At 35.0% G+C, this 72,089-nt stretch overlaps 1 annotated feature.

The window, feature by feature from the left end:
• Positions 48,642 to 49,224: an enhancer, noted in NCBI's record as "OCT4-NANOG hESC enhancer chr1:102963367-102963949 (GRCh37/hg19 assembly coordinates)". NCBI's record gives its function as "activates a minimal SCP1, AML or CMV promoter by ChIP-STARR-seq in primed H9 embryonic stem cells {active_cell/tissue: H9 hESC(primed)}" and the evidence as "EXISTENCE:reporter gene assay evidence [ECO:0000049][PMID:30033119]".

Raw genomic sequence — 72,089 nt, 5'->3', positions numbered from 1 at the left:
GAGTCCTCATGAATGGATTAATGTCAATTATAAAATAACCTGAGGTTTCCAGTTTGATCTCTTGCTTTATTTCACTCTCCTTTTGACCTTCCGCCATAGAATGACATATCAAGAAGGCCCTTACCAGATGCCAGCCTTTTGATCTTGAACTCACAAGCCACCAAAATCATGAGCCAATAAATTTCTGTGTATTATAAATTATACAATCTCAGATATTCTGCTATAGCAACAAAAAATGGACAAAGACAGAAAATTGGTACCAAAAAGTTGGGCTATTTTTACAACAAATACCTGAAAATGCAGAAGTGGCTTTGGAAGTGGGTAATGGGTAGTGCCTGGAATAATTGGAGGAGCAGGCTAGAAAAATGTCTAAATTGTTGTAAACAAAGCATTAAGGGCAATTCTGGTGAGAGCTCAGAAGAAGAGCTTTAGGGAAAGTCTGAAACTTCTTATAAATTACGTAAGTTGTCATAATCAGAATGCTGGTAGAAAATGAGACCTCAGATGGAAAACAGAAATATATTTCTGGAACCTATAATAAAGGCCTTTTTTGTTGCAGAGGGCTTGGCTGAATTGTGTAAATGCTCCAGGACTTTATGAAAGACAGATTTTAGGAGGAATAAACTAGGATTTCTGGAGAAAGAAATTTCTAATCAGTAAAGTGCTCAGGGTACTGTGCGGCTTTGTTTAGGCATGTTTAGTAACATTCAAGAGGAGAGAAATTACTTAAAGACAGACTTTATAAGTAAAAAGAAAACAAAGTGAAAATGTTGGGAAAACTCTCAGACTGGTCAAGTAAAGATTAAAAATACATACTCAGGAGAAAATGCAAAATGTGTTTCCAAGAGACCATTTGTTAAAGAGATTAATATGGATAATATGATGAAAGCTATGTTCTATTCAACCAACCAAAGGGAGAATTACGTCAAAAGCATTTCAGAGATGTTTAAGGCAAGCTAGGATCTTGACAGAAAGTTTTCCAGAGAGGTGCCCACAGCATCCCAGCATTGGCTGCTCTGTGCTACCTCAAGTCAATGCTTTGAGCATTTTGTGCTCTTTGGCCACCACAGCGATGACTCAAGCCAGCCCAATATGGCTGGGGCCACCATTCCAGAAGATTTAAGCAGTAAACCTTAACAGTGTTGACATGGGGCTAATTCTGAAAGACGGAAGAATGTTCCTGTGGAGGCATAACTTTCCCCAACTAGATTTTCAAGGTTGTCTCAGACAGAGAATTATCACAGTGGCAGAGCCATGTCAGCGACTCCTCACTAGGGTTATACTTAGTGAAGCTATGGGAGTGAGGCCTCCTCCAAGACCTCAGAATTGTAGAGCTACCAGCGTTGCAGGCACAATATTTCAACCTTTCAGAGCTACTGCATGGGCTGACTTCAGCAAAGCGTAGGGGTGGGGCTGCCTGAGTCTTTGGGGGCCTAGCCCCAACTCCAGTATGCCCAGAAGGCCAGACATGGAGTCAAGGAAGATTATTCTGGAGCTTTAAGAGTTAGTTTTGCTTTTCCTGTTGGGTTTTGTAGTTACTGAGAAACTGTTACCTCTTTCTTTTTTTCCCTTTTGAAATGAAAATGTCTATTCTACACCTGGTCCACCATAGTTATTTTCTAAATAGCTAACTTGTTTAATTTCATAGGCTTACAGCTGGAGAGGAATTTTCTTCACTGTGATGTGAGCCTTGAGTTTCACCCATGCCTTGAGTTTCACCCATATCTGATTTAAGATGAGACTTCAAACTTTTGACTTTTGAGGTAGTGCTGGAACCATCACAGTTAAGACTTTGAGTGTCTCGAGATGAAATGAATGCATTTTACATTTGAGAACTACATGAATTTTGAGGCCAGAGACAGAATGCCATAGTTTGGATGTGTCTCCCAAAAAGCATGTGTTGGAAACTAAATCCCCAATGCAACAATGTTGGGAGGTGGACCCTGATGGGAAGTGTTTAGGTCATAAGGGTGGAACTCTCATGAATGTATTAATGGCTATTGTAAATGGGCCTGAGGCTGCAATTTGGATCTCTTGCTGTCTCTTGCCCTCTGTTTGCCATTTCACATGGGATGATATAACAAGAAGGCCCTTCTTGATCTTGGACTTCCCGTTCTCCAAAATGAGCCAAAAAATTTATATTAATTATAAATTACCCAGTCTCAGATATTCTGTTATAGCAGCACAGAGAAGACTAAGACAATTTATAAATTTACCCATAAATAAAATTACATATTATTAAATGTTAGTAGGGTTCTCACATACAAAATTATTTCTTATGACTTTAGCATCCTTAAACATACACATTCTCTCTTTCCAGAAGTTCATTCCCATAATAAACATACCCTGCTGTCAAGCCCACAGTCATATAATACTCCTGGATTTAATTATAATTATCTTTGCAGAGCTCAGTGTAAACAGTTTATCTTGTGGGATATCTATACTCATTCCTCAAGACTGGGTTAAATTCCCACTTATTTCACATAACACCCTATGTTTGTTCATATTACAATACTTAACACACTCTATCCATAGTTTTAAATTTATTTGTCTGAGCCGTCACTAGATAGTGTGCTTCATCTAGGTATAGAATCTTTTCTGTTTATCAAAGATACTTTAATCCATAGCTAAGTTCATGGATATCAATTTAAGGATATTTTTCCAATTTTCTATGTGTACATATGTAGAATGCACACAAACAACTGAATATTCAAACATTAGTGCAGACTCTATTATATGATATCCATTATATGTATATTAAAAAGGATAACACCTGTTTTCAGAGACTCGAGGTATAAATGAAAGAGATGTACTCGTAATTTTTAATATGAAAAATCTGTGGAATTGTGAGTTTTTTTACATGAGGTTTATTCTTATTAAAAATGTTGAAAATAAATTATTAAAATATTTAGGTGATATGGTTTTATTAATAGAAAAAATATTTCAAAAATTAAAAGATTTTTGTGTATGTTATATACAGTTAGTTTTTATCTCATCACTTAGTGTGCATCAGAAAACCAGCAGTGTGGCAGCAAGTAAGAAAAAAACCGGTAACAGATGTATCTACTACATGCAGGTACTGGACAGTCTGGATTTGCCAGGCAAATTAGGTGGAGCGTACTGGAAGGGTACAATTTTAATACAAATGAAATAAACAGTCCTTATAAACATTTCACTAATGCCTTAGGGCTTTCCCTAATAATAATTTTCTAAAAAAAAAAAAGTCAAGATTTTGACTGTAGGGGATTTTAAAATCATAACGATGTTGAATTATTAATGATCTGAACTGATCTTTTTTATTTTCCTTTCTAATCCAAGAAATCTTCAGGGTAGCTGTTTGAAGAGTATTCCTTTTTCTATATTCTGCTTTAGGCATTCATAAATATACTTAAAAACACTCTGTCAGATACCACACAATCAAATAATCAAGGTCACTTAGGAGACTAAATTAAACTTCTGATACACATTCACTATTGTCGTTTCAGCACATTTTTGATGAGGCTGTGGAAGTGCTTGCTTGAATGTCATTCCTACTTGCTCTCTAATGGTTTGTCTGCCTGCTTATTGCACATCAGATTTCAGAGCCTCACAGAATGAAATGAAGTTGTCTTCCTTAAAGTCATTTTCCTTTATACTATATTAATTCTTTAAGACAGTATATTAAAGATTTACTTTATATTACAGTGTAATTAGTGAAGCTCTTGGGTTACACTGTCATTCAAAATAAAACCCCATCCCAATTGCCCCATTTACTGGTGGAAAAGCTCTGGCAAGGATTTACACTAAAGCACAGCTTGTTGACAGCATATGAAAATTAGAAAGATATAGTTTGGTTTAAATGACTGTAAAAGTAGGGATCAACATCTGTGGGAATGATTTTCAAAACTGCAGTGGCATAGAAATCATTGCAAGTGTTAAGTAGTTCCAAATAGAAGCCTGGTAACAATTCAGAAATATATTTTTCCCTTTCCAAATAAGAGAAATGTCCAAATTATTTTCTGGTTTGGGATTAAACACTAATGATAGATTTATTATTACTTTTTAAATTTAATGAATTCTGAGTTTTACCTTCTTTTCCACATCTTCCTGGGAATAATTAAGTGAGCAATGGAAGAAGAAAATAGCAACACGTTAGGATACAATGAAATGCAACATAACTAAGTATTCTACAACTTATATTAACAGAAGATTAGTGTAATATGAGTTTTCAATCATAAAATGTTATCTTTAAAGAATAAGATTTTTTAACCGAATTCATTTTTTAAATATATATGTAAGCTTTTCCATGAAAAGTAAATATATTCTTAAATTTAAAAAGCATTAAATGTGCTATTAAGTATTAATTATATTATGTCATCAAATGAATGATAGTTACAGTCAGGAACAAATGAGATTCTTCTTTACCCATTTTATTTGTATGAGTAAATGTGTTGGACCTGATAAAAACCAGTACATTGACTTCACAGCTAAATTCTTTATTTTACTTCTTTCTATTTTTTTAGTGGAATATTTATATATTATAAAATATAAATAATTTTAATAGGTTAAAAACTAATGAACAGGCCGGGCGCGGTGGCTCACGCCTGTAATCCCAGCACTTTGGGAGGCCGAGGCGGGCGGATCACGAGGTCAGGAGATCGAGACCATCCCGGCTAAAACGGTGAAACCCCGTCTCTACTAAAAATACAAAAAATTAGCCGGGCGTAGTGGCGGGCGCCTGTAGTCCCAGCTACTTGGGAGGCTGAGGCAGGAGAATGGCGTGAACCTGGGAGGCGGAGCTTGCAGTGAGCCGAGATCCCGCCACTGCACTCCAGCCTGGGCGACAGAGCGAGACTCCGTCTCAAAAAAAAAAAAAAAAAAAAAACAAAAAAAAACTAATGAACACAAATATACAAATCACCAGTTTAAGAGTCTATTACCAACACTTGAAAACCCTGCATTTCGTCTTTGTATCAACCATTAGTCAATTCATATGTAACCACTATCTAGAAATTTCACCTAATTCTTTTATAGGTTTACTGTATGTATATTATATACTTCCAAACATCATATTGTTTAATTTTACATAGAATTAAATATTTTATAAATTGTACAATATGAATGTATTCTTCTGCTATTACAGTTTTCTCCTAAATGCTATGATGTTTATATGTGTATTTATGATTCATTTATATTCATTGCTATATAATTGCTATAGTTTGAATATGTTCCCCAGACTTCATGTGATGGTAACTTAATCTCCAATGCAACAGTGTGGAGAAGTGAGACTGCTAAGAGGTAATTAGATAATGAGGGCTCTGCCCTCATAAGTTAATTAATATTATTATCACAGGAGTTTGTTAGTTATCACAGGAGTGGGTTTCTGGTAAAAGGATGAGTTCAATTCCATTTATTCTCTCATGTGCATTCTCCCTTGCCCTTCTTCTTTTGCCGTTGGATGATGCTGCAAGAAGGTGCTCACCAGATGTGGGTTCTATGGGACTTAGCCCACAGAACTACAAGAAATAAATTTCTGTTCTTTACAAATCACCTAATTTCAAGTATTATGTTGATATGGTTTGGATTTGTGTATCCCCACCCAAATGTAATGTTCAACTGTAATCCACGATGTTGGAGTTGGGGCTTGTGGGAGGTGACTTGTTCATGGGGACAGATTTCCCTGCTTTGGTGCAGTTTTCATAATAGAGTTTTCATGATACCTGGTTGTTTAAAAGTGTGTGGCACCTCCTCCTACCTTCCTCCTGCTCCTGCCCTGTAAGACATGCCTGCTTCCCCTTCTGCCATGATTATACGTTTCCTGAGGCCTCCCTAGAAGCAGAAGCTGCTATGTTTTCTGTACAGGCTGCAGAACCATGAGCCAATTAAACCTCTTTATATATATATATATATAAAAAAATTACCCAGTCTCAGGTATTTTCTTATAGCAATGCAAGAATGGACTTATATATGTTATAGCAACAAAAAATGGACTAAGACAATAGTATTACAATTGCATCAATGTGCTGCAACTTATTCATCATACATTTGACTTGTTTGCAATTTTTAATTTTTTTAATTACAAATAAAAAATGTAAAAAAGCCTCAAAACTCATCCTCAAAATGTAACTTTATGTTCCTCTAAACAATTCCTTTAAACTTTGTGTAACATAAGCAAACTCCCTTTATTCCTGGATTCACTCTACTAGGAACATGCTTTTTCAATCTACTTTTGCATGCCCACATGATTTTTCAAACCCAAACTTGCATCAGTAATTAGACCATCAAGTCCAAAATATTAATCAAATTTTTAATTTAATTGATTTAGTGTTATCTCTCATTCCTCAGCCTAGACACAGAAAATTTGAAGTGAAGAAAAAAATTTTTCTTTATAAATTTTCTGTTTGAAAATATTTTTATTTTAAATTTTGTAAAAGGTAGAGACAATCAACTGTGGTTAATCTCTGATGCTTAACTGAAAATTCTTTTTCTCTTATTTATAATTTTCTCAATTTTTTGTCCACTGTCCATAACTTTTCTCATTTTCTTTTTTTTCAATGCACATTTTCTCCAATTTTAAAGGGAATTCATAATGATTTGGCCAACACAAAACTTCACTTGACTTTTCAAAACATCTACTTTAAAAAATAATTTTATTTCCTTTGAAAGTAATATAATTGAGTAGATATGGTGGATGCTAAGATATGCCACTCAGATTCTTTTCAGAAGCAAAAGATTTTCCCAGTTGTTGTGAGTTTTGGTGCTGCTAACAGAAGTCAGATAATAAACTCAGACATAAGTAAAGGTAGACTTTGTTCTAAAAGACTATTTCCAAAAAAAGAGAGGTATAGAAGAACCCTGTTGGAATAGGGAAACTAGAACTACTTCACAAAAGAGAATGCTTCAAGCATAAGATCTGTAAATGTCTCGAAAGTAAGGCAGAAATGACCTTTCTATTGTAGGAAGAGTAAACAAAGCTAAAAAGAACTGGGTATGTGGAGTGATCATATGATCATATGATCAGACAATAAATCAGAGAATGTTTTATTTATCTGAGGTTGGCCATTTCTTGGGAGAGCATTAAGGAAGGATGGTTCTGCATGCTAAAGGGTGGTTTCAATTTCAGGAGACTTGGGAAAGGGGAAAACCCTGACTAAAATTTGGATAGGTCAAGTTAGCACATATTTTATTCAGATTGATTGGTGGAGAGAAAAAGCTCAGTTGATCATTTATAAGACAAGAAATATAAATTTAGAAGGACTGTGTCTAGGCTAATCATAGTAAACAAGAATAACATCTATAAGTCTTACCCAAGTCACATGTGAAAGACTGTTTTATTGCATTAAGCCCCTTCTGGGAACACAAGGTGTGTGAAGATTTCTTAACTGTAGCTATTTGACAGGCACACAGGCCTCAGGTGAAGTTCAGCATTGTCGGGGTATCAATGAGAAGCCAGTCATTTTGTTTGTAAATTTGCTTGTTTGTTTTGAGACAGAGTCTTGCTCTGTCACCCAGGCTGGAGTGCAGTAATGTGATTGCAGCTCACTGAAACCTCCATCTTTCAGGTTCAAGTGATTCTCATGCCTCGGTCTCCCAGGTAGCTGGGATTACAGGCATGTACCACCATGCCTGGCTAATTTTTGTAAGATGCCAGTTCTTTAAATAATTTTTCATAGCTCAAATCCAATGACTCATTGATAAGGGGATTTAAAAGCCTAGTCCCTTTACCCAAGTTATCCTAACTTCAGAACCCCTGTAGGGTTGACTGGAACAACCATTGAAGCTGCATCACAGTTTAATTTTTCCAATGTCCTATTCTATTTCCTTCCTTTCCAGTAGCACACATGTTAATCCCTCCTTTTTTTTCTCATAGGTGTTGATCTGCAAGGCACTCACTAATTAATTTCTTACATACTAATCTCTAACTCAGAGTCTGCTTGCTGGGGAATCCAACTTAATAGGGCAGTGAGAAAACATGCTGTTTTCCTCAAGCTAATTAATTATATATAATGAGTTTTCTCAAACCATTTTAAAATTTCCATTTCATAACATATTTGCATGAATTTTAATAGAGAAATTTTTATTGCTATATTTCAGTCCCTAGAAATATGACTTATGTTTATCTTATTTACTTTTTTTACTCCTAATATGCAGAGAATAGGGACATTAGCAGTTTAGAGCAGGAGGACCAAAGTTACCAGTTGTTCAACTGACTGAAACTTGCTCTAATTTGAATCAAAATATTTAGAAAGAAAATTACCCACTTTTATGCTTTGTACTTGCATTAAATACATTTCAGCAAACATGCCTGAGAATTAGTTATTTGAATTTTCATTTTATCTTTAGGGGAAATGACTTTTTAGTGTATAATAATTTTACCTAAGAAACTTGCACATAATATTTCTGATTTTCTTAATATATTTAAGATAATCTGTACATTTTTGTTTAATGTATATTACATCTCTTCAAAATAAAATTGATTTGCTTCAAATTGACACAAAATCTAATAATTCAGTATTCATCTGTTCTTCAGTACTTTTGTGAGCTATCATTTAAAATATCTGAATTCAATAATACTTTTTGAACAAATAATCATATGGTTTGGCTCTGTGTCCCCACCCAAATCTCATCTCAAATTTTAATCTCCATATGTCAGAGGAGGGGCCTTGTGGGAGGTATTGAATCATGAAGATAGACTTTCCTCTTGCTGTTCTGTGATAGTGAGTGAGTTCCCACAAGGTCTGGTTGTTTGATAAGTATGTGGTGCTTCCTTCTTCTCTGTCTTCCTCCTGCTTTGACATGTGAAGATATGCTTGCTTTCCTTTCACCTCCCACCGTTGATTATAAGTATCCTGAAGCCTGACCAACCATGCACAACTGTGAGTCAATTAAACTTCTTTTCTTCATAAGTTATCCAGTCTCAGTTAGTTCTTTACAGCAATGTGAGAATGGAGTAATACAGAAAATTAGTATTGAGAAAGTGGGGCATTGCTATAAAGATACCTGAAAATGTGGAAGTGACCTTGAAACTGGGTAATGGTCAGAGGTCAGAACAGTTTGGAAGTTCAGAAGAATACAGGAAGACTAGTGAAAGTTTGAAACTTTCTAGAACTTGTTGAATGCTTGTGACCAAAGTACTGATAGTGATATGAACAATAAACTCCAGGCTGAGGTGGTCTCAAGTGGAGATGAGGAACTTACTGGGAACTGGAGTAATGATTACTTTTGCTATACTTTAGCAAAGAGACTGACAGCATTTTGCCCCTGCTCTAGAGATCTGTCAAACTTTGAACTTGAGAGATATGATTTAGAGTATTTTGTGGAAGAAATGTCTAAGAAGCAAATCATTCAAGATGTAACCTGGCTTTTTCTAATAGTGTATGCTCATATATGTGAAGAAAAAGATGGTCTGAAATCAAAATTTATGTTTAAAAGAGAGAGCATAAAATTTTGGAAAATTTGCAGCCTGACCATGTGGTAGAAAAGAATATCCCATTAGCTGGAGAGGAATTCAAGCCTGTTGTGTAAATTTGCTTAAGTGAAGAGGAGCAGATGTTAATATTCAAGACAATGGTGAAAATGTCTCCAGGGCATTTCAGAGATCTTCAAAGCAGCCCCACTCATCACAAGCCCAGAGGCCTAGAGGGGAAAAATGTTCTGTGTGGCCTTGGGACATGGCATCCTATGTCCCAGCACCTCCAGCTCTAGCCATGGGTAAAAGGGGTTGAAGTATATCTTGGGCCATTGCTTCAGAGGGTTCAAGACCCAAGCCTTAGTGGCTTCCACATGGTGTTGAGCCTGTTGGTGTGCAGAAGGCAAGAATTTGGGAACCTCTGCCTAAATTTCAGAGGATATATGGAAAACACCTGGATGCCCAGGCAAAAGTCTGCTGCAGGGGTAGAGCGCTCATGGAGAACCTCTACTGGGGCAGTGCAAAGGGGAAATATGAGGTTGGAGCTTCTACACAGAGTTCCCACTGGGGCACTGCCTAGTGGAGCTGTGATAAGAGGGCCACCATCCTCCAGACACCAGCATGGTAGATCCACCAACAGATTGTACTATGCACCTGGAAAAGCCACAGGCATTCAACCAGCCCATGAAAGTAGCCACAGGAGCTGTACCCTGAAGAGCCACAGGGGAGGAGCTGCCCAAGGCGTTGGGGGCCCACCCTTTGCATCAGCATTCCCTGGATGTGAGACTTGGAGTCAAAAGATATTATTTTGGAGCTTTAAGATTTAACGACTGCCCTTCTGGATTTTGTACTTGTATTTGTCCTGGAGCCCCTTAGTTTTTGTCAATTTATCTCTTTTGGAATAAAAGCATTTCCTTCATTCCTGTTCCTCCATTGTATCTTGGAAATAACTTATTTTTAATTTGCAGACTGATAGGCAGAAGGGACTAGCCTTGTCTATAATGAGATATTGAATGCAGACTTTTGAGTTAATGCTAGAATAAGTTAAGACTTTGGGGGACTGTTGGGAAGGCATGATTTGTCTCAAAATGTGAAAAGGACATGAGATATGGGAGGAACCAGACGTGGAGTGATATGGTTTAATTCTTTGTCCTCACTCAAATCTCATCTCAAAGTGCAATCCCCATGTGTTGGAGGAGGGGCCCGGTGGAAGGCGATTGAATCATGGAGGTGGACTTCCCCCTTCCCTCTGTTCTCATGATAGTGAGTAAGTTTTCAGATATCTGGTTGTTTGATAAGTATGTGGCACTTTACCCTTCTCTCTGTCTTCCTCCTGCTGTGACATGTGATGACATACACACTTTCCTTTCACCTTCTGCCAGGATTATACGTTTCCTGAGGCCTTCCAGCCATGTGGAACTGTGAGTCAATTAAACCACTTTTCTTCATAAATTACCCAGTCTCACGTAGTTCTTTATAGCAGTGTGAGAATGGACTAATACAACCAGCATATGTCAGATAGTGTCACTATTTTATCATTATCCTAAAATTGTATGAAATATGACAAACATGTTTTAAAGCTTGCAACACTATAAAATATATAATGATTATGCTTACTAATCAATTTAATAATTTATTATAGAACACCATTTCATGATGTGCTTTTTAGTAACTGATATGGTTTGGCTCTGTGTCCCCACCCAAATCTCGCCTTTAATTGTAATAATCCCATGTCAAAGGTGGGACCAGGTGGAGATAATATAATCATGGGGGAGGTTTCCCCTATACAGTTCTCATGATAGTAAGTTCTCATGAGACCTGACGATTTTATAAGGAGTTTCCCACTTCACTCAGCTTTCTTTCTCTGTCCTGCCACCCTGTGAAAAGGGGCCTTCCATTATGATTGTAAGTTTCCTAAGGCCTCCCCAGCCATGTGGAACTGTGGGTCAATTAAACCTCTTTTTTTTTTTCTTTTTGAGAGGGAGTCTCGCTCTGTTGACCAGGCTGAAGTACAGTGGCGCGATCTCAGTTCACTGCAACTTCTGCCTCCTAGGTTCAAGTGATTCTCCTGCCTCAGGCTCCCGAGTAGCTGGTATTACAGGCACCCACCACCATGCCTGGCTAATTTTTGTATTTTTAGTAGAGACGGGGTTTCACCATGTTGGCCAGGATGGTCTCGATCTCTTGACCTCGTGATCTGCCCACCTTGACCTCTCAATAAATCTCTTTTCTTTATAAATTACCCAGTCTCAGATATGTCTTCATAGCAGAATGAGAGCAGACTAGTACAGTAACTGCTGTAAGATGTCTTTTATGAAATCATGCAAATAATTATTCACATTCTTTTTATGTAAATTATTCATTATCTTTTATTTATTTATTTATTTATTTATTATTATTATATTTTAAGTTTTAGGGTACATGTGTACAACGTGCAGGTTTGTTGCATATGTATACATGTGCCATGTTGGTGTGCTGCACCCATCAACTCCTCATTTAGAATTAGGTATATCTCCCAATGCTATCTCTCCCCCCTGTCCCCACCCCACAACAGGCCCCAGTGTGTGATGGTCCCCTTCCTGTGTCCATGCGTTCTCATTGTTCAATTCCCACCTATGAGTGAGAACATGCAGTGTTTGGTTTTTTCTCCTTGTGATAGTATGCTCAGAATGATGGTTTCCAGCTTCATCCATGTCCCTGCAGAGGACATGAACTCATCATTTTTATGGCTGCATAGTATTTCATGGTGTATATGTGCCACATTTTCTTAATCCAGTCTATCATTGATGGACATTTAGGTTGGTTCCAAGTCTTTGCTATTGTGAATAGTGCCGCAATAAACATACATGTGCATGTGTCTTTATAGCAGCATGATTTACAATCCTTTGGGTATATACCCAGTAATGGGATGGCTGGGTCAAATGGTATTTCTAGTTCTAGATACCTGAGGAATCGCCACACTGACTTTCACAATGGTTGAACTAGTTTACAGTCCCACCAACAGTGTAAAAGTGTTCCTATTTCTCCACATCCTCTCCAGCACCTGTTGTTTCCTGACTTTTTAATGATCGCCATTCTAACTGGTATGAGATGGTATCTCATTGTGGTTTTGATTTGCATTTCTCTGATGGCCAAAAAATGGTGAGCATTTTTTCATGTGTTTTTTGGCTGCATAAATGTCTTCTTTTGAGAAGTGTCTGTTCATATCCTTTGCCGACTTTTTGATGGGGTTGTTTGTTTTTCTCTTGTAAATTTGTTTGAGTTCATTGTAGATTCTGGATATTAGCCCTTTGTCAGATGAGTAGGTTGCAAAAATTTTCTCCCATTCTGTAGGTTGCTTGTTCACTCTGATGGTAGTTTCTTTTGCTGTGCAGAAGCTGTTTAGTTTAATTAGATCCCATTTGTCAATTTTGCCTTTTGTTGCCATTGCTTTTGGTGTTTTAGACATGAAGTCCTTGCCCATGCCTATGTCCTGAATGGTATTGCCTAGGTTTTCTTCTGTGGTTTTTATGGTTTTAGGTCTAACATGTTAAGTCTTTAATCCATCTTGAATTAATTTTTGTGTAAGGTGTAAGAAAGGGATCCAGTTTCAGCTTTGCATGCTTATGGGTAGGAAGAATCAATATCGTGAAAATGGCCATACTGCCCAAGGTAATTTATAGATTCAATGCCATCCCCATCAAGCTACCAATGACTTTCTTCACAGAATTGGAAAAAACTACTTTAAATTTCATATGGAACTGAGAAAGAGCCTGCATTGCCAAGTCAATCCTAAGCCAAAAGAACAAAGCTGGAGGCATCACGCTACCTGACTTCAAACTATACTACAAGGCTACAGTAACCCAAACAGCATGGTACTGGTACCAAAACAGAGATATAGACTAATGGAACAGAACAGAGCCCTCAGAAATAATGCCGCATATCTACAACTGTCTGATCTTTGACAAACCTGAGAAAAACAAGCAATGGGGAAAGGATTCCCTATTTAATCAATGGTGCTGGGAAAACTGGCTAGCCCTAAGTAGAAAGCTGAAACTGGATCTATTCATTATCTTTTCAAAAGAATTGAGAATTATTTCATATAAAGTTATATATATGTGTGTGTAGCTGAATAAAATAAATGAAAAAAGTAGTAATAGCAGAAATTTACTAAAGACTGATTGGTGTCTGGTATTGTTCCTTGAAAATGGTTCAATCTAAAGCATTTTATACTCTTGTATGTTAGAAAAAAATAGGAATATCTAGTAAAAATCAAGAAATAAACGTATCTACCCTTTGATGTACAATGAACATAACAAAAATAAAAAATAGATGAAATAGAAAACAGGAAAAAAATTAGTTTTCAACAAAACAAGGGCTAAAATCAGAAAACAGAAGTTAGCCATCACTTAAAAAAAAAGTAAAGCAAAATCTGGGCCAAAGAGGGAGAAACTGCAATGGATCTTTGTCTATAATTATATATCTATCTGTATACATTCATTTTTTCCCTTTATAAGAGTGTAGATGGATGTACTGAGAGAGATATGATAGAGACAGAAATAGATAGAGATACAGATAAAGGGGTTAGAGTTACAGCTAGAGATAGAGGTAGAGGTAGAGCTAGGGATAGAGTTAGAGATAATAGATTTGAGATAGAGATAGATAGAGATGAGATAGAGATAGACAGAGATAGAGATAGACATAGAGATAGAGATAGACATAGACATAGAGCTATCACTTCAAAACTAGAGGATAAGGACTTCTATACAGGTAGTTTTAATAGTCCTCAAGGACTACCTTTTAATTGCAGATATCTAGAGAGTAGGACCACACCTGGAAAGCATTGTTAAACCATCATTTGAGAAACCCACTTGCAGAGGTTAAAAAGGCAGGAAAGGGATCTGTGTCTGGGATCCCTAAGATCACGCTGAGGCTCAATAGTTTGCTAGAACTCACAGGGCTCAAAAAAGCTGTTATACTCAAACTTGAAATTTATTATAGTTTCTTGTTACAGATTAAAATTAGTAAAATAAAACAGCACATTGTGTGAATGAAATCAAGGAGAAACCAGGCTCATTCTTTCAGGTGTCCCCTTCCAGAGGAGTTGCAAGGGAACATGCTTCACAACACCATTTGATCAATAGTATCAGTAGTAGCATATCTTATTTACATAGGTAGTTGAATCTTATCAACAATGCCAGTGTTATACCATACTGTAGTATGATCATAGCACAATTTAATTTTATTATAGAACAAATCAGTAAGGATCATATAAATTTTTGCTATGCCTTCCCACAGAATGAGCCTTTGTCCAAATACCATATATTTTTATGAGTAGTAGTTATTACAGTTGACCCTGATTTGGTTATTTCTAGATTCCAAGTCAGTTGGGGATAAAGCCACCCTCCCTGTCTTAGTTCAAAGGCTTGTACTGAAACTAGTTTCCATTGTGCACTGCTATATAGCAGGGCCCATCTCCACTTATGAGAGAACATGGGTGTTCAGAACAGTTGCTATCCTTGTTTACCATATTATAGTTATAGAATACGTCTTATTTTGACCTATTCTCCAGGCAATGACAGTCATAGTGCATTAATGTGAATAACAAGTGTCTTCAGAGAACTTCCATAAATTTGGAGATGCATGATTCCTAAAAAATATGACCTTTGATTCTCAGCAGCTAAGATGAAGAGCCATTGCCCCATGGCTTTTTTGGTATCACAGTAGTCAAGAAGCCCTGCTTAGGGGCTTAGGGTACAAGCCCTTTCCCAAAGGTACAACCTAGCATCATCCATCAGTATTGGTTGAATCAGCCTGATCCACTTCACTGAAGTCCCATCATCTTTCCAGGCCAATTCCCATCTTTGTGCCTTGCCTTCCTTCTAGAAGATAATTTAGTCTAATCTGTTAATTCCAGTTAACAAATATTTTTATTCCCTCTGAATGTCATTTCTAATTAAAAGCAAATTGAGCTTGTGCCATAATATCTAGACTAGTATTTATTTCCCCTGAAACCGTTTTCTGTCTTGTGGGATAATGTTTAATCCACCATGAGTACTGTTGCCATTATGTACTAGTGGCTTGAATGCAGTTAAAAGACATATTTTGTATCCAAAAATGTTGGGTTCCATATAATAGAGTTAGATGTGTCACACCTACATTTAATATAGTCTGAGTATGCTATACTACTCTACACAGCCTTTTACCTCTCAGGCTAGGGATATTCTCCAGGAAAATTTGAATTCACTATGCGATACCTATTGCTTTATTCCCATGAGAAATTCATTGTGTTTTTTTTTCTATTCTGTTTAAGACTAAAAATAAGAGTGATGTATACGTGTGCATAGCACATTGTGGCATGTTGGGAATGCCACTGGCATATTTCATTCATTATGACCAGGGACGTTTCTAAGCATTTGGTCATTGAGGTTTATAGCTACACGGTAATCATTCTGATGAGAGCTGTGCACTTCATGATTCAACAGACCAGTAGAGAGTAGTTCCTGGAAATTTCTTCCCAAATGATGCCTTTTTCAGTAGATACAATCTGAAAAGTAAGAGAGAAAAGATACTAGAACATTTCTAGAGTTACACTCAGTTATTAATAATTGGTGCAACTCATCATCATATTATGTGACTAAAGTATCTCAGAGTTCAAGGTAAATCAGGTTTATAGGCTTCTGTTTGACTTTGTCAGGTTCCAAAAGCAGGATTGTACTTAGTAAACATATGGCTTCATCCTTTAGGTTATATGGTATAATTGTATTAAAAGATAACATCATTCTTTTATTCTGACTCTCTCTTGGTGCATCAGTCTCCCTTGTTTTATAACTGATATATTTCTTCCTTTACCCTCAGCTATTATCTCTCTTTTTCACAATTTGTCATTGATTTTAACTCCACGTTTTCCAAATTTGGAAAGGATGTTATGGTAAGTCACTAAGCTGGTTCAAAATGCTGGCAGCAATACCAGTCTATCCAAAGTTTCTTCTACAATATATTCCCATTCATGTAGAGTCATGTTATATAGGCATAAAACTAGTGGTCTATCCCAACCACCAGGCAATACAGCTGCATTCACTATTCACTGTCAACCTAAATTTTGCCAGACAGATGAAGGCATATTCCATAAAACCAGGCTCTTTGTAATTCTGGTACAAAGAATTAAAATGATACAGTTACTTATTTCGAAATTATCCCTACTTCTGACACCCACAGCTGTAGCCCTGGTCGTAGGCCTATGGCATCATATTGGAAAAAATAAACAGGATGTAGGGAAGAATTGTATATTTATACCTGTATTATCTCTTATCCCTGGTGTACTGTTCAGAGTACTCCAAAGAAACAGAACCAATAGGATACACACACACACACACACACACACACACACACACACACGGGTATACATATACATCTGTATATATTTATATATGTGTGCACACACATCTATACATATATATTTTTTTACGAAAGGAGAGATTTATTAGTAAGAAACTGGTTCATGATTGTGAACACTGGCAAGTTCAAAATCTGTCAGGGAGGGCAGCAGGATGGAGGCCCAGGGAAGAGATTCAGTTTGTGCTTGAACGGAAGGTCATCTGCTGGCAGAATCCCCTCTTCCTAGGGGAAGGTCAGTCTTTTTTTAAAATAAAGTATTCAGTGAATTGGATGAAGCCCACCCACATTATGGAGCTCAATCTGCTTTACTCACTGTCTACTGATTTGAATGACAATCTCATCCAAAAAAATATTTTCACAGAAATATATAGAATAATGTTTGACAAAATATCTGCTACTATGGTGAGAAGACTTGTGTTTCCCCTAAATTTATAGGTCAAAACCTTAACCTCCAAGGTGATGATATTAGAAGGTATGGTCTTTGGGGAGGTGATTAGGTTATGAAGATAGAGCCCTCAATAGTGGGATTAGTGCCTTTATAAAATAAGCCCAGGGGAGCTCATTTTCTCCTTCTGCTATGTGATGACACAGGGAAAAGGCACTCTCTATGAATCAGGAAATGATCCTCCACCAGGCACTGAGTCTGCTGGTGTGTTGATCTTCGACTTCCCAGCCCCCAGAACAGTGATAAATACATTTCTGTTGCAAGCTACCTAGTCTACAGTATTTTGTTAGAGGAGCCTGAACAGATTAAGATGTGGGTACTATGGCCTAGCCAAGCTGACACATCTATTTATCTATCACACCTTCTTAGCCAGTTACCTCCCCAACAAAAGCAGAGGGATCTATCTAGAGAGGAACTCCCCCCTGCTGCCCCTCACACTCATGAAAGCGTGTAAGCCAGTCCTTCATTCTTTTATCTTCCCCCATTTTACACAAAACATGTTACTGTGAGGCTAATATGAATCATGATATGTCCATTTAATGTAATGTCTTTTTGCTCATTGTTAGACACTATAAGCTGTTAAATGGGTTCCTTGGTTTGAAGAAATATAACTCAGCAGTTCAAGACTTCAGGCATACAAAAACAGTCATATCAGGCAAAATATATCAAAAGTTCTGATACTTGTCCTGGAGATTATCCAAGGGACAACACTGAAGACAAACATTTCTTTGGAATGTGCAAAGTTTGAGCAACCAAGACCTGCTGAGTTAGCCCTTCCCTTCTCAAGAGTTTAATAAATCATATACTCTTTTATTATATAGCATGCTTTTTCCTGGTAGGAAACTCTGATGTGAGGCAGGTGAAGGAAGAAGAGTAAAGAGGTAATAGCTGGATTATCTGATTGAGTCTTTTTGCCTTAACAAGCTTCATTGTACAGTACACAAATCATCTTCTCACCAGAAAGAAACAATAAAATCTGTTTTAATGTAATTTTAACACAGTTTATTCAGTTGCAAATACATAGTTTAATTTGCAATAATGACTGTGTTTGAAAACCAGCTCACATAATTACTAAAAATCTAACCATTAGTTCTCCCTAGACAATACAAGCTGCTACCAGAAGAGCACTGCTTTTATTTTATGTAATTATTCTATTTTACTTTTTCACGCCTCTCCTGAGTACTGCAAAGACACTCTTAGTTCTAATCTTTTCGGTATTTTCATCTTTTGTTGGGGTCATTTTTTTCACAAAGAACTTTATTATGTTCAAATGCCTATAATTTCATTGAATCTCTTCCTTTCTGGAATATTTTCTTAATTTGCTTTGTTTAGACTCACTTTTATGTGAAATTGTAAAATATGATAAAGTTGGCATTTCATTCGTAGCACAGGGAGGCTTTTCGTGGTGTATTACTTTGTACTTCTTGAATTTTAAACCATATAAACAAACTCTTAAAAGATAATTTTCAATAATTTTTATATCATTGACTCATTTGTATAACCATTTATTTATAGATATATGTCTCAAATTCCTTTTTATTTTATAAACATTTATTAGGTTCTTCTCATGTGCCAGTTTCTACTCTAGAGGATGAGGATTCAGCCTATGCAAACCTTTAAAACTCTGTGTTCTCATGTTGAGACAAATTATAAACAAAAAGAAAAAAATAAGGAAACCTATAGTATACCTAGTAGTGATTGCTACAAGGAAAAACAAAGTAGAAAAAAATTATAGAAAATATTAGTACAATTGATCGTCATTATTTGTAGATTCTCTGTTTACAAATTTGCCTACTTCCTAAAATTTATTTGTAACTCCAAAATCAATACAGTGTGTTGTCAGTCATTCATGGCAGGTGCAGAGTGACAAAAATCTTGGGTCATCTGTCACACACACTTTCTCAAAGTCAAATAAGGCACTGCTTGACAGCTAACATACAGCACACAAATGTTTTTTCACAATCTATTTTGTGCCATGGTTTTTACTTTGTTATGCTTTTTTTGGTAGTGATTTCACTATTAAAAATGGTCCCAGAAATAGTGCTGATGTGATGTCTGGTGTTGCTAAGCACAAGTAGACTGAGATGTGCCTCACAGAGAAAACATGACTTGTAATACTGCTGACTATGAGTTCAGGGTGAATGATCAATATTATCCATTAGGTGAGTTTTCTTCTAACAGAAACACACATAAAACAAAATTATGTATTGATCAGATGATGAAAATTTCATGACTAGAAATTTGCAGGAACCTCACCCTCTCCTCCTTCTAGGAGCAATGGTTCAGTGTTCTTGGTGATTCAGTTTCACAGTGACTTCATAAACATAAGGATTGCAAATATTGAGAATTAACTGCAGTAAAATTGCCCAAACATAGATTCTGAAAATATTTTAATGTTAAAATCAATAAAATGTGTAGAAGAAACAGAATCTAAGTGTGAACGAAAGAAAAGTGTAAATTCTTTATGTAGGAGATTCTGGAAGGATGGACTCATCCTACTCTGAGGTGGGAAATTTTGTGAAACAACAGGCTTATGAGCAGATCATAAGTTAGTATTAAGACGTTAACTTTATAGATGCATATTAAATATAGAAGTGTAAATCTTGGAGAGCTACTTAAATATATAAATCTCTTGTTTGGTTTATGAGATTACATAAATTCATTAAGGGTGTGAATTAGAGACATCAAGAGACACAATTCTGAAGCCTTCTAATATTTAGAGATCAAAGAAATGGAAAGGAGCAGTAAAGGCACTTAAAATGATATAAAGAAAAAGGAGAAAAATGAGGTTATTTGTCTGAGTAGATAAATGACCTTTTAGAGATGTAACAAAATAGCTATAACAAGCCATCTACTATCACCTAATAAAGGGCTTTGCCCATGCAATTGCTTTCACTCTAGACACACAATTTTTCTCCTTTCTGTGGGATCTTTCACATTAGCATAAATCATGTTACATGATCTTGCTTCTTCAAAAAGTATCCTTTGTCATGGTACCTTTCAGATACCTTCTTAAAGAGAACTTTTATACCACTCTATTCCTCATCTCCCACTGTCTTTCAAACCTATGCCAATTCATCTTTCATTCCTAATACTCCACCAAAATAGAACTGATAACCTCCACTGAAAACCTCCAGGCTTCAAAACCCAATGACTAGTTCTTAATCATTATCTTGCTGGTTTCCTAACTATACTTGAAACCATAAATCATTTTTTTCTTGATACACTTTCTGGATAGTACACATTTCGAGTATCTTTCATTCTTAAAAATGTGTTCAGTCTCTTTTCCTGGCCATTCTTCCTCTGGACATGCATATTTCCACCAGTTCCCTCCATAATTTCAACTTCTCTAAATACTTGGATAGCATAATCTTGTCTTATGGTTTTGAGCACCAATATATACTGATGACTCCTCCAAGTATATCTTCAGCAATCATTTATTTCTGAACCTCAGTGTTAAAAACCGAAATAATCCCTTTACATATGCTACTTGAATGTCAAATAGACACCTCAAAGAATATCTGTCCTAAGCTGAATTTTTTCTTTCTTCCCCCAAACCATGATCTTACCCTAATGTTTTTCAACTCAATCAATAATACTCCCATTTACAGAGTTACTCAGGGCAAAAGTCTTTAGAGTGATCTTCAGTTTTTTTCTCACACTGCACTGCCACTTAAACAGCAAATGCTTTAGACTATACTTTCAAAATAAACCCAGAATTCAACCACCTTTTATTACCTCTGTCTTATCAGCCTAGTTTAAGCCATCATATCCTCTCATCCAGACCATTTCAGTAGTTCAAGCGTGTCGAACCTGTGGCCCGCGGGCTGCATGCAGCCCAGGATGGCTTTAAATGCGGCCCAACACAAATATGTAAAGTTTTTTAAAACATTATGAGATTTTTTTTTTTTGCAATTTTTTAGCTCATCATCCATTGTTAGTGTTAGTGTATTTTATGTGTGGCCAAACACAATTCTTCCTCTTCTAATGTGGCCCAGGGAAGCCAAAAGATAGGACACCCCTGCAGTAGTTTGTTAATCTGTCCCTTTGTTTCTAAGCTTGGCCCTTCTCTTGAAATTAATTTTTTACAAAACAAAGAGACATTTAAAAATATAAACCAAGTTGTATTATTTCCTGCTGAAATGTTCAGTGTTCCCTGTTTAATGGCTTTGAAGAGTATAATCCAAAGTATTTACCAAAGCTTACCAAGCCCTATGTGATTTGGCTTCTGCTACCAATCAGTTTTCCTTTGCTCATCATGCTGCAGCCACACTGGCCTCTTTCCAAAACCTGGAAAATCCCGGTCATGAACCTGACTTTGGTAATTTGTTCTTATGATTCTTTTGCCTTAAGTTCTCTTCCATCGACTATTTTTGTGAGACTGCTTTACTCAGAACTCCGGTCAAATGTCACCTTTCAGGGTAATCTTCTCTGGCCAACTTGTGTATTTTTATTTTCTCTATCTCATCCAGCTAAACGTAAGCTCAAAAAGGTAAAGATTTCTTTGTTTACCACTGTACTTGCAGTATTTCCTTTTTAATATCTCTATCTGGTTTACATTTAATATATATTCCTGATTGACCATTGCATTAGCTATTTTATTGAATATGTTCCAATTTCTTATCAACAGTAACGTCTACCTAATACTTTTATTTATTCAGCAAAGTTCTTTATAGCTTATAAAGATTATAGATGCTTTAATGCATATGACTTGAGGAAAACCATTTCAGGAGGTAATATAATAATGGCTACTCTTGGCCAAAATTAAGTCAAAATTTTCATAACTTTTTTATTTATTTATTTTTTTGGCAGGGTTTCTCTCCTGTTGCCTAGGCTGGAGTTCAGTGGCATGCTCCTGGCTTACTACAACCTCCGACTTCCTAGCTCAAGCAATCCTCCTGCCTCAGCCTTCCGAGTAGCTAGGACTACAGGCATGTGCCACCATGCCCAGCTAATTTTTGTATTTTAGGTAGAGAAGGGGTTTCTCCATGTTGGTCAGGCTAGTCTCCAAATTCTGACTTCAAGTCATCCACCCACCTCAGCCTTTCAAAGTGCTGGGATTACAGGTGTGAGCCACTGTGCCCGGCCAAAATTTGTATTACATTTTTTAGAAAAGTGTGGAAGATACGACAAATGTTTTGTTGTATCCAGATCATGACTTCTTTAGTACTCGCATCAATCCAAAAAATGGTGTAGGTTGGTATGTGAGAATAAATAAATAGAGGCACATTATGTGCTAGTATGACTATTTTTTTGTTGTTATAATCTTCCATAAAAATTATCAAAACATGAGAACATATTCAGTTCTGTGATTTCCAAGTGCATGTGTAAGTCTGTTTTTTGTTTGTTTTTTGTTTTTGTGGGTTTTTTTTCTTTTGGCATGCTGCTTAATACATTCTGATGCTTGGCTGATCCATTTAGGCCAAATATAAACAGAAAAATAGCAAATTGGTCACTGAATTGTTGCTGTATCTTGGAATGTTATAGAATTGGCATTTCTTAACTCTGCTGTTATACAGCTAAATTATGTTCTAACAATATAGCATGATTTATTCATACAACTTATTTTGATGGACATATTTGACAATATTTTGGATGTGTTAACTTGAAGATACCATTTAAGGATTTTCTTATTGGTTTTTAGTCTAGAATTAAATTAGAAACCATCTTGACAGACTAGTACTTTTAAGTAACTATCTAACGTAATGTTCACTATCTGTACTCTACCTATATAATTCAACCAACCCAATTAGGATAATGGAAATTATTTGATCTATTCTCATGAATAGTTAATTAAATTAATGATAGAGACCATTGCTTCATGCCTGTATCATATATTTAAATGGCAATCAAGCTATTTCCTTGAGAACATGAAGTTCTCATCCTTCTTGTTGCAGTCCTCTTACCTTGTCCATATTAAGGAGGGAACTGCTCCCAATTTTAGCTTCCATTTTCGAATTAGCCTTCTGTGCTTTCCAGTGAACCCCTGTTGGCTACTTTGAAAACTTTCTTTCTTCAGATCCAACACTTGCTGCCATTTGCTTCTTTCTTCCTCCCACATTATACTGATATCATGTAATTATGTGGCTGTGGGAGGTTTATATCCATCTGCTTATTTTGGAAGGTTTGTGTGGATACATTTGTTGTGCTTGACCCCTATTAACCTCAACAGGGATGGTACCAGGTTCAAGAGGCTAAAGAGGAGGTCTGGAGCCAGCAAACAAGACATAGGATTTTATTAGCCAGAACATTACATACAGAGATGGTCCAGGAGTGGCAGGATGGACAGGAGAAACTTATAGCCCAGTGGTGGTGGGCTGGGTAGGAGAACAGCAACTGCTTTCAAAATACGTACAGTTTATTTGGTATGTTCACTTAGCACCCTCACCCTAACAACCTACACCTGGCAACCTTCATCTACCCCCCGCAAAGAACTTAGATAGCCTGTATGGTCCACATTACACCAGAAGGGACAGGGGTTTAGATGTTCCTCATAGTTGAGGAATGAATCTCCAAGTTGGCTACTATCAGATTCCTTAGCTGCTAACTCCAAACATACACTCAAGTGCATCTACCATAGAGAGTCATTCACGGGGTATACTTCAGTTATCGCTGTCAGGTGTATCTGCCTTACAACATTGTTTCTTAGTTTTGTTGTAAATGTGTTTCATGTTTTTTTTTCTAGTTGTTCTGTCCATTTTCATTTGAGAATTTGGAGAGACTTAAATAATGCTGTTTCCACAGCATCCTTCTAGAGTACCCTCTTTATTTTTAAAAAATCTGAATATAGGCATTTTATCCTCCTACAGAATGGAAAACTTTATGAATCCAATGTCAGGTAGATACGAAGTTGTGCCACTATAAAATTATTGCTATTTATAACATAATATTGACTTTCTCTTCTATTCTTTCAAACTGCCTGTGGAAAAGGCATTTTGAATGTAATGTTAACAGCAGGGTGCCTAGATTATTATAAATTCTACATTCTTTACAGGACATTAGGAAGATTAACATTTTTCCCTCCTAAATCAGTTATCTCAGTGTGTGGTGTTTTGTTCCTAACAGCAGTAATATTGTAAGAACAGGCAATTCAATATAGCTATTGTGATACCTACCTTGTTGTTTAATACTGAATTCAACCAAATGTTTGAGAGATACACAAACCAGAAGTTCTTAAAACCTCTTCAGCCCTTTGTACGTATCATATTTCTTGTCGTGACCTCGTTTTCTGTCTGTAGCATAAATCTGTCAAACACCTCCACAGACACTTCCATAATAGACCTAATTAGACTACATAATTACTATAGTTTGTTTGCATGTAATATTTGTTATTATGATGTTATCTCAATATAAGTGCATTATTACTAAGCCAAATTGGAGAAGATTATTTGAGTAACTGGCTTTGACCTTCTGTAATCTTGGCTATTATTGCTCTTGAGGTTTATGTTATTCAAACAAATCCACAGGTATGCTTAATCTTGCTTTGCTTCTTTCTATCTGAAAGACCTCTCTCTTATTCTTTCACAATATCTCTGAAATGTACTAATTTTAACCTCTGGTTTCTATTAGATCTTATTCATTTACCATTTTTCTATATCATGTATTCGCTCTGATCAATACTATCTACTCCATATACATGATGATTAAGTGATAACACCATTTGGAGTAGTAGGTTTTGCATTAATGTAAGTTTGTTTCAGGGCTCCACAAATTAGTAGATGAATTCTTTGGAGGAGGGTAGTCAGACCCTTCAGAAGAAGACCAAAGACAATTGGTCCTCTTAAATAATTGTCTAATCTTAGAGTAATTTCTGGCTTCTGTAGCTTCACCTAATTTTCATTGATTGTAGAATAAAGTGTTTCAAAAAGATTTTTCTACTTTCCTAAGGGAGGATCACAGCAAGCTTCAGGAACTGATCACAGCAGATTTTTCCATGTGAGATGACAATATCACATTCTGGTCTCTTATGTATAACGTGGGTGAAGAATGATATTAGCATGCCATATGCAATATTCCTGGAAATAAGCTGTGGTGTTTCAAAGCTGAAAACTTTGAATAAAACTAACTTGTACATGTCTCTATTTTTGAAAATGTTAAAGTATATGCCTCAAAATAAATGCTTATTCATAGCTTACTTTAGATAATGATGACTAAAATTACATGATTACTTTATAAAATTGAAATAATATATTCTTCAGACAGATAGAGGTATAGAAAGATTATTCAATACAATTTCCAAAATACAATCATATTTTTAATGCACAGAAGTATAGTAGTCCCCAAAAGAAATTACACATAAAATTGTTTTGCATATCTGACAATAACAAAATAATTATCTCAATGCATTATTTTCTAGGATTGACCTTAAAGTTATTCAAAACTTTACACTCATGTTTTCTAACTTCCTAAGAACTTTATATTCTAACCATTAGCAATTTAACAATATCATGGCTATATTAAAAACAGAAAATGAATATTTGTCTATGAAGAAATTATATAATATACAATAATTTAAGAGATGTTCTAATTAAACATTAATGTTTGCCAATTTTTCAGATAATTTTATGCAAATGTGATCAAGTATTTGAATGAATCTGAATATTTAGTGTAAGTGTTCTGGTAATCATGAATTTCTTAGATATAATGTCAAAGATTTGGCTATGTTTAATTAGTCTGCATCCAAAATACTTGTTTAAAAATTTTTGTCAAAAATTGTTCTAAGGTACCTTTTTCAAATAATAATATTTGAATACATTATGGATGTTAATGTCAGTCATCATAGAAATAATTAGCGATTTGGGGAGCTACCTAGCATTTGAATTCCTGTACCATATTGAGAAATTAACTCACTTTATGGGTCTTAGTGGAAGATAGAAACACTAGAGAAGCTGAGATCCCCAGGTATTTATTTATCTTCCCTCACTTGCAATGGAATAAATACACACAACCTAAGATAAACCTAACCCAGAAATTTGAAATCAATATAAAGCATTACTCAAGGCTTGGGTGACAGATTCTGTGGATTAAAAACACAGGTTTTGGATCCACTTACTAGCTGTGCACCATGAACAAGTTAATTTACTGATCAGCACTTCAATTTCTTCAGTGTAAAATGGGAAGAATAACCAATTCAATGGCAATTGTAAAGCTCATATGAGTTAATATATGTCAAGAACTTAGAACAATATCAAACACAGAAATAATGCTATATAAAAGTTATTAATATATTAGTATTCAAATTATTACCTGGCTCACTGGAGTGAAGTATCTGTTGAAGCTAAGTGGTTGATGTGTGAACTAGTCATTGCTATGGGAGAGAATGAAAGAAATAAATAACAAGTACTCTAGAAAGCATGAAGTGCAGAAGGTGAATGGCTTGATACATTCAAAGGATGGACTGAAATCCAATGTCTTTTGGTTACTAAGGTACAACAGTCCCTCATTGCTTACAAAATCAAGTGAAACTGTATTCTTTTAAGTGGCTAAATTATGAAGTCTGTTGAATTCATTCCCCTGCCATGTCTTTAATGTGAATGTTAAAGACAACAATTGGAAAAGTTGAACCCTGAAAACTTGGTTACTTATGAGAAAATGTAAAAGGTGAGTCACTTTTTACTGAATTCCCAATCACTGGACCTCTCTTGAAGATTGAAGCAGATTCCCCTATTATGTGTGATAAGCCTATTTCAAATTGCTTGAAGACTCCATAATTACTTATTGGTGAGAGTTACTTTGCAAGAAAAACTACGCCACCCTACTTCCCAACTTCAAACACTTTTCCTTTTCTCCAGTACAAACCTGACCAATTGTGAAATTACAATGTAAACGCTAGGAGCAAAAACTTTCTTAAAGTTATGTAAGGGGCAATTTATATTCACAAAAATGTTGTGAATATACATGGGAAACACATATATTTGCTAGATTAATAAGAGAAGAACAAAAGTTTAACTCAGTTGAAGTTATAATATAGATGCTAGTTACTAGAGTTTCCGGATTCAATTTACCAGGTTGAGCAGCTGGGGTATTTGTAATTGTTTGCTTAGTTGGTTAGCTGAAATCCATAGTCAATTGTGTCCTGTGATAAATGAAAGTGAGATATAAGAAATAATTTCTTATAATGTATGAGAATAAATCAAAAGTAGGGAGATAGAAACATAGATTGATATTATGAGATATCATTCATACCCCTTAAATATTATCCCAGAATTAAAAAAAAAAACAGGAGATACTTCTTTTATTAAGGCACTAAGAAATAAACACTAAAGTGAGGACCTGTGTCTTTAAAATGCTATGTAGTTTGGATGTTTTTGGAAGTCTGAAAATGTTTAATAGGGTGTTGCAATTGAAATGGATCCCAAGATTCCAAAGCATATATCCACATGTAGTTTGTTGCAGAGGGAAAGGAGCAGCACAATTTTAAAGGCAAGTTTTGTATTATTATATTGGAAGGAAATGACAATCAAAATGGGTTCACCAACAGGAATCCTGATAGTAGCTATATATTCACGACATTTTTAAGGACCAAAATAGATAAGGAGGCCAGCAAAGTTAAAAAAAAAAAAAAAAAAAGAGGTTCTCAAGGCAAATAGAAGCAAGATCTGAGCCCCAGGATACAGAGCCAATGTCAGTCATACAACCAGGCCATAGTCAATTCACGTCAAAGATCCTTCAAAGAAATAGAGGCTTTTCTCTTGAGGAAAACCCCTGCAAACATTATAAGTTCATCATGTAAATTGCTGTTCTAGCTCTTCCTAAATGTGTCTCCTTTGTATCATTCACCAAAGTAACTATGCGATAGAAAACGGAGAGTCTCAGACAATCTGGAAGTTATTATGCTCTGGATCTAAGTTTATATATTTTCCTGGAGAAACATAACATCACTTCTACGCATCAAAATGATAAGTAGAGTGCCAAGACATAAATGCAGTATTTATTTTTATCAAATTTGCTTCATGGTAGGTCGGTGAGAACAGAACTTTCCTCAGTTCCAGAGTTTAATGGCAGGAAAATCAATTACATTTGTAACTTGACTCCCAAAGGAAGGGCTATACTGTTCAAGAAAAGCTCATGAAATTATCTTTCTCTGTCAAAGAAAAAAACAAAACAATAAACATACCTGAAATAATTATAAAGTTAAATACCATCACCAAGATGAAATATTAACAGTGGGTGAGTCTTATCAAATCTTCATTTACTTGCCAGTTTTACAATTACTGAAGATTGATTGATTCAGCACAATGACAATGAATTATTAAAGCCTTAATCAGGTGGTGACTCCCATTACAGCTGCTATTCTAGGTTTAGTTTTCTTTGGAAAAGCAAATCAGCACATCTCCTGGCGTTAGGAATGCAACTATTGAATTGGTACGTGCTATTTTTCTGAAAATCAATAAACAGAGAAGGCTAGTACTTTGTTCCACTAAGCAACAACAATATACCGTTACAGTCTTTTCACATAATTGAGCCAATGTGCTGGTCCTGTAAAAAAATTGGGTCTACAGGGACTCTAATTTTTTCACCACTTTAGAATTCAACATGCTAGTCCACCACCAGGATGACACAATAATGACAGAAGATATTTCATATAAAAGCATGAGAAGCTTATGTAATTATTGAGGCACAGAAAAATAGTCTTTTATTTAGAGGGGATTTAATTTCATATCAAGGACCTATTAGATATATCAACTTACTTTTAATATTAAATCAGTTTTGAAATATCAAATAATCTTTCAAATTATTTGTATTAGGATGTGTGCAGTGGCTCATGCTTCTAATCCCAGCACTTTGGGAGGCCGAGATGGGTTAATCACCTGAGGTCGGAGTTCAAGACCAGACTGGCTAACATGGTGAAACCCCGTCTCTACTGAAAATGCAAAAAGTAGCCAGGCCTGGTGGTGGGTGCCTGTAATCCCAGCTACTTGGGAGGCTGAGTCAGGAGAATCTCTTGAACTCGGGAGGCAAATGTTACAGTGAGCTGAGGTCGCGATATTGCACTACAGCCTGGGCAACAAGAGTGAGACTCCATCTCAAAATGAAATAAAATAAATAATAAAATAAAATAAATAATTTGTCTTAATTTTTAAATTATATTTTTGTACATATTTTGGTATAATATGATGTATTGAAATATGTAGCTACATACATTGTAGAATGATTCTATCAAGCTGCTTATCACCTTACATACTTATTATTTTCTACGTGGTGTAAACTTTAAAATCTACTCTTTTAGCAATTTTCGAATATACAATGTATTATTATTAACAATAGTTAACATGCTGTACAATAGCTCTCCAGAACTTATTTCTGCTATCTAACTGAAACTGCATCCTTTGACCAATGTCTCCTGTTCTCCCATACCAGAGCTTCTGGTAACCACCATCTACTCCCTACTTTTATGAATTCCAGTTTTTTAGATTCCACATATAAGTGAGATCATGCTGTGCTTTCTTTCTCTACCTAGTTTATTTCACTTAGCATAATGTCCTACACGTTCATCCATGTTGTTGCAATTGTCAGGATTTCTCTTTTTAAGGCTGAATGTATTTCATTGTATATAAACATTTTTTTGTTGCCATTCATCTGATGATGGACACCTATATTGCTTTCATTTCTTAGATATTGTGAATAATGGTGCAATGAACAAGGGCATATAGATATCTCTATGGCAAACTGGTTTAATTTTATCATCCTTTCTGGTGATGTGTTTAATTTTTGATTTATGTTTGTACTGGGTTAACCGTCTTCTTCTTATCACTATACCAGTTGTTTATGTATTCTGGATAAGAGTCCTTTATTAAATAAGTATATTAAATTATTCTCACATTAAAGACCGGAAAGCTTGAACTTGCTTGAACATATCTGTTATTGGTGAAATCAGTTTTTTGGTAGGCTATTCAAAACTGACCCATATTAACATTTAGGGTTTATATAACGATACTATTTTTGCTCAGGGTCATGAATCAAAAGAACTTTGTATTGGTCAATATAAGCTTGTGAGGAGAATGCTTTAATCTCTTAACTTTTCTAATATTTTTCTAAACCTTCAATAGTGTTTTAACAGTAAATAATAGTTAACAGATCAATCCCTGCTTTGAATGTTTCATACTTGGAGAATTAGCCATATGCAAGTGTGCTTCTAATGTAGAGGAAATGGGAAGAAAAGAATAATTTAATAGGTCTAAACCCTAGCAATTGGATGGGTCTGGCAAAAGCAAAGATTGTCACGTTCACATATGAGCAAGTAAAGGAATCAAAATAAGGCCACTAATGTGATGATTAAGACAATTCAACTTTTATTTATTTGCATCCTAAGAATGAAAGTGAAGTTTGTAAATTAGCTTACATCAGATCAAAAATACAATTTTGTGGTATAAGACTAGATCCTGACTTTCTTTAAAGTCTAGATACCTAAATATATATGTTTATTTTCATTTGTAAGGAATTATTTTCACTTGAAAGTACTAGTTTAGGTTTTTTTTTCATGCTTTAGTTATTTACAGTGTGTAGGTATACAAAGATTTTTTTAGAAGATAATTGTAATAATCCAAGTTAAACTAGTTTTGCTCAAGGAATCTTTCTGACAAAAGCCTGTACTATCTGACTACATTTATTTCTTAGCGCAACTGCACTCGAATCCCCCAAGTCATAATAAACTACACAGGATTCTATTAAAAGCAGACTGCTGTTTCATACCTGAATGAATTGCTAATCTGCTCCTTGTGCATGGAATCTCTTCCCTTTCCTTCCCCAATCACTATATCTATTCAGATTTCCCTAAAAACTTTTCCCAATAAAAAGAAATGACCAATGATTCCTTTGTGTTTTTATTGTACTCTATGATGTGTTAATCAAAGCATGTGTTATTTTGTTGTATATTTTTATTATGTTTATTTTTAATTGAGACATATTCGTGCATATTTATGAAGATAATGTGGTGTTGTGATACATGTATACACTGTGTAATTATCCAGTCAAGGTACTTTGGATATCCATTACTTCTTTATAGTAGAAACAAACAAAACCCTCTTTTCTAGCTATTCTGAGATATACAATGTTATTGTTGATTACAGTTACCTTACTGTACAGTAGGGAACCAGAACTGATTCTTCCTTTTTAATTGTAACTTTGTACCCATTGCCCATAGTCACCGCATCTTCTCTTCCCCAGTCCTTAGTAACCACTATTGTAATCACTCTTCCTACGAGATCAAATTTTTTAGATTCTGAATATGAATGAGAATATGCAGTATTTGTCTTTCTGTGTCTGACTTATTTCATTTAAAAAAAAGTCCTCTAGGCTCATCCATGTTGTCACAAATGGCAGGATTTTATTCCCTTTTATGGCTGTATAATATTCCATTTTGTATATATGTCACATTTTCTTTATTCTTTAGTTGTTAAACACCTAGGTTAATTCAATATCTTGGATATTGTGAATATGCTGTGATGAATATGGGAGTGAAGATATCTCTTTGACATACCAATTTTTTTTTAAATTTACTTTAAGTTCTGGGATACATGTGCTGTATGTGCAGGTTTGTTACATAGACATACACGTGCCATGGTGGTTTGCTGCACCTATCAACCCATCAACTAGGTTTTAAGCCCCATATGCATTAGGCATTTGTCCTAATGCTCTCCCTTCCCTTTCCCCGTACACCCCTCCGACAGGCCCCCTTTGCAGGGACATGGATGAAGCTGGAAACCATCATCCTCAGCAAACTAGCACAGGAACAGAAAACCAAACACCGCATGTTCTCACTCGTTAGTGGGAATTGAACAATGAGAACACATGGACACAGGGAGGGGACATACCAATATTATTTCCTCTGGAAACAGTATTGGAATTACTGGATTGTATGATAGTTCTATTCTTAGTTTATGAGGATCCTCCATACTGTTTTTTATAGTGGATATAATAATTTGTATTCCTACCAACAGTGTATAAGTGTTTCCTTTTCTCTGCATCCTTGCCAACAATTGCTATCATTTGTCTTTTTGATAATAGCCATTCTAACTGGAGTAAAGTAATATCTCATTGTTATTTCTATGTGCATTTCTATCATGATTAGAAATATTGAGCATTTTTCCATATAACTGTTGTCCTTTTATATGTCTTCTTTTGATAAATGTCTATTCAGGTCTTTTGCTCAATTTTTAATGGTACAATTTGTTATTTGTTATTGAGTTGTTTACATTTCTTATATATTCTAGATGTTAACTACTTGTTAAACATATAGTTTGCAAATATTTTCTCCCATCCTGTACGTTATCTCTTCACTGTGTTGACTGTTGCCCTTTCTATGCAGAAGCTTTTTAGTTTGATGTCATCACATTTATCTATTTTTGCTTACATTGCCTGTGCTTTCAACGTCTGTTTTTCCCCAGTCCAATGTCATGAAGCATTTCCACTATGTTTTCTTCTAGTAGTTTCATAGTTTCTAGTCTTACTTTAATTTACTTTCTTTAATCTATTTTGACTTTACTTTTGTATATGATGAGTAATAGGGGCCTAGCTTTCTTCTTCTACATGTGAATATTCAATTTTTCTAGCATCATTTATTAAAGAGACTGCCCTTTCCCCAATATGTGTTTCTGGCATCTTTGTCAAAAATCAGTATACTATAGATGTGTAGATTTATTTCTGCACTCTCTATTTTCTTTTATTTGTCTATGTGTTTGTTTTCATGCCAGTACCGAGCTATTTTTGGTTATTATATCTTTGTAGTATATTTCAAAGTGAGTTAGTGTGAGGCCTCCAGCCTTTCTTTTTTTTTTTTTATTTTGTCTTATGATTGCTTTGGATATTAGGATATTTTGTGGTTACATATAAATTTCAGGATTTTTTAAATGTCTGTGAAGAATGTCTTTGACTGGATTGCTTTGGCTAGTATGGATATTTTAACAATATTATTTCCTCCAATCCACAAAAATAAAATATCTTTCCATTTATTTGAGTCTTCATCCATTTCTTTCATAGATTTTATTTTAGAGATTTTTTACTTCCTTGGTTAAATGTATTCCTGGGTGTTTTATTATTCTATCCTTTGTAAATGGAATTGATTTCTTGATTTCTTTTTCAAATAGTACTTTTTTTTTTTTTTTTTGAGACAGCGTTTCTCTCTGTTGCCCAGGCTGGAGTGCAGTGGCATGGTTTTGACTCACTGCAACCTCCACCTCCTGAGTTCAAGCAATTCTCCTGCCTCAGCCTCCCAAGTAGCTGGAATTACAGGTGCACGCCACCATGCCCAGCTGATTTCTGTATTTTTAGTAGGGACATGGTTTCACTATGGTGGCCAGGCTGGTCTCGAACTCCTGACCTCAGGTGATCTGCCTGTCTTGGCATCCCAAAGTGCTTGGATTACAGGTGTGAGGCACCATGCCTATCCAGAGAGTACATTATTAACATATAGAAATGCTACTGATTTTTGTATATTCATTTTGTATCCTGCAACTTTACTAAGTTTTTTTACTAGTTTGAATAGTTTTTCGGTAGGTCTATAGACTTGGCTATATATAAATTCATGTCATTTGCAAACAGGGACAATTTGATTTCCTCTTTTTCAATTTGACTGCTTTTTATTTCCTTCTCTTGACTCATTGCTCTAGCTAGGACTTCCAGTACTGTGATGAATAGAAGTGGTAAAAGTAAATATTCCTGTTTTGTTTCAGATCATAGAGAAAAAACTTTTAATTTTACCCCATTTAGAATGATGTTAGCTGTGGATTTATCATTTGTAATCTTTTTTGTGTGTTGAACATACTTTCTATACCTAATTTGATGAGACTTTTATTTATCATGAAAAGATGATGAATACTGTCAAATAACTTTTCCATGTCTATTGAAATGATTATATGTTTTTTAGTTTTCTTTCTGCTAATGGGATGTACCATATTTATTGATTTGCTTATACTAAACCATCCTTGTATCCTTGGCATCAATCTCACTTGATTATGGTGAATGATTTTTTTAATGTGCTTTTGAATTTGGTTTGCTTGTATTTTGTTGAGGAATTTTGCATCTGTGTTTATCAAGAATAATGGTCGTGTGTGTGTGTGTGTGCGTGTGTGTGTGTGTGTGTGTGTGTCTTTGTAGGGTTTTGATATCAGGATAATGCTATCTTCATAAAATAAGATTGGAATTATTTTTTCTTTGACTTTCTGGAATAGTTTCAAAAGAATTTGTGTTAGTTATTCTTTAAATGATTGGTAGATTTTGTCTTTTGTTGCCATTGCTTTTGGTGTTTTAGAAATGAAGTCCTTGCCCATGCCTATGTCCTGAATGGTAATGCCTAGGTTTTCTTCTAGGGTGTTTATGGTTTTAGGTCTAACGTTTAAGTCTTTAATCCATCTTGAATTGATTTTTGTATAAGGTGTAAGGAAGGGATCCAGTTTCAGCTTTCTACATAGGGCTAGCCAGTTTTCCCAGCACCATTTATTAAATAGGGAATCCTTTCCCCATTGCTTGTTTTTCTCAGGTTTGTCAAAGATCAGATAGTTGTAGATATGTGGCGTTTTTTCTGAGGGCTCTGTTCTGTTCCATTGATCTATATCTCTGTTTTGGTACCAGTACCATGCTGTTTTGGTTACTGTAGCCTTGTAGTATAGTTTGAAGTCAGGTAGTGTGATGCGTCCAGCTTTGTTCTTTTGGCTTAGGATTGACTTGGCAATGCGGGCTCTTTTTTGGTTCCATATGAACTTTAAAGTAGTTTTTTCCAATTCTGTGAAGAAAGTCATTGGTAGCTTGATGGGGATGGCATTGAATCTGTAAATTACCTTGGGAAATGGGATCTAATTAAACTAAAGAGCTTCTGCACAGCAAAAGAAACTACCATCAGAGTGAACAGGCAACCTACAAAATGGGAGAAAATTTTTGCAACCTACTCATCTGATAAAGGGCTAATATCCAGAATCTACAATGAACTCAAACAAATTTACAAGAAAAAAACAAACAACCCCATCAAAAAGTGGGCGAAGGACATGCAAAGACACTTCTCAAAAGAAGACATTTATGGAGCCAAAAGACACATGAAAAAATGCTCATCATCACTGGCCATCAGAGAAATGCAAATCAAAACCACAATGAGATACCATCTCACACCAGTTAGAATGGCAATCATTAAAAAGTCAGGAAACAACAGGTGCTGGAGAGGATGTGGAGAAATAGGAACACTTTTACACTGTTGGTGGGACTGTAAACTAGTTCAACCATTGTGGAAGTCAGTGTGGCGATTCCTCAGGGATCTAGAACTAGAAATACCATTTGACCCAGCCATCCCATTACTGGGTATATACCCAAAGGGCTCTAAATCATTCTACTATAAAGACACATGCACACGTATGTTTATTGCGGCATTATTCACAATAGCAAAGACTTGGAACCAACCCAAATGTCCAACAATGATAGACTGGATTAAGAAAATGTGGCACATATACACCATGGAATACTATGCAGCCATAAAAAATGATGAGTTCATGTCCTTTGTAGGGACATGGATGAAATTGGAAATCATCATTCGCAGTAAACTATCGCAAGAACAAAAAACCAAACACCACATATTCTCACTCATAGGTGGGAATTGAACAATGAGATCACATGGACACAGGAAGGGGAATATCACACTCTGGGGACTGTTGTGGGGGGGGGAGGTGGGAGGGATAGTATTGGGAGATATACCTAATGCTAGATGACGAGTTAGTGGGTGCAACGCACCAGCATGGCACATGTATACATATGTAACTAACCTGCACAATGTGCACATGTACCCTAAAACTTAAAGTATAATTAAAAAAATAAAAATAAATAAATAAATAAATAAATAAATGATTGGTAGAATTCAGTTGTGAAACTATCAGTTCCTGGATCTTTCTTTCATGGGAAATTTTTTTATTACTGATGCAATGTCATAATTGATTAATGATCTGTTTAGATTATCTATTTCTTCATAGGTCAATCTCTGTAACTTGTATATGTCTAGGAATTTATCCATTCCTTCTAGATTATCTAATTTCTCAGCATATAATTGGTCATAATAGTGTCTTGTGATTCTATTTCTTTAGTGTCAGTGATAACATCTCTTTTGTCATCCTTGGCTTTATTTATTTGAGTTAATTTTTTAAAGTTTAGCTAAAAGATTGTCGAATTTGTTTAACGTTTCAAAAAACCAACTCTGCTTTGTTGATGATTTGGATATTTTTATTCTCTATTTTGTTTACTTTTTCTCTGATATTTATTATTTTTTCTTCCACTAATTTTGGATTAATTAGTTTTTGTTATTCTAGTTCCTGAAGTGCAATGTTAGTTGGTTTATTTGAGATTTTTCTACTTTTTTGATGTAAGTATTTGTTGGTATAAACTTCTATTGGAAACATTTTTGCTGTATCTTGTAAGTTTTCATGTTTTATTTTAAATTTTCATTTGTCTGAACAATATTATTGATTTTTTAAATTTTGTCTTTGACCCATTGGTTATTTGGGAGCATGTTTTTTAATTTCCATTTATTTTTAAAGTTTCTGAAGTTTCTGCTGTCATTGATTTCTGGTTTTGTACTATTGTGGTAAAAATTATAAACTTGATATAATCTTAATCTTCATAAATTTGTTAAATTTTTTTGTGCCCTACAGATGATATGACCTGGAGAATGTTTCATTTGTAGTTGAGAAAAATGTGTATTCTGTAGTTTTTGGATGAAAAGTTATTGTGTATCATTTAGGTCCACTTGGTCTAGAGTGTAGTGTATTTCTGCATTTTTTGTTGTTGATTTTCTTTCTGGATGACCTGTCCATTTCTGAAAGTGAAGTACTAAAGTCTCCTACTATTATTAAGTATTAGAAGATACTAGCATATTGCAGTATCTTGTATTTTAGACCTAATAATACTTGTTTTATATATTTGAGTGCTTTGGCATTGGATGCATATATATTTACAATTGCTGTATCTTCATGATGAACAGATCCTTTTATCATTACATAATGACATTCTTTACAGTTTTTGACTTAATGTCTATGTTATCTAACATAAGTATAGGTACTCCTGTTTTCTTTTGGTTTGTTTTCACATAAGTATAGGTACTCCTGTTTGCTTTTGGTTTGTTTTCATCCAATACCCTTTTCAACCCTTTCATTTTTAGTCTTTGTGTTTTTTACAGGTGAAGTGAGTCTCTTGTAGGCAGCATAAAGAGAACCAGCCTGATTTCTAAGAATGTAGCTAAATAATCATTGATAAAAAGATGAGTATGTTTTTTAACCATGCACGTACTACTCCCATCTCAACAAAAGCCAGGAATAAATATGTGATTATACCAGCAGAAACACTTCCAGCTGGCACTAAATAAAACAGAGAAAATGAGATAGAATGAAGACAGGCTGCAGATATGCATTATCATTAAAGACAAGAGGAATTACCCCTAAAGGTGATGCAGAGGCCATCAGGGTTACCACTCCCACTACAGGCCCAAGAAGCAAAACTTCTTCCTCTTTACCTTTGGAGGATGAAGCCATCTCTTTGGCTTCCACAGGCCTGAAGGACACTGAAGAGTGCTGCATGAGTGGGACCACCACAGAGAGCTGTTAGGGCAGGGCTTACCCCACAGAACTGTAGTTCTCTGCCACCCCAGAGGGCCACGTGGGCAGATCATTGAACCAAAGACTATTCTCAAGCTTTAAATTCTAATGATATTTGCCTTGCTATTTTTTTGAACTTCTTGGAATCTGTCAGTCCTTTCTTCTAACTTCTTCTTTTGAGGATACAAATGTCTATCCTATGCTTGTCCCACCATTATATTTTTGAAGCACACAACTTTTCTGGTTTTACAGGTTCACATCTGGAGAGTAATTTTACCTCAGGATAAATCTTACCTTTAGTCTCACTCATATCTGATTTCCATACTAGTCAGATTAGACTTTGAACTTTAGAGTTGATGCTGTCATGAGATAAGATGTTTGGGATGTTAAGATAGAATATATATATCTTGCAAGTCAGAAGAACATAAATTTGTGAGGTTAGGGTAAAATGTTAAGAACTGACTCTTTATTACCTCCAAAATAATGTATTGAAGCCCTGACCTCCAGTGTGGCCATAGTCGGAGATGAGATCTCTAAGAAAGTAAATGGGGTAGAAGGATAGGGCCCCTGACCCAATCTGATTCATCTCTATAAGAGAAAAAAAAAAGCCTGTTTTTCTCTCTCTCCACAAACATACACCGAGGAAAGACCATGTGAGGACACAGCAAGATAGCCATTTGCAAGCCAGGAGAAGAGCCTTTTCCAGAAACCAAATTGGCCAGAAGCTGAGTCATGGTTTTCTAGCCTCTAGAACTGGGAGAAAATAAATTTCTGTTGTTTTAGCACCTAGTCTGCAGTATTTTTTTTTTGGCAGCCTGAGCAAACTAATACAATATTTTATATTATGCTTTCTCATAAATGCTTTTTATTTAAACAATTTTACAGTAATCTTGAGAAATCAGAATTAAGTTTACATTTTATGTAGAAGTAAATTGAAACTCCCATAAATTTAAAACCTTCTTGTATAATGGTATGGACTTTACCTTCTGCCCTATCTGGAAGAGAAGCACAGGAAATTTTCTAAAGCAAAACAAATTGGCAGAAGAGGCAAGTTGAAGAGAACAAGCTTTGAATAAAGTTGACTCTTACCAAGTGCAACATGCCAATTAATTTCCACAGGTTTAAAAGTGGATTTTCTATAAATTTTCCTCTACACACTGCTTTAAATGTGTCCCAGAGATTCTGGTATGTGGTGTCTTTTTTCTCATTGGTTTCAAAGAACACCCTTATTTCTGCCTTCATTTCGTTATGTACCCAGTTGTCATTCAGGAGCAAGTTGTTCAGTTTCCATGTAGTTGAGTGGTTTTGAGTGAGTTTCTTAATCCTGAGTTCTAGTTTGATTGCACTGTAGTCTGAGAGACAGTTTGTTATAATTTCCATTTTTACATTTGCTGAGGAGTGCTTTACTTCCAACTATGTGGTCAATTTTAGAATAAGTGCAACGTGGTGCTGAGAAGAATGTATATGCTGTTGATTTGGGGTGGAGAGTTCTGTAGATGTCTATTAGATCCACTTGGTGCAGAGCTGAGTTCAATTCCTGGATATCCTTGTTAACTTTCTGTTTCGTTGATCTGTCTGATGTAGACAGTGGGGTGTTAAAGTCTCCCATTATTATTGTTTGGGAGTCTAAGTCTCTTTCTAGGTCTCTAAGGACTTGCTTTATGAATCTGGGTGCTCCTGTATTGGGTGCATGTATATTTAGGATAGTTAGCTCTTCTTGTTAAATTGATCCCTTTATCATTATGTAATGGCCTTCTTTGTCTCTTTTGATCTTTGTTGGTTTAAAGTCTGTTTTATCAGAGACTAGGATTGCAACCCCTGCTTTTTTTTTGTTTTCCATTTGGTTGGTAGATCTTCCTCCATCCCTTTATTTTGAGCCTATGTGTGTCTCTGCATGTGATATGGGTCTCCTGAATACAGCACACTGATGGGTCTTGACTCTTTAAATGCCCAAAAGAGAAAGCAGGAAAGATCTAAAATCGACACCCTAACATCACAATTAAAAGAACTAGAGAAACAAGAGCAAACACATTCAAAAGCTAGCAGAAGGCAAGAAGTTCTGCTCTTAGATCAGAGCAGAATTGAAGGAGATAGAAACACAAAAAACCCTTCAAAAAACAAATGAATCCAGGAGCTGGTTTTTTGAAAAGATCAACAAAATTGATAGACTGCTAGCAAGACTAATAAAGAAGAAAACAGAGAAAAATCAAATAGATGCAAAAGAAAATGATAAAGGGGATATCACCACGGATCCTACAGAAATACAAACTACCATCAGAGAATACTATAAACACCTCTCTGCAAATAAACTAGAAAATCTAGAAGAAATGGATACATTCCTGGACACATACACCCTCCCAAGACTAAACCAGGAAGAAGTTGAATCTCTGAATGGACCAATAACAGGCTCTGAAATTGGGGCAATAATTAATAGCCTAGTAACTAAAAAAAGTCCAGGACCAGATGGATTCACAGCCGAATTCTACCAGAGGTACAAAGAGGAACTGGTACCATTCCTTCTGAAACTATTCCAATCAATAGAAAAAGAGGGAATCCACCCTAACTCACTTTATGAGGCCAGAATCATCCTGATACCATAGCCTGGCAGAGACACAACAAAAAAAGAGAATTTTAGGCCAATATCCCTAATGAACATCGATGCAAAAATCCTCAATAAAATACTGGCAAACCGAATCCAGCAGCACATCAAAAAAAAGCTTATCCACCATGATCAAGTTGGCTTCATCCCTGGGATGCAAGGCTGGTTAAACATATGCAAACAAATAAATGTAATCCATCATATAAACAGAACCAAAGACAAAAACCACATGATTATCTCAGTAGACACAGAAAAGGCCTTCAACAAAATTCAACAGCCCTTCATCCTAAAAACTCAATAAACTAGGTATTGATGGGATGTATCTCAAAATAATAAGAGCTATTTATGACAAACCCACAGCCAATATCATACTGAATGGGCAAAAACTGGAAGCATTACCTTGGAAAACTGGCACAAGACAGGGATGCCCTCTCTCACCACTCCTATTCAACATAGTGTTGGAAGTTCTGGCCAGGACAATCAAGTAGGAGAAAGAAATAAAGGGTATTCAGTTATGAAAAGAGGAAGTCAAATTGTCCCTGTTTGCAGATGACATGATTCCATATTTAGAAAACCCCATTGTCTCAGCCCAAAATCTCCTTAAGCTGATAGGCAACTTCAGCAAAGTCTCAGGATACAAAATCAATGTGCAAAAATCACAAGAATTCCTATACACCAATAACAGACAAACAGAGAGCCAAATCAGGAGTGAACTCCCACTCAGAATTGCTTCAAAGAGAATAAAACACCTAGGAATCCAACTTACAAGGGATGTGAAGGACCTCTTCAAGGACAACTACAAACCACTGCTCAACGAAATAAGAGGACACAAACAAGTGGAAGAACATTCCATGCTCATGGGTAGGAAGAATCAACATCGTGAAAATGGCCATACTGCCCAAGGTAATTTATAGATTCAATGCCATCCCCATCAAGCTACCAATGACTTTCTTCACAGAATTGGAAAAACTACTTTAAAGTTCATATGGAACGAAAAAAGCCCACATTGCCAAGATAATCTTAAGCCAAAAGAACAAAGCTGGAGGCATCACACTACCTGACTTCAAACTATACTACAAGGCTACAGTAACCAAAGCACTTGGTACTGATGCCAAAACAGAGATATAGACCAATGGAACAGAACAGAGCCCTCAGAAATAATACCACACATCTACGACCATCTGATCTTTGACAAACCTGACAAAAACAATAAATGGGGAAAGGATTCCCTATTTAATAAACGGTGCTGGGAAAACTGGCTAGCCATATGTAGAAAGCTGAAACTAGATTCCCTTCCTTACACCTTAGACAAAAATTAATTCAAGATGGATTAAAGACTTACATGTTAGACCTAAAACCATAAAAACCCTAGAAGAAAACCTAGGCAATACCATCCAGGACATAGGCATGGGCAAGGACTTCATGACTAAAACACCAAAAGGACGGTAACAAAAGCCAAAATTGACAAATGGGATCTAATTAAACTAAAGAGCTTCTGCACAGCAAAAGAAACTACTATCAGAGTGAACAGGCAACCTATAGAATAGGAGGAAATTTTTACAATCTACCCATCTGACAAAGGGCTAATATCCAGAATCTACAAAGAACTTAAACAAATTTACAAGAAAAAATCAAACCACCCCATCAAAAAGTGGGCGAAGTATATGAACAGACACTTCTCAAAAGAAGACATTTATGCAGCCAACAGACACATTAAAAAATGCTCATCATCACTGGCCATCAGAGAAATGCAAATCAAAACCACAATAACATACCATCTCACACCAGTTAGAATGGCAGTCATTAAAAAGTCAGGAAACAACAGGTGCTGGAGAGGATGTGGAGAAATAGGAACACTTTTACACTGTTGGTGGGACTGTAAACTAGTTCAACCATTGTGAAAGTCAGTGTGGCACTCTAGATCCTCAAGGATCTAGAACTAGAAATGCCATTTGACCCAGCCATCCCATTACTGGGTATATACCCAAAGGAATATAAATCATGCTGCTATAAAGACACGTGCACACGTATGTTTGTTGTGGCACTATTCACAATAGCAAAGACTTGGAAGCAACCCAAATGTCCATCAGTGATAGACTGGATTAAGAAAATGTGGCACATATACACCATGGAATACTATGCAGCCATAAAAAATGATGAGGTCATGTCCTTTGTAGGGACATGGATGAAGCTGGCAACCATCATTCTCAGCAAACTATCGCAAGGACAGATAACCAAACACCATGTGTTCTCACTCATAGGTGGGAATTGAACAATGAGAACACTTGGACACAGGGTGGGGAACATCCCACACCAGGCCCTGTCATGGGATGGGGGTAGGGGGTGGGGGGATGGATAGCATTAGGAAATACAGCTAATGTAAATGTCGAGTTAACAGATGCAGCCCATCAACATGGCACATCTATATATATGTAACAAACCTGCACGTTGTGCACATGTACCCTAAAACTTAAATTATAATAAAAAAAGTGGATTTTCAGGTTTATTGGTAGTTTTGTAATAAGAGTGAATCAGCAGAATTTAGGGCTAGCAAAGTGAGTTACCCTACTGTAGAAACATGTGAGCTGAAACCATGCTGTTTTCTTTTGGGTTTAGACAACATATTTACAAAATAAAAATAAAAAAAATACTAGCAAAGAAAAAACATGAGTATTATCAATACTGTTAATTTACAAAAAAAAAACACTCTTTTAAACCTTCTGAAAATGTGATTACTTAAGGATTTTGGTAACATGTCCTTGGATTACACCTAGTTATTTTTAATATTATGTAGTAATTCTGTGTGCATGCATGCATATTTATAACACTTGGAATTCAAAAATGATAAACAGAGAACTTGAATATTATCCTAATGGAGATTAGTGATAGAACTAAAACCAATTACATAAGTAAACAGTAGGGAAAAGATTTTAAAAAGTAGTTATTTTTCAAGATTGAAGTTATTTTGTAAATTGAGTTCTAGAATCATACTTAAATAATTATTACAGTGTATATTTTTATGTTAAAACTTTAAATGTGTCATATATATATATATCTTAAATAAAAGTTGCAAGTGAATCCAACTTAGATTTTGAAAATGATGCTAATAGAATTTTATGTAGTGTTTTAAGCTTGTTTTTTACGTCTGCAGGAAACACTTGAATTTATTAATTGATATTTTGAGCAGCAAAGTTGATGTTCTAAACACTCTTAAAAATACAAACATAAAAAAGAAATTAAATGAGAAAAAATGTTGATATAAAAGCAAGTCTGGAGTCTACATCTAATGAGTCTACATCTGAGAATAAAGTAAGGAGAAGAGGCAGGAATCTTGTTCTTAAACCTGTATATGGCAGAAGAATCTATTCCCTCAAGCTGGTGACACACGTAGTAGGTTCTCTGCTATATGAATAAGCAACATGATGCAGTCACTCACCCAACCATGATCCTTACCTGCACTTGATCTTTACTATATGAAACTTCAAGGTTGGAATACAGCATCTATACTTTTTCTTTCCACTTGCTTCCACTTTCCTCTAGGCTTGTTCTCTGCAAGGCAACATTCTAGTCTCTTTATAATAGATTCTATCATTAAACCCTCAAAACTATTCTATTGCACATCTAATATTATCCTCTTCATTTTATAGAGATGAAAATCAAAGCTTAAATTACTCATTCAGTCACAAAAAATGACAAAAATGAAATTTAAAACTCATTTCCAAATCCACTTTCTATTTTTTATATAAGAGCAGCTTAGGATGTACTAGTAAATCTCCGTAATACCAAAAACAATGCAATTTACCTTTGTTTTCTTTACTTAAGAATCTGTGATTCTGCTTCAGGTGTTCCTATGAGCCAGCTTTACAGAATCTAAACTGGCAAATTAATTAATTAAAAGTTTTTTATAAGTCCCTAGCTCCTTATTTACTCCCCCCTTACCTATCCATAACTGATACTTGCTCTACCCCAAGCACTGTGGTTTAATTTTTACTCTTCTTTTTTTGCCCAACCATATCCTCAATTCAAGAGCTGAAAATCAATATCAGACAATACAAATGACCGATATAAGCTTGTAGTCTTAAATTTGCAGGAAATATTTACATTTAAAAAAAAACTTCGAAGCCACAAGACAATGACTTTGTAGGGGAATCACTCATCAAGCTTTGAATAGAAAAAATGCTTCAGGTTGAGTAACAGCAGTCCCCTCAGACAGTCCAGAACTGACACAATTCAAAAAAGTAATCAGATTTTCTGCCTAAATTAAAACAACAATTAAAACTGGGTTACTCCTTCGGGTACATCAACATTCTGATAAAAACATGTCAGCTAGACTGAAAGTATGTCAAATCCAAAACATGTAGCTAATTCAAAAATAAATGTGAAATAACCTCACCAAAATGATAACTAAACTGAATACTCAAGGAATATATTAATAGGGTTTTTTTTTTCATTTTTATGTTCATTAAGGAATCCAATTTTAATACGGGTAACTATCTGGAATTGTCTTTCTATTAACAATACAATATAATACAATACACAATTCTACCATATTTATGTAAGGAAACATAACAAAAAATAGTGACTAAAGTAGTCCATTTCAATACCAAATGAAAACTAAACTTTAAGAATGTTAAATATTTTAAAAATTATTCTATAAAGTCTAAAGATGTAGAGGTCAAAATTGTAAGCATGGATGATACAAAGCAACATGACAGTGTGATACTACACCCAAGTTCAAATGGCTATTGGTGATGTAAGATAATCTTTATCATCTAAATTCACAGAATGGTTAGATTCAAACCCTAAAGCAATAAAAACATGATAATGCAAAGATAAATGTATGTCATTGTTAATCACAAAAACTTTGTAAATATGAATATGTTGAATTAATTTTCTTTGCAATTTGTAATTAAATTAATGATATTTCTCAAATCAGATTATGATATAGAGGAAAAGAAACATGGGAATTCTCCTTTTTTGTTAATTGTCTGTCAATTCTTGGGTTGTTTCACTAAAGTTAAATAACTCCTCCAGCATAATTTCCACCAATTGGACTACTCTATTTCAATGGAACCTAGTACATTTTTTTCCAGCTGACTGGCATTCGATTGAACACAAAAGCTAATTCTATAACTAGCACCAGCAAATCTTACCTATACTGCTCACCTCACGTTTAATCTCAAGGTAGCAATAAGAAGTTAAAATGTTTCACTGTTCCCAATTACTATGTATTTACACGGTCTTTGCATTCTAAAAAATAATGTTAGGTGCCCAACATGATATTTGTGACTTTCTTAAATGTCAAATAGCAATATTAAATAAAGTAGCCTTCACATTATGCCAGGCCTCCCAATTGAGTTTTTTCTAATGACACATTGATGAGGCTGTTATCGTTATTCCTACTAACTCCCAGTTTTCTGAAGTCATATACAGAATATTTCACACTCCAATCATTCACAGCATTACTGCAACAGGAAGATTACAGGAATACTGCTTTATGCTGTCTAACCAGTAATTAAACCTCTCTTAAAATGAATAGTGCATTTTTAATAGTTTCTCTGGAGGTTGCATGAACAACATATGTTCTTTTAAGCAAGAGTTCATCTTTCATCAACACCTAAATTCACACCAAGGCTCAGTGGCTCTTTGCAGTTGGACGCCTGCACATTATATCATCCATCATCCTGGCACAGCCGCAGTCATGGAACAGAGGCATTAACCTGTCTCAGTGTGATTCAGAAAGAAATATGGTTTTCAAAGAAGCCTCAGTTTGGTTACCAGATCAGAGCTATAAAGTGTGTGAGGTATGTGCATGTGTGTGTATGCAAATATGTGTCAAACCGAGATTTAAAATTCACACTTGAAAAAAAAAAAATCACAGACTGTCTAAAAAATAGCTTCAAGCAGAGGTGAATATTTAAGCAACAAAGTTTACCAACAAAGCTAATTCCTTATATCATATTTTATTCTTCTTTTGCTTAGCACGTTTCTATTCACCTGTGATCACTGAGCTAATTTCTAAGTTTATATACAAACAAGGAAAATGGTCTCACAGACTTAGTAATAATAGTTCAAAAGATACAGGCAGCCTAAGGTGTGCATGCAACACAGAACACCATCCCTAGGGGATGCAAAGAAAATATATATTGTTATTCCAGCCCAGATCATGGTGACCTTCTGTTCTATAACAGTCTGTTTACTGATATCCTGAATAAGGTTGTCAGTAAATCCAGTTTGAAATATTTTAACTAGCATAAGTTTTACACAGAGGTCTGAGAATTATTAATTTCTGGGACCTGTACATTGATTTATAAAGAAACTATTTGGTTACAATCCTGGTCCTAACACCTTCTAACTATGTGGCCTTGAACAATTTACTGAAGTTTTCTGTGCCTCTGTTTTACCCTCTTTAAACTAGGAATAATATCTGCACCTACATCATGGAGCTATTGACAGTATTAAATTGTTTTCTTCCTTTGCCATAAAACATACACAATCCATCAAACATAACAAATGGGAAGCAAAAGTAACTTCAGTGGGTTATTTCATGTGATAGTAGTAACCAATCATTTTCCACTGCTGATCAACGGACCCATGCATTTTGTGTATGGGAAGGTGTTTTGGGTTGAGTTTTCCCCCAACAGAATATGTTGAAGTCCTAAACCCTAGTATCTCAGAATTTAACCATATTTGGAAATAGGATATTTTTAGATGTTATTAATTAAGATGAGGTCATATAGGAGTAGGGTGGCCCTTAAGTCAATATGACTGGTGTTCTTACAAGAAGAGAAGAGACACATAGGAAAGATAGGAATATGAAGATGAAGCTGAAACTAAAGTTGTGTTGCTACTACCCAAGAAATGTCTGGAGCTACTATTTTTTTTTTTTTTTTGAGATGGAGTCTGGCTCTGTTGCCCAGGCTAGAGTGCAGTGTCGTGATCTCAGCTCACTGGCTCACTGCAAGCTCCACCTCCCGGGTTCATGCCATTCTCCTGCCTCAGCCTCCCTAGGAGCTGGGACTACAGGCACCCACAACTGTGCCCGGCTAATTTTTTTTTTTTTGTATTTTTAGTAGAGATGGGGTTTCACCATGTTAGTCAGGATGGTCTCGATCTCCTGACATCGTGATCCACCCTCCTCAGCCTCCCAAAGTGCTGGGATTACAGGTGTGAGCCACCACGCCCAGCCTGGAGCTACTATTACTGGATCACTAGTCTCATTTACCTGCTGTGTGGTAACAGACCAAGGTACTGAAACAGCAGGAGTTACAACAGGAAAAGAGTTTAATAATCATCAGGCAGCCTAATGGACGAAGAGGTAAGAAGTACTCTTAAACCCGTCTCCCTGAGGGGTTCTAGGCTAGAGCCTATAAGGGAATTGTGGCAGGCAAAGGGCTGGAAGATTGGGTTCACTGATTGCTCAGAATAAGGGGGTAAAGTTACACTCTTATTGGGGTAATGTGGAAACTGCATTCTTCACTTGAGTCATTTCCTCAGTGGGAGCTCTCAGACTAGTTGGCAATGGTAGTTTTGCTGGAATGTGAGATCTGAGAAGCATCTTAAATGGAAAACTTGAGATTTCTCAACGTAAAAGATGTTTTCTGTGGGAACAATTAAGGGAAGTTAGTGCCTTGTGACCTGGTCTACTTGACTTATGGGCAAAAAGCAACTGTAAGGAAGTGAACCAAAGGGCAGGCTGGTTAAAAGTTAATGCCAAGCCATAACTCTATTCTACACTTATACTTTTGTCAAAAACACCTGGCAATGGATTATATTAACTTTATGAGGATGTTTTCACTACTGGAAGCTAAATGAAGAAAAGAGTGATCCTAACCTAGAGGATTTAGAAGGAGCTTGGCCTTGCCAACACCTTGAGTTTGGACTTCTAAGCTTCCAAAACTGTGAGATAATAAATTTCTGTTGGGTTAAACCATCCGGTTTCTGTTACTTTGTTACAGCAGTCCCAGCAAACTAATCCAGATTTGCCATCTATTTACTAAATCTTAGTTGCAGAGCAATGTCTTCTAATGTGAAGATGGGGTCAAATTGCTAGTATTTTATTAGTCTATTTGCGTTTTTCACATCCTCTTCAAACAGTTTTCTCAGAACATTATAAAATTAGCAAAGACATTAATATATTTTAGGAAGAATTTTAGATAATTTTTAAATTAAAATAATACATATATAATACATACATATATGTATCAGGGGAACCAGCCCCCAATATGTCAATGTAGGTTCCTTTCTATTTTCCCTAAGTGTTGGCTGGTCTGAGAAATAAAGAGAAAGAGTACAAAGAGAGAAATTTTACAGCTGGGCCTCCAGGTGTGACAACACATATTGGCAGGTTCTGTGATGCCCCTTGAGCTGCAAAACAAGCAAGTTTTTATTAGGGATTTGAAAAGGGGAGGAGGGTACAAACAGGGAGTAAGTCACAAAGATCACATGCTTGAAAGGGCAATAAAAGATTACAAGGGCAGAGAGGCAGAACAAGATCACAAGGCCAGGGTGAAATTAGAATTACTGAGGAGGTTCCATGTCCCACTGGGCACGCATTGTCATTGATAAACATCTTAATAGGAAACAGGGTTTGAGAGTAGACAACCGGTTTGACTAGAATTGGCCAGGCTGGAATTTCCTAATCCTAGCAAGCCTGAGGGTGCTGCAGGAGACCAGGGAATATTTCATCCCTTATTTTCAACTGCATAAGACAGACACTCCCAGAGTGGCCATTTGGAGACCTCCCCCTGGGAATGCATTCCTTTCCCAGGGTTATTCCTTGCTGGGAAAAGAATTCAGCGATATTTCTCCTACTTGCAGAAGAGAACAGAAGAGAAATATGACTCTGTTCTGCCCAGCCCCGCAGGCAGTCAGACTTTATGGTTATCTCCCTTGTTCCCTGCAAATTGCTGTTACCCTGTTCCTTTTTAGGATGCCCAGATTTCATATTGTTCAAACACACCTGTTTTACAATTTGTGCAGTTAACGCAATCATTACAGGGTTCTGAGGCAACATACATCCTCAGTTTACGAAGATGATGGGATTAAGAGATTAAAGTAAAGATGCATAGGAAATTATAAGAGTATTGATTGGGAAAGTGATGAATATCCATGAAATCTTCACAATTTATGGTGAGATATTGCAGTAAAGACAGGCGTAAGAAATTATAAAAGTATTAATTTGGGGAACTAATACATGTCCATGAAATCTTCACAATTTATGTTCTTCTGCTGCGGCTTCAGCCGGTCCCTCAGTTTGGGGTCCCTGACTTCCCGCAACATATATGTATACATTATTTTAATTAGAAATATATTATTGTACATTTTTAATTAAAATAATTAAAAGTAAAATACTGAAAATGTATTTTTAATTATTTTATATATAATTATATATATATAAATTATGAGTAAGACTATGGTCTTTCTCATTTATAATGTATTATTTAATGTTTTGTTTTATTTTTACCTCTTTTTTGTCTTAGCTTTTTTTATATTTTGTTAGTTTATTGAACTTCTCAAAAGTCTTTAGTATAGTTTGATCTAGTACTTTGTTTCTAAAGCTTTTTGGTCTTTATTGAGGTAGAGTTTATTTACAAAAAATACATTTTAAATTAAAGTATAGTGACTTTAGTTACATATTTACATATCTATTTCAAAAATTCAGAATTTTAATGAAATTTTATCTTTAGAAATCCAAGTGCATAAATGTTGTAAATTGTGAGCATTTCCTAAATATTATTTATATTATAGCACTGATATTTTATATCCATCAAATATTAGTCCCAGTAATATTTCAAACAGCATAGCTTATCTTCAATATATTTAATGGCTGGTTGATTAATTTATAGTATAAATTTTTAACAAACAATAGTAAATGTAAGGATTTGTTTGTTTGTTTGCTTGTTTTGAGAAGGAGTTTCACTCTTGTTGCCCAGGCTGGAGTGCAATGGTGCAGTCTCAGCTCACTGAAACCTCTGCCTCCCAGGTTCAAGCAATTCTCCTTCCTCAGCCTTCCGAGTAGCTGGGATTACAAGCACCTGCCGCCATGCTCAGCTAGTTTTTGTATTTTTAGTAAAGATGGGGTTTCACCATGTTGGTCAGGCTGGTCTCAAACTGCTGACCTCAGGTGATCTACCTGCCTCGGCCTCCCAAAGTGCTGGAATTACAGGTGTGAGCCACCGTGACTGGCCTAAATGTAAGTTTTTAAAGTATGATTAGGTTAGAAATGTTAATCTTACAGAGAATTCTATGTAATTTTAAGATGTACTGACTTCTTTATTAAAATCATTTAAAAAAATGAAGTTCAGAACTAATGAGCAAAGGAATGAATTTAATAACAAAAGGGAACTATGGTTACAGAACTTAATTAAATAGCATTGCTTGAGAAAAATCATATTTGTTTTGTATTAGTACCAAAGAAAGTAATAGAACTCATCTGTTCTGTGTTGATGGTATTTTATTCTGAAGATTTAATTCACTTGCTAAAAGTGAATTTAAAATATTTATGTCATATATTTTCTTCTAAACAAATCACTTAAACTTAAAAATGTCAATTAACAGCTTTTTGTTAGCAATAACTAGAGCCATACTATAAGTAATTAATATGTTATGCTATAATTTTTAAACATTTAATGATAAAGGAAATAATATCTATTCATTTGTTGAAAATATAGTTTTGCCATTTTAAATAAATTTATTGATCAACAATTAACAGAGTACATGACACATTATTAAATTGTATAATTTGATAAATTTAGAGTTATGTATAAACCTGTGAAACCATCACCATTGTCAAGATAATGAACATATACATCACCCTATTTATTTTTGCTTTAAAATCATATTGAAGAGATGCCACTATTTAAAAAAAAATCATACTCTCATATATAACCAAGTCATTAGACATTTTCAGTCCTCTTTATTAGTTCGTGTAAACACAGTTTTGAAGCAGCCTCATTGTCTGAAGTATTATCTAGAGTTCATTGTCTCACGATCAAGGAAAATAAGGAGAATGACACCAAGGGTGAGTTTGGAGCAAAAGTTTAATAAGCAAAAGAGGAAATCTCTCCACAGCGGAAAGGGGGCCCAAAAGAAGGGTGTCAACTATGAGGCTGAATCAGGGGTTTTTATGGACTGAAAAAAGGAGGAATGTGCTGACTGGTCTGCAGGCCATTTTGGACAAACCACCACTAAGAAAGAGGTATGAGAATGTGAAGAACCAATTGGAGGCCGAGGTGAATGCTAGGCCTGGGAACTTGGCCCAGGACCAATCAGGGGCTGAAGTAATAATTCACCGTATGTAAATGAAGCCTTAGCCAGCACCGATTATAGAAAGATACGCATATGTTAAAATTTGAAAAGTAAAAGATCAGTAGGTGAAAGGTAAAAGATTAAGGTGTGCCAAGGAGAGATAAATGTATCCAAGAAAGGGTGGAATTTGTTCATCTGGGTTCAAATACTAAGTGTTTCCATTCAAGGACATGGGCTCTTTCTTATTTGGGGCCTGCATTTTGATTTTCAGCCTGTTCTTTGTTTGGAGGAATTTTGCCAAGGACCTACCCTAACCACCTACCTGATAAGTTTTTTATTTTCTTCTCTCTCAGTTTGATCTGGTATAATTTTCTTCTTATTGAAAAGTTTTAGTTAACATTTCTTATACTGTAGGTCTGATGGTCATGAACTCTGTAAGCCTGCGCATCTGAAAACTTTTTTTATTCCACTTTTTCTTCTCACAGTGCCTTAAAGATTTTGTTCTACTCTCTGTTAGATGACATTGTTTTCTATGAGAAATCTGCTGTTATCCTTATCTCTATTTACCTGTAATTAATTTACATTTTATCTGTCTCATCTATATATTTTCTTTTTAAATCATTAACTTTGAGCAGTTTAAGTAGAATGTGCCTTATTGTAGTTTCCCTTATGTTTTTTTGTATTTCAATTTAATTGACCTTCTTAGGTCTGTGAATCTGTAATTTTTATCAAATGGTGAAAACTTTCAGCATATTTCTTCAAATGTTTTTGTACCTCCCTGTACTTTCATGGACTATATGTTTGTGTGTGTGTCTGTGTGTGTATATATATATATACACAAACACACATGATATATGCACACACATGATATATATGTACATGTGTGCATATGTATATACACACACAATATATATGTGTATATATACACACATATGTGTGTGTATATAATAGATGATATATAAAGTGTGTATATATGATATATAATATGTATAATGTGTGTGTATATATACGTATATACACACATATATATACACATATATAATATATCTTATGTATGATATATATATACACACACACGTACGTGTGTGTGTATTTGGTTACTATTAACAGTCCATTGATACCCTGTTTATTTTTTTCTATCATTTTCTTTCTGTGTTTCATTTTACAATTTCTATTCTGATGTCTTGAAGTTGCTAAGTTTTCCTTCCGCAATACCTAATCTGATGTCAGTCCTGTCTGGTATATTTTTCATCTTAGGCATTATGTGTTTTTCTCTCTTAAAGTTTAATTTAGGTTCTTTTTTGATATCTTTCATGTCTTAATGTAACAGGTTAACTCTTTATTATAGCTTCTTGGATATTTGAAAGATAATCAGCTAAGAACTGAAATGTGTCACTCCAAAATACATATTTTATAGGCCTAACCCCTAATGTGACTATATTTGAAGATAGAGTTATTTTGGAAGTAATTAAGATTAAATAAGGTTTCAAGGACACAGTCATGATTTCACAGGATTTTTGTCCTTTTAGGAGGAGGAAAAAAGACGAGAGCTCTTTCTACAAACACACATACACACACACACACACACACACACACACACAATGAGGAAATGACATATGAGGACATAGCAAGAAGGCAGCCGTCTGCAACCCAGAAAGAGAGCCTTCACCAGAACACCAGACACACCAAGTGTGCTGTCACCCTGTTATTGGAGTACCAGCTTCAAGAACTGTGAGAAAATATTTTTTTGCTATTTAAGCCACCCAGTCTATGGAATTTTATTATGATGGCCTAAGCAGTCATAGTTATAAGACACAGTTATAATCATAGTTTTAATTAATATCCTTGTTATCATCTACCCAATTTCTGGGTAAGTTTTGATTGAATTATTATTCCTTTCCCCATCATTACAGGTTGCATTTTTCCACTTATTTTCATGCCTAGTTAGTTTTTGATTGACTACTAGACATCGTGAATTTTACCACCAGAATGCTGGATATTTTTAGGTTTTTTACATTTGTTCTGAGATATGGTTATTTGGAAAAAAGTTTAATTTGTTTATTTCTTTCTTTTGTTAAGCAAAATTGAATTGTATTTACTCTAGGGTTTTTTTCCCTTACAACTAAACAGCATTCCTTATTTCCTTCCTTCCTTCCTTCCTTTCTTCTTCCTTTCTTTCTTTCTTATTTTCAACTTTTATTTTAGACTCAGGGGTTACATATGCAAGTTTGTTATCTGGATATATTGTGTGATGCTGAATTTTGGGGTACAAATAATCCTATCACCCAGGTACTGAGTATAGTACCCAATGGTTAGTTTTGAACCCCTGACCTCTCCTTCTCATCCCCCTCTAGTAGTCTCCAGTTTCTATTGTTGATATCTTTATGTCCATGACTATCCGATGTTCAGCTCCCACTTATAAGTTAGAACATGTGGTATTTGGTTTTCTATTCCTGTGTTAATTTTCTTAGGATAATGGCCTCCAGCTGCTTCCATGTTGTTGCAAGGGACATCATTTTATTCTTTTATATGGCTGCGTAGTATTCATTGGTATATATGTATCACATTTTCTTTCTCCAATCCCCTGTTGATGGGCACCTAGTTGATTCCATGTCTTTGCTATTGTGAATAGTGCTGCAATTAATATGCAAGTGCATGTATCTTTTTGTTAGAATGATTTGCTTTCCTTTGGATATATACCCAGTAATGGGATGCTGGGTGGAATGGTAGTTCTAACTTATTTGAGGAATCTCCAAACTGCTTTCCACAATGAAAACAAATTTACATTCCCACCACTGTATATAAGTGTTCCTTTTTTTCCACAGCTTTACAAGCATACATAGTTTATTGACATTTTAATAATTGCCATTTTGGCTGATAGGAAATATCTCATTGTGTTTTGATTTATATATCTCTGATAATATCAATATGGAACATTTTTCATATGTTTGTTGGATGCTTGTATGTCTTATTTGAGGAGCATCTGTTTATATATTTTGCCTACTTATTAATAGGATTTTTTGGGGTTTTCTGATGATTTTGTAAAGTTTCTTATAGATTCTGGATATTAGACCTTTGTTGGATGCATAGTTTGTAAGTATTTTCTCTCATTCTGTAAGCTGTCTGTTTACTCTGTTGAGATAAGCAGCACTTTCAAAGTATTTTAACTATTTCCCCCTGATTAGTACTCAACGGATCAGTAGCATGTGATAGTTAGTACTAAACTGAGTCCTCTGAATGTAAAATACTCTTCTCTCTGTGGTTCTGCCTGGTAAGCTCTAGGCATCTTGTCTTTCCCAGTCTTCCAGATCTATCGCTGAAGTGCTTTTATAGCATTTCAGCATTCTTTATTAGTTTTCTCTTGAGTTATTTCTGAGGTTTATAGTTGTGTCTAGTGAAGAGAATCAAAGAGGAATAAGTCTATGCCGTCTATTCTGACTGGAATTAAAAATTAACCTTTAAAGTCAATTCAGGTTAAGCACAGCACAAAAGCATATCACTTGCTAAATGGTATTTGATGAATGACTATTTGTGTTGCTTCTGAAAGTAATAAAGCAGACACAATGATATATTTCAAGAGTCAGATACACAAGCAAAAGTGGAAAGATGAATAATAGAAACAGGTATTTCTATAAACACAAACGTATGCAGTAACAATGTACAGCAGAAAGGTAATTTACCTACTGTTCAACCTTGTAATAGAATCTTGGGACCTCCCAATCTCACTCCACAAAGAAATCATCATACTTAGGTTTCTTAGCCCCCTAAAAATTTTCTCAAATCTTCGAAGAACAATATACAACTCAGAATTGCAAAATGCATAGGTTTTAAAGTAGAAATGTTTATTCATTGCATGAATAAACTTTGCCATAATTATCTTATCAAGTAGAAAAAATATTTATTTATTTTTATTCCTATTTGGTTAGTTTTCTAGAAAACAGAGTTATTCTCTTTCAAAACAAGACTGATTTTGTAGACTCAAAATATCAATATATTAGGTCAAATGTTGATTTTCTTTATCCTGAGCTATAGGCGCTTTCTTCTAGCTTTGACTCTAAGAAATCCAGAATAAATCTCTATTAAATTCAGGTCATAACCAAAGCTTTGCTACTTGATAAAACAAGAAAAATGACCACAAACTTAATACCTTCAAGCGTTCATTATTTACTCTTACTTTACTACAATTAGAACTTTTGCTAGAATTATAGTTTAGGGTTAGAAGCAATAGAATGTTCAAGGATGTTTCTGCTTGTTTGAAGCTGCAAATACATTTGTAAAATAAAACAAGTAAAGCTGGTGATCCATGATCTTAAACGAATAGAAAGTTTGTGAGATTAATATCAACATTGTCAAATTTTTCTAAATAGAGTAATGAGAGTAAGAAAGCCAGAAAGTAATATTGAGTTTTTGAAGGACAAATGTGTATATATATTTTAACAATTAGAACACTGTTTATTTCATGTCAGGGCTTCTTTGTGAAGTAGTTGAGCTTAGATAAAATAAATAACTAAATGATGAGCTTCCTTCAGTGGAATTTGCTTAAGTACACTCTAAAGTACTTATTCAAAAATACTATGTTACATGGCAAGACATCTATTTAAAACTGGCATCTGAGAACATTGTACATGAATAAATACGCTAACTCATAAGAAACTCTCACTTTTCTTGATGTGAAAGTGAACATTTGGTTCAGTGAACAAGATTTCTTTAAAATTTTCTAAATTCCTGATTTAGAGTGAGCAACAAGTAGAAAAATCAAGCAGGCTCTTGTGTTTCTACATTGTAGTTTTAAGTTGTGAAGTATTTCTTTCACGTCAAGGGTCATAACATAGAAATTCACATAAAGCAATGAGTGAAGCATCAGTGTAAGTATTTCTTGTTATTGAATAGAAATATGCTGAAAAGTTTGTTGGAGCAGAGTAAATTATCAAGAGTTTTGCAGAAATTATTATTGCTGCCTTTGCTGACTTTTGATAACCCATCAAGTCTATCTTTCTCATACAATGTACTATTTATGTATGCCACCTTTTTATGTTGTAAAAAAGAAAGATAGATCACCCATAAGGTTTGCGTGTGTATGTGTGTGTGTGTGTATTTATATGATAGTGTTATTTTTTACAAAAAGACATTATTAAAGGTACATTATGTATAATTACATTACTTCTATGTGTGGAAGATAGACTCTAAAGTCTAATTTTTGTCTCCTGATGTGTGTGTAATCCCCCCTTGTGTGATGGCTAAACCAGTGTCTTGCTCTTAACTAGAATATGGCATATGGCAAAGGTGATGGGTTGTCACTCTCAGTATCACATTTCTGTATGTGTAATCTATCTTCCTGGCAACTCCCATTCTCTTCTGTGATCTAAAATTTATAAGAGGCCATTGTTTTGGACTGAGCTTCTGCATTAGGCATAACAGACCAAACCAAAATTGAGTCATACATGTTAAGTGCCATGTAATCAAACTGTAATTTAAAATTACAGAAAAAACCCCAAAACATGCCAGTTTTTTCAAAAACCAGAAGCTTCACAGCAACCAAACAGGGCCCAGTAAACCTGAGCTAGTATCATAAGAAAGTCCCCCCTGTTATAACCTTTATAAAGAGAGTGACCTGAAGTAAGCTGATATTAACCAATCTGTCTTTTTGCATTATGCTGTTTTCTTGTTTCTGCTCAAACAACCTTAAAAACTCTACTGCACTACCATGGCCCCCAAAACTTTTATAAATGGGATGCTGACCAATTCATAAATCAAAAACAAATGTCAATTTGACCTTTAAAATAAATTTATCAAAATTTTGTTTTGAAACACTCCTTCATTCCTTTGTAGAACTCATTTAATTTATTTAACAACCTAAAATCACAACTAAAAGAACTAGAGAACCAAGAGCAAACAAGTCCCAAAGCTAGTAGGAGACAAGAAATAACCAAAAAAAGAGCTGAATTGAAGGAAATCAAGACATAACAAACCACTCAAAAGATCGATGAATCCAGGAGTTGGTTTTTTGTTGGCTTTAAAGAGATGAGATGTAATAAATTTTCCATCTTTAAGTGTTCATGTGGTAAGAACAGAAAGCAGCCTCTAGGACCTTATGATGACTTGAGAAAAAGCAAAGCAGAAGCCCTCAGTCCAGCAACTGCAAGGACATGAATTTTGTCAACAACCTCTGATAACCAAGCAGCCTGAAACAAAAGCTAAATTGCCATAATTATTTATTATTGGCTTATTTTATGTATCTCTTTTTCTGTTTTTTGAACACATTAGTCACAATTATTTAAAAGTTATTGTTGGATAAATCTCATATCTGGGTTGTTTATAATCTTTTTATATTTACTCTTTTCTTGGATTTTATGTCATATAGTCCAGTATCTTGGAATGTGGACTAATCTCTTTTAAAACATGAAATATTATTCCCATTGCATAGGCTCCAGATGATTTTATTATTTCCTAGACAGAGTTAATCATTTTTCTACTAAGCAGAGAGAGACACAGGAGTGAATTACTTTAATTTAAACATGGTCTGAGCTGAGTCAAGCTCAGAATAGTAGTAAACCCATTCTACCTTTTAGAAGATTCTGCTCCCAAGATTTGGCTCTCCATGGCTTTAGAAAGAATTATGGTCTCAGTGGTCACCCAAAGTCCTTCCCCTGTGAGGACTTTAACATCAATTTTTATCGTTTTAGCACCACAAGCCAACTGGGAACTCCATTCTGCTTTAAGATGTTTTCTGCTCCGTGTTAGGCATCTACTCTATTTAACATCAAAATTAGAAAACATACCAATAGAAAAAAAAACACATAGGTTTTAATTCTCCCAAGTTTACAGTTTTGTATGTCCAAACTCTGCTGGAGACTATTAAAGCCTTTGCTGTTTTCTTTGTAATTCTGGGAATAACCTTTGTTTTGGTAAATTCTGCATTGAAGATACCTGGGTTCTCATTCTCCTGTTTTGTACCTAGAGAAAAAAGTTCCCCAGGGGAAATTGTCTACTGTCAGTTCACCTCTGCATGGCTCTTCCCTCTTCAGATTCATGGCCCATCTATTTTTTATGTCATATAATCTCTCCAATGCCTTTGAAGAGATAATTTCTATATTTCCTTATTTTTTTTAGTTTTCTCAGTAGGTTCATTGGCCTCCTGTAAGCTACTTCCACTCGCCTAAAAGCAAAATCCCTTCCGCATTTATTTTCATTTTCTAACACAAGTGATAGATAAATAAATAAATAGTTTTTGTAAGCATCAATGTTTGGAAAGCTTATTTTCTTTAATGCTTTTGGACTTTAGTGCTTTCTTTAATGCCGATGCACTTTTAATAAAGGCATTAAAATGATACCTTTTATTGTTATTTAGAGATTCTTTAACAAGTTTGTGGATGCTTACAGATTGTCTTACAAAACATTTAAGTATGTCTTCAGCCTTGCCTAGCTTTATTATTTATATTCCTGAAAAAAATTACAAAGCAATTTATCCTATAAGTGTCATCTGCATAAATTACTAAGACACACTGACAATATACTGATATTTATCTTTTTAAAAATTTTTAATTTTTGTGGGTACATAGTAGGTCTATAGGTTTATAAAGTATATGAGATATTTTGATACAGGCATGCAATGAGTTTTGTACCCTCATGTGATTGCTTTTTATTCATTAATATTATATTCTTTATGATTGAAGTACTCCCTTTAGAATATCTTGTAAGGTAAGTCTGGTGTTGATGAAGTCCCTCAGTATTTTTTGTTTGTTTGTTTGTTTGTTTTTTGTCTGGGAAAGTTTTCATTTCTCTTTTATGTTTGAAGATTATTATTGCTGGATATACTATTCAAGGGTAAAAGTGTTCCTTTGTTTCATTTTGTTTTGTTTTTCAGCACTTTAAATATGTCATGGCAATATCTTCTGGTCTGTATGGTTTCCACTGAAAAGTCTGCTCCCAGAGATATTGGAGCTCCATTGTGTTATTAGTTTTTCTTTTTTTTTCCCCTCTTACTGCTTCTAGGATCCTTTTTTTTAATCCTTGATCTTTGAGAGTTTAATTTTTAGATGCCTTGATGTAGTATTCTTCTGGTTAAATATGATTGGTGATCTATAACTATCTTGTACTTTAATATTGATATCTTTCTCTAGGTTTGGGAAGTTTTCTGTTATTTTCCCTTTGAATAAACTTTTTATATCTTTTTCTTTACCTCCTTTTTAAGGTCAATAATTCTTAGATTTGTCCTTTCGAGGGTAGAGCCTAGATCCTATAGGCTTTCTTTAGTTTCTTATTCTTTTTTTCTTTTCTCTTCTCTGACTTTGTATTTTCAAATAGCCTGTCTTCAAGCTCTCTAATTATTTCTTCTGATTGGTCAGTTCTGTTATTAAAACATGCTGATGTATTCTTCAGCATGCCAATTGTATTTTTTATCTCCAGAATTTCTGCTTGATGCTTTTTAATGATATTAGTCTTTTTGTTAAATTTATCTGATAGAATTCTGAATTCCTTTTATGTGTTACCTTGAATTTCTTTGAGTTTCCTTAACACAGCTATTTTGAATTCTCTGTTTGAAAAGTCACATGTTTCTGTTTCTACAGGATTGGTCCCTGGTCATTTATCAGAAGGTAGCAAAGCTAGCCAGTCCTGTGTCCTTCCCTGCAGGGCAGTGACTTTCCCTAACCCCTAAGTGGGTCCAGAGATGCTTTCTAGGAGTCAGAGACTAGGGTCAAGATCTTGTAAGTCTGTCTACCTGGTGTTCTATTGTAGTGTGACTGAGCTGGCACTCAAACCACAAGATGCAGTCTTTCCCACTCTCTCCTACCCTTTACAAAGGCAGAGGAGCCTCACCCCATAGCAACCACCATACAGGCCATGAGGAGTACTGCCAGAGTACCACTACTGTTCTCTTAGTGTCCAAGGGCTCTTAAGTCAGCTTGTGGTGAATACTGCCTGGCCAGGACTCACCATCCAGGGAAGCAGGCTTTCTTCTGGCCCAGTGCTGGTCCAGAGAAGATATCCAAGTGTCAAGTCCTGGAATCAGGGACCCCAAGAGCCCACTTGGTGTTCTACCCCCCTGTAGATGTCCTGGTACCTAAAGTGAAAGACAAAGCCCCTTTACTTTTCCCTCTTCTTTTCTCAAGCAGAAGTTTCACCCCATAGCCAGCACAGCCAGTAATGTGCTGAGTCTCACTCGATGCCAGCAAGTTTCAGAGGCTTATCCAAGGCCCTCAATGTAGTACTTGGGCATCACTGCTAGTTATTCAAGGACCAAGGTCTCCTCAGTTAGTAGGTGATGAATGTTTCCAGACTAGGTCCTTCCATTCTAGAAAGCTGGTTCCCTTCTGGCAGAGGGTACATCTAGAAATGTCATCTGGGAGATAGGGCCTGGAATGGAGGCCTTATGGCTCTGACTAGTACCCTATCCTGCTGTGGCTGAGCTGATAATCAAGATGCCAGATAAAGTCCTCCCCACTCTTTCCTTTCTTCTTCTCAATCAGAATAAAGTGGTCTCTTTTTGTATCCAGGAGTTGTGCAGCCTGAGGTTACGGGAGGGTTGATGCAAGTACACCCTTAGCCACCCAGCTGGTTTCTCAGTAGGTCATGGTGCCCCACAAGTCCACTGTCTCTGGCCCGGTTTAGCACTAGGACTCACCTAAGAGTTGCGATCCTAATGACCTAGGCTGCCTTTCATGTTTTCTTAGAGACCCAGGGCTCCATTACCCATTACCTTCGGCGATAAGTTTTGCAGAAACTCAAGTTCCAAGTGCTGGGACTGGCAATTACCCTCTGGCTAGCGCTGGTTTAAACACTTCCTCTGTGTGTAAGTGCCAGCTGAGTTTGGTCTGATGGCTCTGTCAGGACAGTGCTGACATCATTGCTTCACATCGTTTCTGTTCTCATCCATTGCTCAGAGATTCTCTCTGTACCATATTGCCCCTGACAGGTGGTGGGAGAAGGATGGCATAGGTGATTCAAGACTGTTTTTTCCATCTTTTCCGTGCCTTTTTCAGTGATACAAAGTTAACACTAGATACTATGGTGCTCACCTGATTTTTGGTTCTTGTGAAGGTTTTTTTTTTTTTTTTCTGTGTTGGTAGTTGTTAAATTGGTGTCCTCATGGGGGTTGCGGGACTGTCAGTGGAGCCTTCTATTCTGCCATCTTGTTCTACCTCCTTAGCATTTATCTTTGATGCTCTCCCATGTCCCATATCCTAATTCCTGGAAATTATACTGTTCCTCTTCCTTCATTTAATTATCTGTTTTATTCTTGTAACAATTTTGAGTAGCTTCCCAAAAAAAACTGCGTGATAAAAAATATTTGAAGTTTTATAACTCTACACATCTTCAATCTATCCTCACAAATTGTTGGTATTATGCTGAAATTGTTGTCTAAAAAATAATTATTTTCTCTTATTTTGAAGACATTGTTGTACTGAATTTAATATTCAAATGTCTTTTTTTATTTTTGCTTCTTTCTCTATGGCCTGTTATTTTCTTAAAAAGCTGTTGATATATGTACAATACAGAATTAACTTTGACCAAAGAGAGGTCTGGCCTTTGCCATCAGCTTCTGGGAAGTAATCTCTAAGCCCTTGGAATGTTCTGCCTGACAAGATGTCATTGTAGGCCTGGGGACTTGGGCCACATCAGATGGTCTATCCTAGCATTGTGATTTTCAGTGAGATCTTACCCTCATGCGATATTAACTCGACGTCCAGAAGGGTTGGAAACTAATGTCAGCCAGGCAGGTGACCTGAACCATTTCTTCATAACCAAACCCCTACAAAAGTTCTGCATACCAAAAGTTGGGTGAGCTTCCCTGGTTAACAATACTTCATGGATATATTCCCACATTGTTGCCTTAAAGGAGTTAGCACTGTCCACAACTCCACTGAGAGGCAAAGGCTCTTTGTGAACACTTTGGACTCTGGTCCATGTATCTGCTTCACTTGTCTAATTTTTATCTGTATTCATTCCACGTTATAAACTAACCATTACTATATCAGCATTCTGTGAGTTATATGAGTACATCCATAGATTAAGCAAACCCAAGGCTCATCTTGCGGACTCCCAGATTTGTAATTGGTGTCAGAAGTGAGAGTGGTTCTGGAGACTTCCCTCAAACTCTTCAATATGTAATTTGTTATTATTTCTGGTCTTATATATTTCATCATAATGACTTTTTGTGTTCTTTCCTTTCTATTTATATTTTTTAATGTAAACATTTTTTATTTCTTCTTAATTTTTATAAAATTCAGTTACAAATTTTTGTTTTTGGATTATTTCTTAAAGGAGGCTCTCTTAATGTTCTCTATTACCTTATTATTAACTCTTGGATTATTTCTTTTCTTTTATAAAGTTATCTTTTTTCTCTCATTATTGTCTTTAATTTATTCTCTTTTCTAATTGTCTGCAACTAATATTTCAAATCTCATGTTAATCATATACATTAATTCATATAATTATATTTAATTTATGTATGTATATGTATTTATACATATATTTTCAAAAACATTTGTTCTTGATTATTACTGCTTGTATTCTATTATTTCTTCTCCTATTTCTATAAGCATATAAATAATAGCATGTTTAGCGGTTTTCTTTGTTCCCCATATTAAGTTTTCTCAATTTCTTCAGAGAAGAATCCTTCAAACCTAGTCTCAATGCATTATACAGGGAGTAAGACGAGAGAAGTAAGATAGAAAGAGGTGTGTAACTGTTCAATAATTTTTCTTAATCCCAACATTTTTGGCCAGATACCTTAGGCGTTTCCTCCTGTTTTTCAGGTGTGCTGGTCCAGAGGCTCTGAAGTTTTCCAGAGAATAACACTCCTGTATTTTGTAAGGAGGAGAAATAGTCACTTCTCAAGTGAAAGGGAGGAGGGAATTTGTTGGTCTAACTTTACGTTATACCAAATTCTAATCTAATTTTCCATTTGTCAACCCTAATTCCCTCCTGTTTCCCTGGTACCTGGTACTTTACATCCCTTGGGCTTTTGTGTCCTATAGGGAAACTTACCTAGTTTTCACTCATATTTCCGTCTGAGGGCATTTACATATTTGCATTTTCTGTTCTGCTAAGTAATTTACTTGCTATTTTTACTTTCCGTCTTTCTAAACTTGTCATCTGTTTTCTTCTCTCCATTTTCCTTGCCTGTATGAATTTATACCTTTCAACTGTTGATTTATGATAATTTGGTATAGTTAAAAAGGGAATTCACGTATTTTATTTTTTAAATTGTAATGCTTTGAGAGTAAAAGTAGATATTATTAATATTTAACAAAATCAAACTAGCCAGTAAAACTGTAAGATCCCCTTATATGTGTAGAAAGAAAAACATAGCCATTTATTTGATTTACTGCATTTTAACCTTTGGTCCTTTGCATGGTCTCTAATTCCACAATTTTTCAACAGTAATATAAGTGTATTTGGATTGGTTTAAGCCAATCAATGATTATTTTTTGATGTGTAGAAAGGAATACTTCTTCCTATACTATATAGCTATAGATGGGATTTAGTTTCAATTTGATTTATTCAAACATATCAATGCTAATGATTTCAAAATAGTTGTTTTAATCATATAATATGGTTAGGCTTTGTGTCCCCACCCCAAATTTCATCATGAATTATAATCCTGGTAATCCTCACCTGTCAAGGGAGAGACCAGAGGTAATTGGATCATGGGAGCAGCTTACCACATGCATTTCTCATGATGGTGAGTGAGTTGTCACAAAATCTGATTTTTATATATATATATATATATATATATATATATATATATATATATATATATTTTATTATTATACTTTAAGTTCTAGGGTACATGTGCACAACATGCAGGTTTGTTACATATGTATACATGTGCCATGTTGGTGTGCTGCACGCGTTAACTTGTCATTTACATTAGGTATATCTCCTAATGCTATCCCTCCCCCCTGCCCCCACCGCACAACAGGCCCTGGTGTGTGATGTTCCCCTTCCTGTGTCCAAGTGTTCTCATTGTTCAATTCCCACCTATGAGTGAGAACATGCGGTGTTTAGGTTTTTGTCCTTGCGATAGTTTGCTCAGAGTGATGGTTTCCAGCTTCATCCATGTCCCTAAAGAGGACATGAACTCATCCTTTTTTATGGCTACATAGTATTCCATGGTGTATATGTGCCACATTTTCTTAATCCAGTCTATCATTGTTGGAAATTTGAGTTGGTTCCAAGTCTTTGCTATTGTGAGTAGTGCCACAATAAACTTATGTGTGCATGTGTATTTATAGCAGCATGATTTATATTCCTTTGGGTATATACCCAGTAATGGGATGGCTGAGTCAAATGGTATTTCTAGTTCTAGATCCTTGAGGAATCACCACACTGTCTTCCACAATGGTTGAACTAGTTTACAGTCCCAGCAACAGTGTAAAAGTGTTCCTATTTCTCCACATCCTCTCCAGCACCTGTTGTTTCCTGACTTTTTAATGATCGCCATTCTAACTGGTGTGAGATGGTATGCCATTGTGGTTTTGATTTGCATTTCTCTGATGGCCAGTGATGACGAGTATTTTTTCATGTGTCTGTTGGCTGCATAAATGTCTTCTTTTGAGAAGTGTCTGTTCATATCCTTCACCCACTTTTTGATGGGATTTTTTTTTCTTGTAAATTTGTTTGAGTTCTTTGTGGATTCTGGATATTAGCCCTTTGTCAGATGAGTAGATTGCAAAAATTTTCTCTCATTCAAGCATTCTTATACACCAATAACAGACAAACAGAGAGCCAAATCATGAGTGAACTCCCATTCACGATTGCTTCAAAGAGAATAAAATACCTAGGAATCCAACTTACAAGGGATGTGCAGGACCTCTTCAAGGACAACTACAAACCATTGCTCAATGAAATAAAAGAGGACACGAACAAATGGAAGAACTTTCCATACTCATGGATAGGAAGAATCAATATCATGAAAATGGCCATACTGCCCAAGGTAATTTATAGATTCAATGCCATCCCCATCAAGCTACCAATGACTTTCTTCACAGAATTGGAAAAAACTACTTTAAAGTTCATATGGAAACAAAAAAGAGCCCACATTGCCAAGACGATCCTAAGCCAAAAGAACAAAGTTGGAGGCATCACGTTACCTGACTTCAAACTATACTACAAGGCTACAGTAACCAAAACAGCATGGTACTGGTACCAAAACAGAGATATAGACCAATGGAACAGAACAGAGCCCTCAGTAATAATACCACATATCTACAACTATCTGATCTTTGACAAACCTGACAACAACAAGAAATGGGGAAATGATTCCCTATTTAACAAATGGTGCTGGGAAAACTCGCTAGCCGTATGTAGAAAGCTGAAACTGGATCCCTTCCTAACACCTTATACAAAAATTAATTCAAGATGGATTAAAGACTTAAATGTTAGACCTAAAACCATAAAATCCCTAGAAGAAAACCTAGGCAATACCATTCAAGACATAGGCATGGGCAAGGACTTCATGTCTAAAACACCAAAAGCAATGGCAACAAAAGCCAAAATTGACAAATTGGATCTAATTAAACTAAACAGCTTCTGCACAGCAAAAGAAACTACCATCAGAGTGAACAAAATCTGATATTATTTTAAGGTATTCTTTTCCCTTTGCTCAGCACTTCTCCTTCCTGTTGCCTTTGAAGAAACTGCCTGCTTTTCCTTCACCTTCTGCCATGATTACAGGTTTCCTGAGGCCTTCCCAGCCATGCTGAACTGTGAGTCAATTAAACCTTTTTCTTTTATAAAGGAAGGGTCTTGGGCAGTTCTTTATAGAGGTGTGAAAATGAAGTAATACATGATATTTAAAAATTATCTTTTTTTGCTAATTGAGAAATTGTTAGAAATGCATATTTTGGTATCCAGTAGAGTGTATGAATTTTTCCTTTGACTTAATATCAAATTGTGTTAAAATTTTAATATTAAAATATTTATGTCTTTATGAAAATTGCTCTATTTAACCATGGTAGTGAGTTTTAGAGCTGGAGGACATACTTTGATTTTAATTTGCTCATCTCGTTTCATACTATTTTTGCTACTTTCTTACTAGATTTGTTATATATTTTGCTATATTGTTTAGATTTTCATTTTTCTACTTGTTCTTTTAAATGTGGTTTGGATATTTTATAATTTCTTCATTCTAGTATTTTTTTTTTTTTTTTTTTTTTTTTTTGAGACGGAGTCTCGCTGTCGCCCAGGCTGGAGTGCAGTGGCGCAATCTCGGCTCACTGCAGGCTCCGCCCCCTGGGGTTCACGCCATTCTCCTGCCTCAGCCTCCCGAGTAGCTGGGACTACAGGCGCCCGCCACCTCGCCCGGCTAATTTTTTGTATTTTTAGTAGAGACGGGGTTTCACCGTGTTAGGCAGGATGGTCTCGATCTCCTGACCTCGTGATCCGCCCGCCTCGGCCTCCCAAAGTGCTGGGATTACAGGCGTGAGCCACCGCGCCTGGCCCATTCTAGAATTAAGTGTGTCTTTGAAACCAAATGTTTTCTTCATTGTCTAGAATAAAATAACAATATAAAAGCATATGTTACTTTTTGTCTTTAACACCATACATATTTTTGGAAAACTGTGTAATTTTAGATGCATATTTCCATAATTAATTTGCTTTTAAAAGTTATGTATGTTACTTTAAATAAACTACGTAACTTAACATATGCATTAATTATCACACTACAATGAAGGGTTTAAATATTAACTCTACATTTTACTGGTTTTGATATTCACCACCGTTTCTTTTATACTTAGCATTCCTCATACCTGAGTTCTTTATGTGATTTATTTATCAGAATGCTAGAATATTTGACATTTTTATTTTCCAGAAATATAATACTTTCTAGACCATTGTATCTGTTTCTTTCACAAATTTATATTAGCATAACTGTATATATATACAGTTATTTATCCAGTTATTATATATATACTACTATATATTATACATATATATATTTTTTGCAATTACTGCAGATATATAGTTCTGGGATAGGCCCTAATCGTCATCTGTTATACTGATTTTCTGCTCTCCTGAAGGATATATTTACTTTGCAATAGTAACAGTGATAACAAAGTGATGATGGTGTTGTAATGTTAGCATTTGTAAGTAAAGGGAAGTTCATTAGAAATCACCAGAGGGTTGAGACTAGTAAACTTTCCCAGAATTTTTACATATGACCCCTCTTTGGTGTTTGGGGACAAGAAAAGTAATAGTCATAGGTTATTTATTCTGTTACTTTTGCTTATGTAGGAGAAATTGGATGCCAACCTAAAGTTTTGGTGTGTGCAGGGAGGGAAAATTGCATGTTATTTTTGGCTTCTATTGTCTGGTTATAGAAGTTTCACTTTCAATCTGAAAAAATAAACTGTAATATAGCTGTGTTTATAAATGTTGGTTGACAATATGTGGTAATTTTGGACAGTTTTTAGGTTAGAAAAATTTTCTTCTCCAATTCTTTAAGTAATTACTTCTTGTAGGCTTTCATGTTTTTTTCATTTAATCATTCTTATAAATAGCTGAGTTTTGCTGGCTTTCTTCTTTGTATATTTTATCTTTTTGCACATCTTTTTTTTACCTCTCTATGCTTTGTCAATAAAATTCTATTGAATCAATTTTTTAAATTACTGCTTTCTTCTGTATTTAATGTATTTAATATTAATTATTGAAATAGATTCTTTTAAAGATTACATAATATTACTTTAGAAAGAGCTATCTCAAATTTATAATCTTTGGTGACACATCCCTGATTACTCCTGGCATGCTGTATGAATGAAGAATAGAGAGAATGGGATTGTGTCAGCAGGCATTTGCAGAGTGTGCAAGCAATGAGGCAGGTATCGATGGCATTCGCTTTACCACTTATTGAATGCCCCTTATTTTGACATTAGTCTCATCTATTTTTTTTCTGAGTCTATGCTTTTGGTAGTGGTAGTGGTTGAAAAACTGTTTATATGGGGGGAAATATTGTCTAAATTTGCAGTCAGTTTTCCTTTGTCAAGTGATTGCTTAGTAATTTAGTTAAATTTGGACAGCATGTTATAAGAATGTCTAGGCCGGGCGAGGTGGCTCATGCCTGTAATCCCAACACTTTGGGATGCTGAGACAGATGGATCACCTGAGGTCAGGAGTTCGAGACCAGCCTGACCAACATGGAGAAACCCTGTCTCTACTAAAAATACAAAATAGCTGGGCATGGTGGCACATGCCTGTAATCTCAGCTATTCGGAAGGCTGAGGCAGGGGAATTGCTTGAACCGGGGAGGCAGAGGTTGCAGTGAGCCAAGATAACACCACTGCACTCCAGCCTGGACAACAAGAGGGAAACTCTGTCTCAAAAAAAAAAAAAAAAAAAAAATAATAATAATAATAATAATAATAACATAAATAAAAAATTAAAATAAAAAAGAATGTCTAAAAGTTTTTGGCACATTGTCATTCTTCATTTTCTACTCTAGATGAAGCTTCAAGTGCTAGAAGGTAAATCTGCAGGTATAAATAGAAATACTAATATAGAATTATGTAACTTAAAATAACTAAATCTTAGTAAACCTTCCTTCATACAGCTTATTTTGTTTTGATTTGATGTTAAAAGAGAAACCAGGAACAAATACTACTATAAAAAAGAATGGCCATGTCTATTTTACTTATATTTATAAAAAGTCAGAAAATAAAGATATGGCTTTAAAAGAAGAAAAAAATAGTGATTTTTCTGATGAGGATGATTGCTCTAGGGATTATGAAGCACAGATGCTTAATTGATTAATTAATTTCATCAAAATGTATGGTATATGTATGGAACAAAGTAACAAGTACTGAATATATAGAGATAATGTGATTTTCATTATTAATTTTGGCACTGTCCCTTAATGTGTACAATATTGTTCATTGTCATTTAACTTATTCATTTATGTATTCTAAAACTTTAATTAAGATTTTGCCATCTGAAAGTTATAATTAGACTATGTTGCTTAATATTCTTTATCATTTTAACAGCTCATTGCTTTCAGGTGTAAGGTGATTTATTTTTAATACTAACCTGTTAGCACTCCAGTGGCATTCTCTGTGACTTTTACTTTAAACATCACTTGCTTCACTAATAGCAATGAAGCCTTTGCAGATGAAATCAGTATGTCACCTTTTTAATTCCAAGTGGAATGAGATGATTTTTTTCCAAGAAAATCTGTCTTTATTGTAATTTCAAAGATGTCAAATAATTATAACAAATTATCTTATAAAATGTCTTCAATATGTGTCAGTTACTGAGAAATATTAAAAAATTGTACTACTTTAACATAAAATTAAGAAATAAGATTGAGACAGTCACCTGCAGCATAGATTTATCTGATTCTCTAAAGTAATGAATAATGAATTAATATGGAATTGTGCACAATGTCATAGGACAGGAGACACAGTTGGGTATATCAGGACAACTCTATATTTCACTAGTGTGCCATTTTAAGGAGAAATGGGCATATGAATGAATGTTGACTGAAAACAATTCCACAGATAAATAAATTTTATCCTGAAAACTGCATTGGCAAAGCATTACGTGGAAAGTGAATTATGGTTATATAATTTGAATTTAAAGGCATTTATTTTATGGCAAACAAGGTAGAACATTAAAAATTATTGGGATTTTTAAATAAAATCAACACATTCCTAAAGTCTGGCAAATAATCTTGAAAAATTGCAGACTTATGAAAGTTATTTGAAGGATATGTTCACATGTGTATCCTAAAAAAATCACAGGTAGTTGCTGAAATATTTCACTGTATTTGCTTCAATTTTAGGATAGGCAAGGAAATCTTCTTTTAAAAAGTGACACTTGAATATAAACCTGAGTATAAGCTCACTTGTCCGAGCTCAGCAAGTTTAATAAACATGAGAAGTAGTGAGAAAGAGAGAGAAGAGGGAGCAAGATGAGAGTGGTGAGTGAGGCAGGGAGCAATCAGACAGGCTGTATATAGATCATTGTAAGGACTTCGACTTTTACCCTGAGTAAAAGAGAAAGCCATTGGTAGGTTTTGTGCAAAGAGTGACATGATCTGACATATATTCAATAATCATTTTGCAGAGGATTCTTTTTTCTTAGGTTTATGAAACTATCAATTTATACAGTTAAATTTCCAAATGCACATGAGTTCCCAAAATTCCTGATACCAATTATATATCTCAAATTTATATAATCTACCCACAGTTTCTAGGATTTATATAACCAAAAGTATTACATAATTTTTATACAGCACAAAAGATATAGTTTTACAAAAATTATTCTACAAAGATACCTTAATCACAGTTTTTCTTTAATACCGCAGAGCAAAAGTTAAATACCAAATTAGAAAAGCCATTGACTGAGAAGTTTTTACTTACACAAAATGAGGTCTGAGATATCAAGTCAATGCCTTTAAATAAATCCTTTATAATTTATACAAGCTGCCAAGAATTATTATTAACTTTTATTTCACTTTTACTTTTATGACTACTGATTTTTATATACTAAAAGTCTTTTCCTTACCACAAGATGGTGAATATGTATCTTATGCCATTTCCCTAAAATATGTTTATAGTTTCAGCTTGCTTTTAGGTCTGTCTCATTTTAACAGAAGTATATGTGTGTGTGTGTGTGTGTGTGTGTGTGTGTGTGTGTGTGTGTAATGTGAGGCAAGGTTCAAATTCATTTATTCGACAGGTGAATATCCAGTTGTTTCAGCTCCATTTCTTGTAAAAAAAAATATTTCCCCATTAAATTGTTTTAGCACTTTTATTAAAAAGCAATTAATCATGTGTTCATTTATTTATAGGCTCGCTCTTATTTTAACTGTATAAGGAAATATATTTGTATAAATAGAAATAAGAATGTCAAGAAACTTTAAACAAAATTCATTTGGGTGACATAGATTGAAAATATTAATCAATTTTAGTCACATATTCCAATTATTAATACTTAAATACATGCTTTTTATCTTAAACTTATTAAGTTTAAGTATAATGTTAAATGAATAAAAGTTTGAAAGCTTATTTTTAAAACATAATTTTCTCATGGAAGAAGTAAAATAGCCCCTTTGAAAGATCAAATTTTCATTTTCTACCAGTCAACATTTTAAAATTTCTCTCAATATTAATTAGTTTGAAAAGATTAATTCATAATGTTTGTTGAAACACCTGAAGAAAATATTTACCAGGTCATTTTGAAATAAATATGCTCATTTTAATGCAGATTTATGGCTGATTTATCTGAAAAAAATGTTGAAATCAAATTGTCTTCTGTGATCAGTTATTACAGCTGCAAACACATCTATTGAAATCACTTAATATAAATTTGTTCTTAGGGCATTTTTTGTCATTTCTCTATGGCCTTTAAAGATTAGACGTTTTAGGAAATACAGCATCAATCAAACGTGTAAATATATTATACTTAATCATTTTGTATTTATTTTTCACACTGTCAAAACAGTACTTGTTTTTTTATGCTATGTTAATG

The sequence above is a fragment of the Homo sapiens genome, chromosome 1 (assembly GCF_000001405.40).
Source record: "Homo sapiens chromosome 1, GRCh38.p14 Primary Assembly".
NCBI lineage: Eukaryota > Metazoa > Chordata > Mammalia > Primates > Hominidae > Homo > Homo sapiens.
Note: the sequence above shows the minus strand (reverse complement) of the source record. Positions and strands in the feature narration are given on the sequence as shown.